The following is a 70745-nucleotide window of genomic DNA, read 5'->3' as shown; positions in this document are numbered from 1 at the left end:
ATTTTTTGGTTTTTGGCAGACACAACAGCTTTATTTGTATGTGGTGCTGAGGATCGAACCCAGGGCCGTACGCATGCCAGGCGAGCACGCTACCGCTTGAGCCACATCCCCAGCCCAAAACTATGAAAACATTTGATAAAAAAACATCCTTTCTACTTCGGTCCCCCAGGAATTAGCTGTCCTTCCCAGAAGCAGTGTTTCCAGTTATTTACATAACAGAATTGTGCTGTCAACACCACTATCCAGTTTTATCACCCTCAAAAGTTCCTTTATACCTGTTTGCAATTATTACTCATTTCTAGCCCCAGGCAACCACTAATCTGCCTCTTCTGGACATTTCATATAAACAGAATCATATAATTTGTGGTCTTTTGCATCTGGTTTACTTTCTATAACATAATGTTTTCAAGGTTCATTCGGGTTGTAGTATTTATCAGTAGTTCCTTTTATTACTGCATAGTATTCCATTATATAGATAATCAATATTTGGTCTTCTCCAGTAGGTGGACATTTAGATTGTTTCCTGTTTGATAACATGAATGCTGCTGCAAACATTCTTGTGAAAATTTTAGTCCCTTGTAAATTTTCCTTTCTTTGTGGTATTTATCTAGATGTGTAATTACTGAATCTTATTATAAATTTTTAATTTTTTAAGAAACTACTAAAGTGTTTTTCATAGTAGCCATACCATTTTAAATTCCCACCTGCAATGTGTTTAGGGTTCCAGTTTTTCCACATCATCCACAATTGCTATTGTCCATATTTTTAGTTTTAGCCATCCTAGTGGGCTTGAAGTGGTATCTGATGTTGAATATCTTCACATGTGCTTAATGGCCATTCTTATATGTTCTTTAATGAAGAACATATAAGACCCATTTTTAAATTAGGTCATTTGTCATTGAGTTGCAAGAGTTTTATGTTTTGGTTACAAATCTTAGATTATGATTAACGAATAATTTCTCCCAGTCTGTTACTTGTCTTTTTATTTTAGAAATGTCTTTTGACCATCAAAAGTCCAGTTTAAAAAAAATTATGGATTATGCTTTTGGTATATGGCTGAGATTTCTTTGCCTAACTAATCACAAAGTTTTTTTTCCCTGTGTTTTCTTTTAAAGGTTTTATAGCTTTAGTTCTTATTACTTAAGTCTGTGATCCATTTTGAGTCCATTTTTGTGTATGATGTGGTGTCTACATTCATTTGGTATGTGAGATCCAGTTGTCCCAGCCTCATTTGTTCAAAAGACTGTCCTTCCTTCCATTCAGTTGCTTTGGCTCCTTTGATGAAAACCCATTGATCATAAATGTAATAATTTGTTTCTGCACTCTCAGTTCTGTTTCATTTATTGATATGTCTGTCTGTTTTTGTACTAATACCACAATGTCTTGATTACTGTAGCTTTATACTAAGTTTTGAAATTTTAAAAAATAAGTCTTAGTCTTTGTTCTCTTTCAATAATTTTCAGCTCTTCTGGTCCTTTTTACTTCCATATAAGTTTGAAATCAGTTTGTAGTTTGCTTCCAAAAAAGCTTGCTAAAGCTGGACATGGTGGCACACACTTGTAATCTCAGCTACTTGAGAGACTGAAGTAGGATCACAAATTCTGGGCTGACCTTGGCAATTTAGCAAGACCCTTTCTGAAAATAAAAAATTGGGGGATAAAGCACAGTGGCAAAATTTTGAATTTTCCATTTCATGTAGATGGGATATCTCACCATTTCTTTAGATCTTTAATTTCTCCAAGCAGTATTTCATAGTTCTCAGTATGCAAACTTAGCATATCTGTTGTTAACTTTTTCCCCAAATATTTCATTCTTTTTGATACTTTTGTGAATGGAATTGCTTCCTTAATTTCCTTTTTCAGATTGCTCATTATTAATTATAGAAACATCATTGATTTTTTTTTAAAAATTGTACATTTGGATTGTTTCCTGATCTTATATTCTGCATCCTGGCTAAACTTAGTAGTTCTAGTATTTCTTTGTGAATTATTTAGTATTTTCTGTAGATAGATCATGTCATTGCTTCTTTCCAATCTAGATTCTTTTCTTTCACTTATGTCAAACACAGAAAGGCAAATACCTACATGGATTTTGTAACCTTTTTTTTTTTTTTTTTTACAAAAATGGCAGCATACTTTGCTTTTTATACATTAATATCTATCTTGAAGGTCAGTGCATTCCAGCACCTACATGCTTTCTGCATTTGTACACTGTCCTTTCTGCATTTGTACACTTTTTTTAACATCCTTGTAGACTCATAGTTTTATATTAGTTTCTTATAGCTTACCATCTAAATCATTTGTTCTTTCTAATGCTTCTGTAACTTCAAAAATGAAAATTTTATTCCTACTTCCTAATGGAGAAACTACAGCACAAAGCAATTGTGGTGTATGTGACAACTGGTAAAGGAAAGATCTGAGACTGGCTCAGGTTTTGGGACTCCAGATCACAAGTTGCTACCATTCTTCTTGCATAATGTGCAATCCTTTATAATTATTCTGCTAAATATCCTCTTGTTTGACTTGGCCCATCATTCCTGTTGTTATTTGGAATCCTGACAGCTATTAAAGACACACTTGTGCATTATATAGAATTTCTCCTCCTTTCCATACCTTCAAGACATTTACATTTTCCATCTGTAAAATGTTAAGAAGGAATACTAGAGCCAAATCCAGTGACTAGAACATTATAGATGCTAGGTTAATATTTGTTGTGAAATACAAGGTATACTGCTCCATAAAGAGTTCTCTCTGGGGATTCCACCTCTTGGGTCCCCTTCTTCCTCCGGGAGAAGTCTTTTCTGCTGTCCTTTAATAAACTTCTAATTTCTACTCTGACCTTGGGAAAAAAAAAAGAGTTCTCTCTGTGTTAACAATATTTGAGTAAGGTTGGTTTAACCAGTTATGGTTCTGCCAACTTATATTATCATTCAACCCATATAACTCTATCTTGCCCTTAACTGTGCCATGAGATGTTTTGTTCAAATCTAGCTGTATTCTACTATACATTCTTTTTGTCTGCCAATCAAGTGACCATATTTACTAGGGAAAACAAGGCTAATGTGGTGGTACTTGTTTTGCCTGCCTTACTGAACCCAGGCTGAAATTTGCTAATCTTTTCTTTGACTTTCAAATGCTTTCAGATTATCATATTGGTGATCAGGGTCTAAATTTTACAGGGCATCAGTGTCAAACTCATGTTTGCAATGCTCATCTTTCTGAAAATCAAACATAACTCTTTTTCTCCAGGATTTTGTTGGAAGTTTCCTGGGCATCTTGGATTATAGTTTATCTGCTCCAAGGGAGCAAATACTCTTGTTTCCTCTCCTGACTTGGTCCTCAATTAAAATCTATGAAATTTGCTTAAGTAAAAAAAAAATCACTTGGCATTTATTCAAAATATAGATGTCCAAATCCCTCCCCTAGACATTGCAAATTATTGTTCTGGGTTACCCACCTCCCAGGACATTTTTGTGATGGCAAGTTTAAGAAATACCCTTTTATACTCTATTCATTCAGCTGTATTTTATGGTCTTTTTGTCATTCACCAGCCTTCCAACATCAGCTTCTATCCCTTAACTTATCCTTCATTACTCTACTTGCTCTGAACATAACTAAAATGTTCTTTGGGTCTTTTTCATGCCTTTTACAATACTCCCTTCATGACTTCTCATGGGGCCTTGCAGCTCTTTGATGTTTGGAGAAGATCTTAATCTGCTTTATTGGAGAGCACTCTCTGCAGCACATCAATTTCTTTAGATCTCCTAGACCTTTTTATCTCACATCAAAATGATATATAGGTGTCAATTGAGAATTTCATTCTGCAGATTCATTAGGCTATGTTTGGTTAGCATCTTTAAGTTTCTTCAAGCCCTGGAAAAACACCCAGCCCCTTTTTCTCTTAACTATTTTTCAGCAGCATGGGCCCTCTCCAACTACAATAGCATTCTCCTCCCTATCATGTGGTAATGTGTCTCAAGCTTCCTCCAGCTGCATCTCAACAATTTGAATTGGATTAAAAGAGACTTTAGAGGACCTGTAGCCTTGTTTATCTTGTGGTTAACTGTGTCATGATCATAGGGAACTCTAATGTAGACCTTTATGTTTTTCTAGGTGGCAAATCATATGATTTCTTCTGACTCTGTTTCATGTGCCAGTAGTTTCTTGAGCTTGAACTCTACCCTTTGCAACGAAGAAAATGTGCACATGTTAAACAAAGGCATACAAGCAGGTAAATCACTTGAATTCAAACTTTTCCATTGAAAGACCTTTCTATGCATATAAGATAGTTAAGCTCACTCATAATAAGGGAAATGAAGATTAAAATTACCTGCATGGCCAAATACCATTTTCACCTATAAATTGGCAAAAATTCAAGTTTATGAACAAGAATATGTGGAAGGCAGCACTCTCAACCATTCTAGTGGGAGTATGAGTTGGTACAAACCCTGTGAAAGGCAAGTTGGTAGTTTCTATTAAAATTCCTTTGACCCAGCATTTTTACTTTTGGAATTTAGCCTATAGAAATACTTGGATATGTGCAAATTGACAAGAATGACAAGTGTCCAAAGTAACCATTAACTGCTTGTTATAGCCAAAATTTAAGATAAACTGAGATATCCATCAGTAACTGAATGGTTAAATAAATTACTGTACTTCCACTAAAGAAATCCTACGTAGTATGAGGAAGCTCTTTCTATACTCATAATGAAAGATCTTCAAGATACATGATTTAAAAGAAAAACAAAGGTATGGAATAGTATATATTATGCTACTACAAGTATTTTTTAAAAATAAAGGAGGGAAGAGAATTGCTTGAATATACAAAAATATTTTTTCTGGAATCCTGAGATTGTAAATAAAGTAAATGGAGAACTAGTGAGAAGGAAGATTTCAAGTTTATGCCTTTCTGTATCTTTTGATTTTTTTTAAACAAAGTTTAAAAAAGAAAAACTTCCTTCTTGGGTGTTTTTTTTTTCCCCCTACCTCCTCCCCCTTAAGTCTTCTCTTCACTGCTATCAACCTCTTAGCTGGGTTACTGCCAATAGGACTGTACAATTTTACTGTCTTGGGATTGGAACCAAAATTCCTTACCTACTAAATCCATTTCATTCTTCTTTTTCTCTGATTCTGAACGGGCTTAGAAGTTAAAACCCACTTTCTTTCTCCCTTTCTCTCCATCTCTTCCTCCCTCTACATCTCTCCATTTTTCTTCCTCTCACTCTTTTCCCACATACCCCACAAAAAAGGCAACATATCTTTGAACCAAAGCTCAAGAATGCTCCCACAGACATCTGTGATCTTTTCCCTCAGGTAACTTGGAGATTGTACATGGTGATGGAAAACACACTCGTGATGTTGGGGTGACTTTCCCAACTCCAAGCTCTAGTGAGGCTAGATTAGAAGAGGATAGCGATGTAACTTCTTGGTTAGAAGAAAAAGTTGAAGAGAAAATACCTGTTACCAATTATCTTGGGGACAAAAAGTTAAAGAAGAACAAGAAGAACTCCTGTGAAGGTCAGATTCTACTTCCAGGTTTTACAGCAGAAAAACTAGTGAATTAAACCTGTTGCATTGCTAAGATTCTTTGTTTCTAACTAACTCCATATTGACTCCACCTACCCTCAGCCACCATGATGGTAAATTTTCAAAATATCTAGAACTATATTTACAGAGTCATACCTGCAATTAAAACAGATTTAAGGGTACTCTGGGGGCCCCTGATAGCTGAGCCCCCTGGAAATCTTTATTATATATGTATATCTTTGATGAGAACTGGGTGGGGTGATATAAACAATTTTTTTTTTCCTTCTTAAAAGTATTTCCTGTAGGAGTTTCATGGTTTGTTCCTGTGGAAAATGTGAAGTCTGGATCTAAGAAGGAAAATCTGCTGAAGAGTTGTGGTCCTGGTATCTCCTGGTTTGAACCAATAACCAAAACTAAACCCTGGAGAGAACCACTGCGGGAACAGAACTGGCAAGGACAACGCATGGAGGGTTGGGGATCACTGGCAGACCCAGGCAGAGATTATGGTCGAGGTCTACTGAAGCCATTTGTGAAAGCAACCCTGCAGGTGCAGTGACAAATTAACTTCAGCCCTGTGTTTATGGGGGGGAGGGCAAGACATGAACAAGTAGTATCTGTGACTTGACATTCTGAGGCTTAGTCACATGACCCTCTTTCTTCAGCAGGTCTGCAGTTTTTTAATCATATATTTGTTTGAAGAGAAATTTTAAATAGCACAATGGACTGAGCTCTGCCCCATTAACATTTGGAAGAGTTGTAATTGCCGCAGTCCTAGTTCTTGGCTTATTCCAAAAGCACTTCTTAGATCCCTTTGATTTCTCTGCTGGAGCTCCCCTGCAGAGAGGTATCAGGTATTTTCTGAGCATTAGAAACAGGCCCCACGGGCTGAGATTGTGGCTCAGCGATAGAGCGCTAGCCTAGCATGGGTAGGACCCGGGTTCGAGCCTCAGCACCACATAAAAATAAAGGCATTGTGTTGTGTCCATCTACACCTAAAAATATAATAAATGTTTTTTTGTTTTTTTTTTTAAAGAAAGAAATAGGCCCCTCAATGCTGCTAAGCAGGTACTGTTTTTCTGGGCACTTGGAAAGCAGACTACATCATTAATGTGAGGCTGAGGCTTTTTCTCCTTTGTAGGAGGCACTTCATTTTCACAGACCTGATTTCATCTCCCGCTCTGGGGAGCGGATAAAGCGCCTGAAGTTAATAGTCCAGGAAAGGAAGCTGCAGAACATGTTCGAGAGTGAGCGAGATGTGCTGTTCAATACCATTCAACCCCAACCTAGGAGAGGTACGCCTTCTTGTCATTTTCCTGTCATAGGCTAGAGAAAGCAAAGCTGCTGCTCTGCTGGGGAACATAGCTGAATGCTGGGCCACTCAGAAGAACTGGACACAACATTTTGCTTGCTGAGATTCAAATCTTGTCAGCAGAATTGGCCCAACCAGGTTTTTAGCAATTTCATGATCCAAGTCAGCCCAGCTATGCTAACGCTGTTGCTGCATTTCAAAAAGAGAACATTCAGTGAAATTTTCTTTTTTTAAATAAACCAGCTCTGTGTCCGTGGGCAAGTTAATTCCAAAAATATAATTTTTTTTCCTCTAAAGATGGAGCCAGTTCTGACTTGCCACCCTAAAGTGGTAACAGTAACAATACCAATAATAAACATGTAGCCCTTACATCTTGCCCACTGTTCTGACAAGACTTTTCTAAGGTAGGTGTGATTCATATCCATTTTCACAGAAAACTGAGGCAGAGAGAGATTAAGTATTTTGCCCAAGTTTCACACCTAAGAGGTAAAAGAACTAGGATTTAAATGAAGGTAGACTGGCTCGAGAGTCTGTGCTCTTAATACTAAGTCTAAGATCTCAATAAAATCATATGTGAAAAATATAAAATACTAACAAGGCTGTCATCATAGCCTTACCTATAAACTGATTCGTTTATCAGTTCTAGCTGTCTGGTCTATAGAGTACTATATCTTCAGGGGCCTTAGGCTACTGTCACAATCATCCTATTCTAAACCAAGCTTTGGCCTTACCTTGTTCATTGCTCATTGCTCACCACCCTGTACTGCACCCTCCTTAGGGCACAAAGTCCAGCATCTCTCTCTCACAGCCCTAGAGTGCCACACCTTATTAAGTCACTATCCACTGAAAACTGCTTCTTCTCTTGCTTAGTATTCATGGCTGCCCAGAATAAGCCTATTGGAAAGAAGGAAATGATCCAGAGGTCTAAACGGTAAGACCAAAATGACAATGTTAATTATGAAAGAATAAAAGTATTATAGTCAAGTGAAAACATTATGAGAAAGATGTGAATGTAGCTTCTTACTTTTTGCACAAAATAGATAACAGATACGGTATGAATGATTCACATACAAAAGATGAAAGAATCCCGGCTGATTTGCATGCCTTAGGCTCATCTGTATTGGAAACCTAGATAATAGATTTCTGAAGTAGAATTAAACATTTATTTGAGGGTGTGCCTCTTATCCTAGCAATCTTATTTCTAGAAATTTATTTAATAGAGTGAGAAATAATGGAGTGTTCTCCAAGACATTAAGTTAAGCTTAAAAAATCAAGTTTTAAAAGCACACGTACACTGCTGCCTTGGCGGTTTTTAAAAAGAAATACTTGTGCTCATTAAGATGTGTATACTTTTATATGTATAAAATATCTCTGGAAGATACAACACACTGGTAATAGAGGTCGCCTTTGGGAAAAAGAACTGAATAGCTGGGGTGCAGAAGTAGGGGAGAGAACAGTTTTTCATTTCCTTATACTTGTTTAATCTTGTGCCATTTCAGGCATTAGCTACTCATTAATTAATTAAATAATTTGAGATAGGCATATATATGTATATATTCATATATATATATAAATTGTTAAATCTTTTTTTTTTTTTTTAGATAGGCATATATTGATTGTGAGAATGCCATGCAAAACTAGGTTAACTAGGTTAAAGTGTAACCACACTTCAGGGTTTTGTTGGAGGTTTGTTTTAATAAAAGTTTTATAGTTGGCACAATGCATCTGAAATAATGGTTTTTTTTTTAAAGTATGTGTTTCTTTAGTTGTAGATGGATACAATCTCTTTATCTTATTTTTATGTGGTGCTGAGGATAGAACCCAGTGCCTCACTTGTGCTAGGCAACCACTCTACCACTGAGCCACAACCCCAGCCCATGAAGTAATAGTTCTTTTTTTAAAAAATTTTTTATTTGTTTTAATTAGTTACACATGACATTACAATGATCTTGACATATCATACATTTGAATGAGATGGGGTATAATTTCTCATTTTTCTGAGTATACAGGTTGCAGAATCACATTGGTCATATAGTCACGTATATACATACAGCAATAATGATGTCTATTTTATTCTGCTGTCCTTCCTATCCCCCCTTCCCCTCTCCTCTCCTCCCATCACTTCTCTCTACCCAATCTAATGTGACACACTTCTTTTTTTTTTTTCCCTTGCATCTTCATACATGTATTCTGTATAACAATGAGGGTCTCCTTCCATTCCCCTTCTCCCTTCCTTTACCTCCCACTTCTCTTCCCTATTTAGTGGTAATCTTCTCGTGCTCTTCCTCCCTACTCCATTTTGAGTCATCCCCTTTATATCAGAGAAGACATTCGGCCTTTGTTTTTTAGGGATTGGCTAAATTCACTTAGCATAATCTGCTCTAATGCCATCCATTTCCCTGCAAATGCCATGATCTTGTTATTTTTTAGTGCTGAGTAATATTCCATTGTGTCTAAATGCCACATTTTTTTCATCCATTGAAGGGCATCTAGGTTGGTTCCACAGTCTAGCTATTGTGAATTGTGCTGCTATAAACATTGATGTAGCTGTGTCCCTGTAGTATGCTGTTTTTAGGTCTTTGGGGTATAGTCTGAGAAGGGGAATAGCTGGGTCAAATGGTGGTTCCATTCCCAGCTTTCCAAGGAATCTCCATACTGCTTTCTAAATTGGCTGCACCAATTTGCAGTCCCACCAGCAATGTCTGAGTGTACTTTTTTCTCCGCATCCTCGCCAGCACTTGTTTTTGTTTGACTTCATAATGGCTGCCATTCTTACTGGAGTGAGATGGCATCTTAGAGTAGTTTTAATTTGCATTTCTCTGACTGCTAGAGATGGTGAGCATTTTTTCATGTATTTGTTGATTGATTGTATATATCCTCTTCTGAGAAATGTCTGCTCAGGTCCTTGGCCCATTTGTTGATTGGGTTATTTGTTTTTTTGTTGTTTAACTTTTTGAGTTCTTTGTATATTCTAGAGATTAGAGCTCTATCTGATGTGTGAGGGGTAAAAATTTGTTCCCAGGATGTAGGCTCCCTATTCACCTCACATATTATTTCTCTTGCTGAGAAAAAAACTTTTTAGTTTGAATTCGTCCCATTTATTGATTCTTGGTTTTAACTCTTGTGCTATAGGTGTCTTATTAAGGAATTTGGGGCCTGACCCCACGTGATGGAGATTAGGGCCTACTTTTTCTTCTATTAGACACAGAGTCTCTGGTTTGATTCCTAGATCCTTGATCCATTTTGAGTTAACTTTTGTGCATGGTGAGAGAAAGGGATTCAATTTCATTTTGTTGCATATGGATTTCCAGTTCTCCCAGCACCATTTGTTGAAGATGCTCTCCTTTTATCATTGCATGCTTTTAGCACTTTGTCTAATATAAGGTAGTTGTAATTTTGTGGGTTGGTTTCTGTGTCCTCTATTTTGTACCATTGGTCTACCAGCCTGTTTTGGTGCCAGTACATGCTGTTTTTGTTATTATTGCTCTGTAGTATAGTTTAAGATTTGATATAGTGATACCACCTGTTTCACTCTTCCTGCTTAGAATTGCTTTAGCTATTCTGGGTCTCTTATTTATCCAGATGAATTTCATGATTGCTTTTTCTCTTTTGCAAGAAATGCTGTTGGGATTTTGATCGGAATCGCATTGAATCTGTAGAGTGCTTTTGGTAATATGGCCATTTTAATAATATTAATTCTGCCTATCCATGAGCAAGGTAAATCTTTCTATCTTCTAAGGTCTTCTTCTATTTCTCTCTTTAGGGTTCTGTAGTTTTTATTTTATAGATCTTTCACCTCTTTTGTTAAGTTGATTCCCAAGTATTTTATTTTATTTTTTTAGGTTATTGTGAATGGGGTAGTTTTCCTCATTTCCATTTCAGAGGATTTGTCACTGATATATAGGAATGCCTTTGATTTATGGGTGTTGATTTTATATCCTGCCACTTTGCTGAACTCATTTACTAGTTCTAGAAGTTTCTTGGTAGAACCTTTTGGGTCTGCTAGGTATAGGATCATATCATCAGCAAATAGTGCTAGTTTAAGTTCTTCTTTTCCTATAGTTATACCTTTAACTATAGGACCTTTCTTTCGTCTGTCTAATTGCTCTGGCTAGTACTTCCACAACTATGTTGAATAGAAGTGGTGAGAGAGGGCATCCCTGTCTTGTTCCAGATTTTAGAGGGAATGCCTTCAATATTTCTCCATTTAGAATGATGCTGGCCTGAGGCTTAGCGTACATAGCTTTTACAATGTTGAGGTAAGTTCCTGTTATCCCTAGTTTTTCTAGTGTTTTGAACATAAAGGGATGCTGTATTTTTATTGAATGCTTTTTCTGCGTCTATCGAGATGATCATATCGTTCTTATCTTTAAGTTTATTGATGTGGTGAATTACATTTATTGATTTCCATATATTGAACCAGCCTTGCATCCTGGGGATGAATCCCACTTGATCATGGTGCACGATCTTTTTGATATGTTTTTGTATTCAACTTGCCAGAATTTTATTGAGGATTTTTGCATCTATATTCATTAGAGATATTGGTCTGAAGTTTTCTTTCTTTGAAGTGTCTTTGTCTGGTTTTGGAATCAGGGTAATGTTGGCTTTGTAGAATGAATTTGGAAGTACTCCCTCTTTTTCTATTTCCTGAAATAGATTGAAGAGTATTGGTATTAGTTCTTCTTTAAAGGTCTTGTAAAACTCTGCTGTATATCTGTGCGGTCCTGGGCTTTTCTTGGTTGGTAATCTTTTGATGGCTTCTTCTATTTCCTCACTTGATATTGGTCTGTTTAAGGTTGTGTATATCCTCCTGACTCAATCTGGACAGATCATATGACTTAAGAAATTTATCAATGCCTTCACTATCTTCTATTTTATTGGAGTATAAGGTTTCAAAATAATTTCTAATTCTGTATTTCTGTAGTGTCTGTTGTGATATTGCCTTTTTCATCCCGTATGCTAGTAATTTGTGTTCTCTCTCTTCTTCTCTTTGTTGGCATGGCTAAGGGTCTGTTGATCTTATTTATTTTTTCAAAGAACCAATTTTTAGTTTGTCAATTTTTTCAATTGTTTCTTTTATTTCGATTTCATTGATTTCAGCTCTGATTTTAATTATTTCTTGCCTTCCCCTGAATTTGCTGCTGATTTGCTCTTCTTTTTCTAGGGCTTTGAAATGTAGTGTGAGATCATTTATTTGTTGGATTTTTCTTTTTTTGAGGAATGAACCCCATGCAATGAATTTTCCTCTTAGTACTGCTTTTATAGTGTCCCATAGATTTCGATATGTTGTGTCTGTGTTTTCATTTATCTCTAAGCTTTTTTAAATTTCCTCCTTGATGTCTTCTGTAACCCATTCAGTAGCATATTGTTCATTCTCCAAGTGATGTAGGAATTTTTCTTCCTTATTTTATCGTTGATTTCCAATTTCATTCCATTATGATTGGATAAAATGCATGGTAATATCTCTACTCCTTTATATTTGCTAAGAGTTGCCCTATGGCATAATATATGGTCTATTTTTGAGAAGGATCCATGTGCTGCTGAAAAAAAATTGAATCCACTTGATGATGGTTGATATAGTCTATATATGTCAATTAAGTCTAAGTTATTAATTGTGTTTTTGAGTTCTATAGTTTCTTTATTCAACTTTTGTTTGGAAGATCTGTCCAGTGGTGAGAGAGGTGTGTTAAAGTCACCCATGATTATTGTGTTGTGGTCTATCTATTTGTCCCTTGAACTTGAGAAGAGTTTGTTTGATGAACATAAACTGCACCATTGTTTGGGGCATATATATTAATGATTGTTATGTCTTGTTGGTGAATGGTTCCCTTTAGTAGTATGTTGTGTCCTTCTTTATCCCTTTTGATTAACTTTGGCTTGAAGTCTATTTTATTTGAAATGAGTATGGACACCGCTGCTTGCTTCTTAGGTCCATGTGAGTGGTATGATTTTTCCCAACCTTTCACCTTCAGTCTGTGTATGTCTTTTCCAATCAGATGAGTCTCCTGTAGGCAGCATATTGTTGGATCTTTTTTTTTTTAATCCAGTCTACTAGCCTATGTCTTTTGATTGGTGAGTTTAAGCCATTAACATTTAGGGTTACTATTGAGATATGGGTTGTACTTCCAGCCATGTTTGTTTATTTTTGTTATTTAACTTGATTTGTTTTTCCTCTTTGATTAGTTTTTCCCTTTACTGTGCTATCTCCCGCTGTTGATTTTCATTGTTGTTTTTCATTTCCTCTTTGTGTAGTGTTTTGCTCAAAATGCTTTGCAGTGCTGGTTTTCTAGCTGCGGATTCTTTTAACTTTTGTTTATCGTTGAAGGTTTTTATTTCATCATCAAACCTGAAGCTTAGTTTTGCTGGATACAAGATTCTTGGTTGGAACCCATTATCTTTCAGTGTTTGAAATACGTTGTTCCAGGATCTTCTAGCTTTCAGCTTCTGTGTTGAAAAATCAGCCACTTACCTAATTGGTTTACCCCTAAATGTAATCTTCCTCCTTTATCTTGTGGCGTTTAAAATTCTCTCCTTGTTCTGTATGTTAGACATTTTCATTATAATGTGTCTTGGTGTGGGTCTCTGGTGGTTTTGTACATTTGGCATCCTCTACGCTTCTAGGATTTGGATTTCCGTTTCAATCTTTATGTGTGGAAAGTTTTCTAAAATTATTTCATTGAACAAATTGCTCATTACTTTGGTTTGGACCTCTATACCTTCCTCTATCCCAATGACTCTTAAATTTGTTTTTTTTTTTTAATGTTATCCCAAATCTTTTGGATGTTCTGCTTGTGGTTTCTTATCAGCCTTTCTGAGTTGACTAGACTCTTTTCGAGATGATATATTTTGTCTTTATTTTTCTGACTTCTAATTGGTCTACTCTGCTGGTGATACTCCCATTTGAGTTTTTAATTTGGTTAATAATTTCCTTCATTTCCAGGATTTCTGTTTGATTTTTTTTGTATAACCTCTATCTCCCTGTAGAGTTGTTCTTTTGCTTCTTGGATGTGTTTATGTAATTCATTGTCAAAGTGATCTTTCATTGCCTGCATTTGCGGTATAAGGTCTTCCTTGAGACTCCAGATCATCTGAAGCATGTATATCTTGAAATCTTTATCTGACGTTTTCTCTGCTATGGCTACCAACTCCTCTATTGTTGAGTTGTCCTGCATTGTTTGAGTTCCTTTTTTTCCTTGTTTTTTCATGATGCTCACACATTTCTTTCCAGCTCTGTGTGACTGCTGTGTTATTATTTTCCCCTATAAATTTGTTTTGCTTTTGTATAGCTCCGAGATCTCTCCTTTGTGATGGGAGACAATGTGTAGAGATGTTGGGTTCAAATGTAATTTAAAGTAAATTCATAGTTTCATAAAAGGCATACAGATTCTGGTGGCGTATAGAGAACTAAGGGTTGGACATAGGACTTTATGTTTAGGGGGAAAGATGTGAGGATAATGGGGGTTTATATATCTTAGCTACTTTGGAGAAGAGCTCTAATGAAGGAGGATATTAACAGGAGAATAGATAGGAGTATTTTGGGGTAGCTAAGTACTTAGGAGGAGTATAAAAAGCATAGAAACATTCACCTATTTGCATTTAGTAAATTGCACTTAGTAGAAGTAGTAACACTTGGGTGGTTGGGAGGGGAAGAGAAGAAGGAAGAAAAGTACAAAGAAAAGAAAAAAAGAGAGAAAAGAAAAAAATGCACTCTTAGAATTCTCTTTTCTTCTCCTCCAGTAGGTGTCGTTGTGCATTCCAGGCTGAGTCTCTGCCCTCAGGATGTAGGAAGCAATCCGTGTGGGGTGGCTCTCCCTCCCCTGCCGGGTGCCTCTCCAATCCCGGTCTCTTTGGGTTGCTTCCGGTTTCTATCCCCCTCACTTCTCCAGCCCGCCAGGCCCCAATTACTTGGACACTTCTCCACAGCTCTGGTTTCACTCTGGGCTTGCAGCGCCCTGGCTGCCCTGAACTCTTGATCAACTGAGCGCTCTCTTTGTTTGGTAATCACCCAGTCATCACAGCTGTGGAGAGAGGGAGTTGGAAACCAGCAACCTGTTCTGACTTATTCCCTCTGATAGCCACGCTAGCGGTGAGAAAGGTTTTGGTTATTGCAGCTGGGGGAGGGGGAGTTGGAGAGCAGGAGCCTTTTCAGTTTCACTCGGCTCTGATTTTCAAGCCCACCGAGAGCTGGCGAGAAAGTTTTTGAGTTATCCCAGCTGGGTGGATGTGGGGGCTGGGGGTCACACAACTGTTCTGTTGCCAATCTCGCTGCCAGTGCTATCTGCCCAAAGCTGATGAGGTAGATTTTCCAAGATGGCAACCGCCGGTTTCTGCGCCTGGATGTCCAGTGAGAAGGAGGGAACTGGGCTGTTTCTCAGCTAAGTCCAAACTTCAGTCCTCGGTCCGGTGCCCTGTGGGGACGCAAGTGGCAGTCTGGCGCGCTGTATCTCCACAGGATCTGAAACTCTGCTTGTCTACGCTGCCAGAACTCCGCAGCACTCAATTCCACCCATCTGCGGCAAGCTGCTTTCCCTCTGCATTTCCCTCAGACCCTTTGCAGTCTGTGAGGGAATTCAGTTCTAAGCAAACTTGGCCTGAGCTCACTTCTGGTCACCACTCTCCTCCATTTCCTTTTCCAGTAATAGTTCTTGAAAGCAGCTTATCCTGTATAATTGAAGCATTCTTCTTGACATCTTGTTTATTAAGTAAATTAAGAAATAAGTATTTTTAAGTTTTTAGTTTTAATTTTTAATATGCTCTCAATGGATAAAATCCACATCAAGGTTCTCAATTTTTAGGGGTGTAAAGGATCCCTGCATCCAAAAAATTTTAGAACCATTGCTTTATTCTAACTCTGTCACAAAATTTAATTTGGATAAATTATACAAGGTTCCTTGTGTGGCAGTTAATTACACTCTTATCTCAGCAAGAGAAGACCTTGCTTAAGAATCTGTGAAGCTTTCCTAGAGGGACATAAGCAAGGCATCTTCTCTAAGATACTGACTTTTTTTTTTTTTGGCGGGGGGCGGGGTTGGGAGTGGGGGTACTAGGAATTGAATTCGAGTGCTTAACCACTGAGCAACATCCCCAGCCCTTTTTATATTTTATTTTGAGACAGGGTCTCACTAAGTTTCTAAGGCTGATTTTGAACTCCCAATCCTCCTGCCTCAACCTCCTGAGTCACTGAGATTACAAGTGTGCACCACCACACCTGGCCTTGATTCTTTCTATCATAAATATACTTACAGGAGGGGTTAAGTCTCCATCTTCTGGAGAAATATGACTCAAGTTTTAAACTGATAAATTTTCATTTTTCACTTTTATTTCTTGTGTGGCCCCTTTTCAAGGAAGTGAATCACTACCATCTGAGAATCATAGAGATCAATGGGTAGAGCGGGAGGTAACCTGCAAGTTGGGGTTTGAGCTGGGGTTAGAGTGAAGGCTTCTGGCTCCCCATCCAGTACCCCTGCTGCTGCATCCCCTCAAGGGGTTGCGTCTCTGGTGCTTATGTTATTCATCATCTTTCCTCATCACTCATCTGTGATAAAGATGTATAAAAGTCCTAGTGAGAAGAAAGATTCGGAGAAGAGAGAACTGAACTCTTATCTGGAAGTGTTTCTTCCATTGTGTTCTTCATTGTGTTTCTTTCATTGTGTCTTCACTGGTCTATTTCCCACAGAGCTTCTGCTTTGTTTATTATTATTATTATTTTCAGTTCATAGAAATATTTGAGAACTATTTTTTTTTTAAGTAGGGTAAAATAAAGAGTTCTTCCTTCTAAACATATTAACACTTCTCCTGTTTCTGGAGACAGGAATAGAGGTTTTGCAGAGACCTGTATAATGCATGCTTTTTTCCCAGGTTGACCATCCTACTGTATACACAGGTATGTGTCCTATTCTAGCTTATTCAACATTATGTTGTGAACATTTTCCCATGTCACTAAAAATTCTTTAAAACATCTGTTTTATGCTTTGTAATATTATTCTATTATCTTTCATTTTCTGTTTATCTGTTCTTTTGTTGGACATTTAGATTTTTTCCAGTGTATTTTGAAATATACATTTGACTGTATTCCTTCCAATTGCAGATCAGTGGCACCTAATCCCACACAGGATAGAACCTAATTTTTAATATGACTACAAGATCCTCCACAGCCCACCTCACCCTTGTGCCATTTGCTTCCCACCTATTCCTCTGCCCTGCTCTTTATGCAGCCCTGACTCCATTCTTATCAGTACTTACTTCTCCTGACATGGGCACCCTTCCTCCCTTCTCCTCCTCTCTTTCTGCTCCTAATTATTCTTCAAGATCCATCTAAAATCTCCTCTCTGAATTCTTCCCTGCCCATGTTCCATTAAATCAATTTCTTTTTCTCCTATAACTCTGTAGCATTTTGTAGATACAAATATTATAGTTTTTTCCTCTTCCATTATTTTCCTTGTATTTAAAAATACAATAGTAATACCTGTTTATTATCTTATCTTGAAACATTTTTGCATATAAAATGGAAATAAAAAATTCACTGTCTCCCCTTTTATCCTACACTTTTCTCAGATATAACCACTATTAGGAATTTTTTATCATATTTTTATCCATCTCTTCCAGATTGTGAGCACTCAAGGGTCTCTATATCAAGAGTCTAACAGGAAGCTGGGTGTGCAACAGGGGCTGGGCCTTTCTGAGGGACTGAATGTCTGGAGGGCAGTGGAACTTAGGGAGGTGCAGTAAGAGATCATGTACCTCTGTCCTGGTAACCTCAGTGCTTTCTGTGTTTCTACTGGTACCATTCCTAAGGATTTACCAGCAACTCCCAGAAGTACAGAAAAAGAAAGAAGAGGAGAAGAGGAAATTGGAATATAAGTCCTATCGGCTGCGAGCTCAGCTATATAAAACGGTCAGTTGAGTCAATACTCCAACTAGAGTGGAATCATCAGGCTTCTCTAGGGAGAGAGAAATGGAGAGAAATAGTCTGAGCTGTGTGGGCATTCAGTCAGAATTAACCACATTTGAGAAGTGGAGTGTACTGTTCCAATGCTGAAATTTCAGACATATGGCACCTGTGATTAGGTTTCATATCAGGTTTAGCTCTCCAGCCTAAGTTGTGTAGCACGTTTTCCGTGCTTTTGGAATGAAACCAAATTTCATATATAGGATGCAATTTAGATATTATGTTGGAAATGTCCAAAACATCAGAATTGTCCAAGTCCCAAGTGGTGATTTTATACCTCTAGAACTATCTTAATACACTGGAACATGTCTTAATGTAGCCTAAGAGATGTCAGTGTGGGGTGGTCAGAGGCCATAGCCCCAGTGCAGTCAGTGGTGCTGCAAGTCCAAGAACCTCCCAGGGAAGGGGTCTTGCCACCAGTTAGCTCCTGAAATGCCATGTACTTCACTGTCCTTGTTTCCCTCCCAGCTCCCTCACTACACCTCATAGGACTCTGAAAATCAGAAACCAAAAGACCAATTCATACCAAACTGATGTGGGGCTGAACAGTCTCTGGAGCATGCCCCAGAGCCTGACTGCCTGCCTCAGAGGGAAGGCCCCTGGTACTGCAGAGCTTGGCTAGTGTGTTAGTATTGCAGAACTGGGTCCCTCGCTGTCACTGTGTACTGTGAACTAACTGGGTGGTTAGTCTAGGATCATCTTTCCTAAATGCTTCAGGAAGTATTTTTGTCCAATTGCCATAGTTTATATGGTTGAGTAATGTAAACAAGATTTGGGTAGAACCCCGTGATCTCTTCAGCAACGTGGCTCAGGTGAGGAGTGGCCACTGCCTCTTATGATAAGAGTACCTGACTTCTTTTCTGCCTTTCTTTTCTTCCACAGAAAGTGACGAATCGACTCTTGGGGAGAAAAGTTCCCTGGGACTGACATAAGATTATTTTCCTCTGAGCCTTGGAATTATATCTTAGGAACCTGAAGAAGTATAATCCTTGCTTTTATGGGTCTGGTTTAATAAAGCTTATACTTTGTGCGTGTGTAACTTAGAAATAGTAACTTCTCAAGACTGGGGCAGAGTAGCAGTTAGAATGACAGATGGTTTGGGAGCAATCCTTTCTCCATAGATGCCTTGTCCACAGAGCTGTACATTATAATGATACTGTCTCTTAAATTTTAGCCAAGAGTGAATCCCTTTTTATATGTGTTTTTATACTTTTAGAAAATAAATAACTTTGATTGATTTATAGTAAAGCAAACAGCAGCGGGTCATTTCTTTCCCGTCTGGAGAGGAGCAGGGAACTGGGCAGTGTCAGCCTGACATGTCTAATCAATGGAGGGAAATGGGCTATTAGAATGAAATGTGTTGTGTCTTTTTAGAAACAAGACATGGGGTGGTAAGAGGCATGGTAAGAGCTCTTTGATGGGCTTTATGGAGGTGTCTGGTTAGGGGACACACTGGGCACACTGAGATTCCTCTCAGCCTCCTTCTACCTGCCCTAGTGGTTGGCTTTAGAGGCTGGGAAGAAAGGCCACCAACCACCTTTGGCAGGTTTTCCTCCACTCATCCTCTTGTTTGCAGGATTGAAGCCTTATTCTTCACTACACATGAAACCAATATTTGTAACTTAGACAGTAAGTATGAAAAAGATGAATTGATAAAAAGATAATATATATAAAGCACTTAACCCAGTGCCTGACAAAGTGTAGCAGAAATTTCCCCTTATGGTAACTTACAACTAAGTTCCAAGGTTGAAGGAAAAGGGTGCTGAGCAACCTCACTGTAAGTTCAACAAACCCCCAGCATTAGGGCACTCAGGGCCAGTGGCCTCCGCAGCAGGCTTCCTAGGGGCCATATCAAAGAGCAGATGCTACACCCCGGCACAATGCAGTGCTTTCAGATTATGCCACCTAGGCTCCTGCTTGAACTCCAGAGGAAGCCAAGAAGAAGAGGCAGAACAAAGAATGTGTTTCCTTTTTTGCTGGGCAAGGTAATTATCTACTTTGGGCAGCCTATAAAATAAGAAGGTTAGTGTCTTTAAACCCCTTTCAGCAGCCATCAGGCTACTTTTCGCCCTCCAGAAGCCACCACACCTAGCCTCTACACTAGGACCTTTCCATGAAAGTGTGCCCAGGTCTGGCAGGACCTTGAGCCTCTCCCTTGTTTTTTGTTCTTACAAGAGTATCAGAATCCCGGGCCAAGGCTGAACACTACCCGGGTCCTGAGTTATGGTGGGATTCACATTTGAGCAGCTTCTTCCTAGACCTGGTTCACACTGAACTTGAGAGTCAACCACCCTCTCTCCTCTTGGAGGTTGGACTCCAGCCTACTCAGCAACTCTCCTGAGGGCAGCTTCTTTCCACTCAGAGCAGAGACTTCCAGTAACCACCAGCACATACAGTTTGGGGTGAGGATCTTTATGACAGAGGCAGAGTGTTTTAACTATAACTCCCATGTGTTTTGTGTATTCCAAATGATTTCCTGGCCAGTTAGTTAAGCCAAGCTGAACTGTTAACATGGTTTACATCTGTACCTGTTTGGGAGTTGGGTAATTTTAACTTACAATTTTAGTTTTAGTTTTACTGGCTCTGAAGCCTTCCACTTTCCTGATTTTTCACTAAATCTCTTGGAATTGGGAGTTTGCACACAGGGAAGTAAAATACCACTTATAGCCTCTAGGGGGCACTCTGGGCTTATCACCACAGCTTTTGCAGCTCCTCAAGGTGGAGATACTCATCTAAGGAAATTCTACCACCCGCTCACAGGGAGATCATTTTCTAAATCTGACTTGACCATAGTTTATGGGGATTAGAGATACAAGATTCATAGATGTGGAATCCTAATTTTCTTAGTTTGAACATCCCTAGCCTGTCTGTTCCTTCCTACCTTTCAGAGAGCCAAGGCTGGCCCATAAATACTTAGAAGCCTAAGCCATCCCCTCTTGGGCATTAGGGTAAAACCTCTGTGCATGCAGATGTGTGTGTGTGTGTGTGTGTGTGTGTGCATTTCTCTCTGTTCTTGGGCATGTTTCCTCTGATGGTGGTAGCTTTACTTTGGTTGTGGTGATGAGATTAAGACTCCACTCTGGACTTAGAGAAACAGAGCTATCTTCACAGTTCAACCCAATTTTCTAGACTTCTGCATGGAGCTTGGGGTCCAAAGTTCCAACATGTTCCAAAGGAGGTATGGCTAAATTTACATATTCTTGCAGTTTCTGACCTAGTCTCATCATAGTATTATCCAGCCTCACCATTGTTCCCCACACAGAATCTCAACTATGAGGCAGATGGAGCTAGACTGAAAAATACTCAGCTTTGTTTCATGAGACAAGGGCCAACTGAGACAAGGTGGAAGGTACTTCAAAGTATTCCCACTATGGGAGGTTGTGAGGTTGGTCAGGCAAGAAATTGGGAAGCAGCCCTTTCACACTTCAGAGACACACACACCAGTGCCATCTCCTGACAGGCACCAACTCCAGAGCCCAGAAAATAGCTAGGAATAGGAAACTCATAGCTATGGAGTTTGTTGAGGGTTTTTGTTGTTTTTATTTTTGTTTTCTTCATGAATTTCCCATTAAATAGTAAGCTCCTGGGAGGCAGCAATTGTGACTGTTTTATTTTCTATGTTGAACCTGAGCACAATGTTTAGTCCACTATATATATATATATATATATATAATACCAGCAATTTGGGAGGCTAAGGCAGAAGGATTGCAAGTTTCAGGCCAGCCTCAGCAACTTAGCGAGGCCCTAAACTACTTAGTAAGACCAGTCTCAAAAATAAAATAAAATAAAATAAAGAGCTGGGGAGTAGTTCAGTGGTAAAACATCCCTAGGTTGGAGCCAAAAAAAAAAAAAAGAAGAAGAAGAAGGAAAAGAAAGAATGTGTGGAACCATGCAGAGAGGGTGATCAGTCCAATTAGAGGCCAGAGGTTCTGGAAAACACCAGGGAGGTTTAATTGATAAATTGTTTGAGGCATCTGAATGTTAATGAGAGACATTTAGATAGAGTTTGAGGTTGAATAAGTTACAAATGAATAAAAAACTGAGTACAATAAAAAGATCATTGTCAATTTTAAGGAATAGGATACAAGGCAAAAACTTGCAGGAAAGGATAAGTAATTATAGTTTTACTGTGTAACTTAGCTTAAAATAAACACAAATACTGGTGTTGCCCAAATGGCAATCTAATCCTATTGGGAAGCTGGAGAGTGGGAACTGTGCTGATTTGTTCTCTACTTCTGGAGCAATTAGGCAACACACAGACCACAACCAACTAAACAGTCAAGAAGCCACACAAGCCCAATAAAGAAGGGCAGATAAGTACTTATAGGAAGTGGGTACCGTGACACATGCCTTTAATCACAGTTACTGTGGAGGTTGAGGCAGGAGGATTGCAAGGCCAGCCTCAACAGCTTGCTTCCCGAAAATTCCTTGGGTGTCCAGCGTCATCTGTCCTACATCATTATAATTATCTTTTCCTATTTTGAGCCTTGTCTTTTTACTGTCTGTCTTTTGATAAAAATTTTGCATCTATCCAAATTTATCAGTCTTGGGGAGAAAAGATACCCCCAAATCCCTGGTTGCACCTGGAAGCAGCATCTAGTCAATCCAAGGGGAAGAATTGATGATGCCTGGAAAGGATTTTTAAATCTGTGGCTCTTGATTCTTCTAGAGAGAATCTCTCTGCTGTGTTCCCTCACAGCAGGGGTTGAAACAGAAGTTATCCTGTTTGATTCCTCTAATGGAAAGTAGACTGTTCACCTCACCATTTGTTCCAGTCAGCGAGGATAATTTTAAAACTCCAGTTGGCCACCTGGTCACATACCTGTATTTCCTTCACAGTTGTTCCTAAAATAGACTTCTTATAACAATCCCCATATGAGCACATTTTAAATTAGTTGTCCACAATATGCAAATCTGGACACTTTCACATTGATTTTATTCACAAGATAACCAACTGGTTTGTAATAAATGCAAAAAGTAACTCATAAACCCTCCTCCCAGTGACTCCCCAATTTAAAATTCAGTCTCTATCTTAAGTATTTTCTTTTTCCTGGATTTAACAATAATATTTTCCTTTTTAAAAAGTAAATGAATTCTTATCAAACAGTGGAAACAATCACAGCGTCCCATCAAAGAAGAATGGATAAATACAATGGAATACTATTTAGCCCTTAAAAAATGAAGGAAATTCTGATACTATGACATGAACTTCAAAAACATGCTAAATGAGAGAAGCCAGACTAAAAGGACACATTAAATGGTTCCACATACTTGTGATACCTAGGCCAAGCAAATTCATAGAGACAGAAAGCAGAACAGAGGTTACCAAGGACTGGAGGATGAGGAGATGGGGAATTACTGCCTAATGGGCATAGTTTCTGTTTGGGATAATGAAAAATAGACTATGATGATATTTATACAACATTATGAATGTAATACAACTGAATGTGCACTCTAAAATGGTTAGTTGTATGTTATGCATTTTTTTACCACTTTTATTTTAAAGGAAGAAGATTGGGCTAGGGTTGTGACTCAGCGGTAGAGCACTCACCTAGCACATGCAAGGCCCTGGGTTCTATCCTTAGCACCACATAAAAATAAATAAATAAAGGTATTGTGTCCACCTACAACTAAAAAATAAATATTAAAATAAGGAAGAAGGTCAAGAGTAGGAACATTAAAAGTGCTCAGGCTGGCAGACTCTTCCTGCATGTGCTATGTCCTCAAATGTGCACACCTATGTGTCCAGGCAAGTACATGTGTCAGGGGAACAAAAACTAAAATGAAAAAATAACTCTTGTTTAACTAGTAAAGTATTATATAAAAGGAAACCTTAATGTCTTTGCATTTTTACTATATTCAATATAAAATCCTTTCCTTCAAATTGAATAAATTACTTATTAGCTAAAGAAAAGAGAATGGAAGTTTGGAATCAGCATTCTAGATGCTGAAGGGCCAAGTCACTTGGACCATGCCCTTCCTCCTTACTACTTTCTAGAAACCCATGAATCTACCCTACACTCACACAAAGAGGTTCCTGTACAAATTGCAAATCTACATTTTGTCATTCTCTGGAATCCCTGAAGTTCATGTGTAGACTACGTATTGCCCACAACCCCAGTTTGCAAAAGCAGACTCTCCATTCTCTTACCACTTTCCTCACCCCCAGCACACACACACACACACACACACACACACACACAAGGGCAAAAACATCTGACCATGCCAAAGTTCCAATCCTATGGGTATAGATGGTGACTTCTGTGTTCCTAAGGCAAGTGTCAAATATCAGTGGTCTAGCTCCATGGTAGAAGAGGACATGGTGTCAAGTGGGCCAAGAAGTGCCTTCAAAGCCTCTGCTATCAAGGCTTGGGGTTCAAGATGACACCTCCTGCTCATGCTTGTGACTTGGCAAGAGCAGACTGTATAGCAGAAACTCTCCCAATAAGACTCCCTCAACTACTTTGCTCTCTCTAACCTGTATCCTATTTATGAGTTTTCTATATCTTTAAACTTTCAAATTATTTTAAGACATTAACCATTTTAAAACATGTGAGTATGTGACATTTGATAACATTCACAATGTCTTGTAAACTCCAGCTATGTCAAATACCAGAATATTTTCATCACCCAGAAAAGATGTAGGCTTATAGGAACACGTGGTCAGACTAAAGCACCTATGAAAATCTGAAGTCCCTGAGCATTTGGGGCCAGAGACCAGGACCAGGCTGTGTTCCGAGTGTGGAACACACTGGCAGATGAGGAATGTTCACCAATGCTATGTTTCTTCTTGGACAAACAGGAATACTCCCTGCCTGACCTCTCCTCAGATATGCTGGCCCATGTAATTGTGTTCAGCCAGTATCCTGAGGATCATACCATTCCAGATCTCCCCATGAAAACATTCCCCATTCCATCTCCTCCCACCTTCTTTCCTTCTGCAGGGACCAGGGACTAGAGCAGGTGGAGCAAGTTGCTGCCTCAGTTCTCAGAGGGCTTCATTCTTTGTTCTGTGACTCTGCAGCTCCTCTACTATAGACCCAGCTTCATTTCTCTCCTGAATCTTGCATGTTGCTACATGCAATAACTGCAGGAGTGGTGGAAAAGCCTTTGCTCTTTTCTGCTTTGCTTTGGCTGCTCTGCAATGATTTTGAACCCTGCCTGAGCTGGAACAGGATGAAATCCAGTGAAACTGGCACTTCAGCCAACCCAGGATATTTGAAAAGGCAACTTGAGACCCAGAATTCAACCCAGCCACTCCCTGCAGAACCTGCTGGCCCACAGGCTCATAAGCAAAGTTAAGGTTTGTCATTGTGTGTGTGTGTGTGTGTGTGTTATTTTTAATGAAACATTACCAGCTAGACTGTCGCCTGTTTGCTGGGCTGATAAGATGAGCTGGATTTAAAGGAGCTGGGTGCAGCAATAACTAAGAAAACGGCGGAGAAACCACATAACACATGAACACGAGTTTCAAGTGCAGGACTGTTCTGTGACCCCTGTCAGTCCAAGCTGGGGCAGCGCTGGAAAAAACAAGAAAGTGCACCCGAACCCCCCGACCCCTATTTATTGGGGAAAAGACATTTGCTAGAATGTTCCACCAAAATAAGGCAAGGGATAGAGTTTCAAAAGGTGGAGTCTTGCTTGGTGATATCTTGTGGTCAGCAGATTGATTGACATCTTGGCAAGTCACACCCATCTCAGGTACTGTGTGGGATCACAGGCAGAGCAAGAGGAAAGGCACACATGTGTCGCATAGCCCAATCAGCACACAATGCCAGACCAATCCCCTCATATACTCAAATGTGCATAGCTCACACACATGGCCTTTGGGTGGCTCACAACACTAGACAAATGAAGCACAGGCACCTCAGCCTGAATGGAGCAGAGCTCCTGGTATCTCCCCCAACTCTACCATTCAACACAATGGACTCAGATGTGTACTAGCAATGAGCTTTTGTTGTTTATAACTGAAATGTCAGGGTTTGTTTTTTTACTACAGTAGACTCAATCAGATCATGACTGATATACAAGTGACTTGGCCCTTCAGTATCTAGAATGCTGGTTCCAAACTTCCATTCTCTTTTCTTTAGCTAATAAGTAATTTATTCAATTTGAAGGAAAGGATTTTATATTGAATATAGTAAAAATGTAAAGACATTAAGGTTTCCTTTTATATAATACTTTACTAGTTAGTTAAACAAGAGTTATTTTTTCATTTTAGTTTTTGTTCCCCTGACACATGTACTTGCCTGGACACATAGGTGTGCACATTTGAGGACATAGCACATGCAGAAAGAGTCTGCCAGCCTGAGTACTTTTAATGTTCCTTCTCTTGACCGTCTTCCTTATTTTAATATTTATTTTTTAGTTGTAGGTGGACACAATACCTTTATTTATTTATTTTTATGTGGTGCTAAGGATAGAACCCAGGGCCTTGCATGTGCTAGGCGAGTGCTCTGCCGCTGAGTCACAACCCTAGCCCAATCTTCTTCCTTTAAAAAAAAAGTGGTAAAAAAATGCATAACATACAACTAACCATTTTAGAGTGCACGTTCAGTTGTATTACATTCATAGGTTGCACAAGAATGGATCTACAAATCCATTTTCCTCTTTCTGATGTCTTCTAAGACTTAGACCTCTGCTTTTATCTGCACCTAGTTCTTTCCTCAGACCTAGAAAAAGTAGACAGCCTGTCCCAAACAACTTGATTCCTCCTTTCTCTTGTACAGAAATTCTGACCATCCCTAAGATAGTTTCTTCTGAACCAAACTTTCCTCTTCTCCCAGTAGGTTCACCTTAACTCTAAGGTTTATGATTACCAAACTTCCAGAGCCAGCTAAATGAAGTGTAACCCAGGTCTGTTCCCCAAAAGTAGGGCAGGCCTTCAACGTTCCTTCCTGATGTCAATCAGTGGCTAACTGCTGAGGCCACCCTGGAAATTCTCAGTTCTCTGGTAGCAGGTAAGTGGACGCAGGTGCAAGGGCGGGAGTCTCCTTGTAGGCCTAAAGTCTTAGGACCTTCCTAGGGCTCTCAAGACTGGAACGTTTTTGGTCCTTGACCCTTTTGTTATTTCAGGAGTATAAACTTTTATAATCAGGGGAAGGAGCCTTTGCTAAAACTTCTGTTTGGGAATACAGGATTTCTGTAGTGTATGACCCTGGAAAGGGACCAAAGGATGTGACAAGGGGTCTAACTGCCCCAGGTGCCATGCCAATACAACAGATCTTCAGAGTGTTCATGATAGGGTATTGAGGGAGGGAAGGGATGTATATATTAATGCTTCATATAAATTATTCTATTAAACCTCAAAACAACCCCAGAAGGCAGGTTTTACTCTGTATAGTAGATGAAGACACATGGGCTCAGAAAAGTTAAGAAACATGCCTAAGGACTTACAACCAGAAAGGGGAAGAATCATGATTTAATTACATAATTCTGACCCTATTCCTCATATTGGTGGTAACCTGCTTCCCTCAAATGTGACAATAGAAAGACACACCCTTGAGCAGGGTCTTCATGGTTCCTGGGATTCTAGAAACTGTGGGTCCTTCACAATTCTTCTTTTTCCAGGGCTGCTCTGAAGGTATGCATGCAGGTGTAGCTGTCTCTCCTGGACCTTGAATTTTCAACATAAAAGTCTCCCCATGGCTCCTTATCACATCCGCAAATACCAAGAGAGTGATCACAAAAGGGTCCTGGCCCTGTTCTCCAGTGGGATGACTGAACATATCCCCACCACCTTCCACTACATGCTGATGCAGCCCCGAATCCTCTTGTTCTTATTTAGAGTGCCCTTCACCCTATTTCTGCTCACTGGCTCCTTATGGTCATGACCAGCTTTATCCTCCTGGCTTTCCTGTGGCTCCTGGCTATATACACCTGGAGGAAGTATATGATCATGTGTTTGTGCACAGACCTGGCTGACATCACCAACTCCTACATGAGTGCATGTGGATCCTGCTTCTGGGTAGCTGAGTCTGGGGGCCAGGTGGTGGGCATAGTGGGGGCTCTGCCAGTTAAGAATCCCCGCTTGCAGAAGAAGAAGTTGCAGCTATATCACCTCTCTATGGCCTTGGAGCACCGAGGTAAGGGGATAGGGAAAGCCCTGGTCAGGACAGTCCTCCGGTTTGCAGAGGTCCAGGGCTACAGTGAAGTTGTTCTTAGCACCGTATGCTGCAGTATGCTGCCCTGGCTCTGTACCAATGGATGGGCTTCCAAAAGACAGGCCAATCCTTCTTCACTAGGATTTCAAGGCTAAGGAATACTCCTATGATTCATTTAAGGTACCGCCTCCCTTGTGCTCAGGAAGGGGGCCTGTGCTATTCACCCTGCACTCTTGTCACAAGCCAAAGTCCAGGTTCCTAGTTCAACAACAAGGTATATCACAGTCAGGCTTCTCCCTGCCCAACTCTACTGGTCTAAGAAAAATCTATCCATGGCAGTCTCCACACTAACCTCCTCTCCTTCACTCAGCTAAGCTGTTGTTGCACCTCCTGGGCCACAGGTATCCTTTTCAGCAGCCAGCAGTGCTGACAGGCTCCTGGCATGGGTTGTTCAGGGCCAACACCAACACACTTCTTATGTATTTTAGCTGAGGATGTATCCAAGATAGACAAATGCAAAACAAAAGCACAAAATTACTTCTCATGGATGCTTCCAAAACTGAACTCAACCTGCCATGGGCCCTAACCTCACAGACAAGTAAAAAATATGGCTTTCTCCTCCCATGACTTTCTGAGCAAAATGACACAGAATCCAGCATTGGTTTGAAGTATTTCACTCAGGCTTATTATGAGCCAGGGGCCAATGGGCATTCAGGATGAGCAGAGACGTGGCTCAGATGAGGTCTTACATCAAAGGAGCTTCTTAGGAATATTGGGTATCTGGGAGACAGGTGGATACCATCACAGTTGTGACAAGGGCCAGGAGGTAGAGGCAGATTCATGGGCTGCTGGGAGAGAAGATAATGAGGCTTCCCAGGGAGGAATCTTGAACTACAACCAAAGAGTTATTGACTTCTGCAGGCAAAGGGAGAAGATTTTCAGAGGGTAGAGAGGCAGCTGTCAACCCTGAGGCAGGACAAAGGCAAAACTTTTAGGAAATGGCCTCAGAAGGAGAGAGGGAGTAGGTAAAGTTGACTGGGATCTGGCCAAACAGGGCCTGCAGCATGGACCCTATTCCCAGAGTACAGGAGACCATAGATACATGTTTTTAACTGAGAATGAACATGATCAGGGATTTGGGGGAGAGACAAGGGTGTGTGTGTGTGTGTGTGTGTGTGTGTATACATGCGTCACTGTGACTGCACATGGAGAATGGATCTGAGGAGACAGGAGTAGAAGCAGATACCCTAAGAGGTAATTGCAGAAATAGAGTGAGATACAGGCCCCAGGTATAGGTGGCAGGTTGTTTACTACAAGATCACCTGGACTAGGAGGGTTAGTATAAGTAAAATGGAGCCTGTGTCATTTGTCAAGGCAAGAAGCCTGGTTCTGCTATAGGAAAACAGAAGCTGGGGCCCTGTAGCTAGAACCCAGGCACCTTGTGGAGCCTGTGCCATTTGTCAAGGCAAGACCAAAAGAAAAGGCTTTGATTCTAATTTGCTCAAAGGCATTGTTTGCCCACTACCCTGCATCCCATAGTCTGCGTGACTTGAAAGATGGACCTTGGTCAGTGTTCACAAAGGAGTCAACTGGTCGACCAGGAGCCCAGGGGACATAATGGTGACTAGAACCAGAGAAAGGTGATCAAGATGGTGAGACCTGAACCACCTGGAGGTGCATTTTGGGATAGAAATGGCAAGAATTGGAATCATTCACATGGGGATGAATACAAGGAAGGAGTCAGAAATGAGGGTTAGAAATGTGGCAAGAGCATCTCCAAGGACACTAGAAGAGGGAAGATTTTGAAAGATTAGAACTTGCCTATAGGTTCTGCTATAGGAAAACAAGCTGGGGCCCCTGTAGCTGGAACCCAGGCCTTGGTGGAGGCTGCTGAAATTCAGGATCTTAGAGCAGAGCTCAAGGTTAACTTAACATCACTTCTGGATGGTGAGTCCATGGGTTTTGTTACATTGTTCTCAGTACATTTAAATATTATCTTGAATGTTAAGCAGAAGTTAACCCCAAGAGGGGAGCAAAGGTTTTCAGGGTGCAGATTAATGCTCCTAATGAAAGTCTGTATAATATTAACCAGTCAGAACAAGTCAAGGAGAAGGGCAAGAGGCTGTGGTCTGTCCCTGTCCTTTGTCTCCCCAAGTGCTCAGTGGTTTTTGTGACATCCCCAAAACTTGATTTATGTTCAGGCTTTTCATACTTCCCAGACTTCTGGGTAGCATCCGCATTTTTTTGCCATTTATGTAAAGTTTTATTCCACAATCTAAAGTTTTTCTACTTTAAGTAGAAAATACAACTTTGTCATATATGAAATGTCTACACACACACACACAGAGACTTAATCCTGACTCATTTAACAACTGATAGCTGAACATTTATTATATGCCAGATTATCAGAAACATTGTATGCTTTTAAAAATTTTACTGTTGCCTTATAGTTATATATAATAAAGGAGATAATTTTGACATATTCATACCTGCACAGAATATAGTTTGCTCTGTTTCAACTCCTAGTACTTCTACTTTTCTTCTCCTCCTCCCTCCCTCTGTTTCACCTTCTCTGCTCTATTATTATTTATTTTTAAAAATTTTTTAAATTGGTGCTTTATAGATATATATAAAGGTGGAATTTACTGTGGTATGTTCATATATGTACATAGCATAATTTGGTTAATTTCATTCTGCAGTTTTCTCGTCCCTCCTTCCTTGCCCTCAATCTCCTTCCCCTAGTCCACTAATTTCCTTCCTATTTTCATAGGCTCCCCTACCATTTTTATTTCCTTATTTTTTCTCTAGCTTCTGCATGTGCAAGAAAATATTCTATCTTTGATTTTTTTTATTGTGGCTTATTTCACTTAGCCTGATGTTCTCTAGATCCTTCCACTTACCAGCAAATGCCATAATCTCATTCTTCTTTTTGGTTGTGTAAAATTCCATTGTATATATATTCTTTATCCATGGAATTTGTCCAAAAGAACTAGAATCAGTATACTATAGGGATGTAGATATTTCAATGTGTATAGCAGCACAACTCACAATAGCCAAGTTATGGAACCACTATCTGCATTTTTTAGGCCCTCCCTGTCAGGAATGACTCATTTTTTTAAATTAAATGTTGGATGTATGGCTGACATACCTGGTGGGACTCAGGACACCCTCATGGTGGAGACATCTAAATACATAAGAACTTTGGTAGGATATTGAACTTGATAGGACTTTTATGTTGCAAGTGTGAAAAAGTTACCTACACTTGGCTTAAGAGAAATAGAGGTGATGGAATGGCTCCTGAAATTGGCAAGACCAGAATAAAGACAGGGTGACCTGAAGGTGGGTTTGACCTTGTGGCTTTTTTTCTACTCTGGTTGCAGGGTCAGCATCCTTCCAAGACTTGCTGCAGTTGGATGTAGAATGCTCTCCAGCTGTAATTGAATCTGTAGACATCCTCATTTGCCAACAACTGAAAGGTGAGGAATTATGCCCCAGTACTGCCAATGTCAGTAGATCTCACATAGTCAGTTTCAAGTTTACTCACATTTTCTGGGGACTAGTTATGTGCCTTGACCAGAAGGGGCTGGGGTTATCTTTAAAGGGTTCCTGTCCTAAGGACACCAGAACCCTAATGGAGACTGAGGACCAGGTGTGATCCCAGGAAACTGGAACTCCAATAGACATAGAGGACCCCTGGGTGCTAAAGGGTAGTGTTATGGGGTGACCACTCAAAAAACACACTAAGTCCAAATTTGAAACAAATCAAAGAATTTTATTTAACCTATCTTTTCCTGGCCAGGGATGTTTCTGACAGGGTCCAATTGGCTCTCTGAAAGAAGCATGCCGGGCTGTTTGTGCTCCAAATATTTAAAGAAGAAAACCACATCCTCTGGAATTTTGCAAATTACAAGCAATCAGACTACAGGGGCTGAGAATGCAGTTAGCAGAGCAAATACAGACAAACACATCCTGGGGACTTTACATTGTAGGTGCACATAGTGCAGAAGAACAATTTTTTTATCATTTTAAAAATAGCTCATACATATTCCACTGTCATTTATTTTTAAAAAATCAATAAAAAACATTCTGCTGTCATTTTTTAAATCAATAAAAAATAGCTCATACAATAGTTTCACGTGGGAACCCATAAAGATGGAGTCACTGTGACTATACTTACTATTTCATTAATCTATATTTTCTATTCTATAACCTATAACTCGTATTGATTAACTCAGACCACAACAGTACCAATGCCCATAGGAGGGAGGCCATCTGTGTTCTCAAGTGTGTGTGCACTCCAGTATGGATGGAACACCCCTGGGAGCCCAGGGATACCAGCACTTAATGGAGATGGAGGACCACTGGGAGCCCAAGGTAACTACAACTACATCAAGATACAGGATCACTGTGATCCAAGATTACTGGAATTCCGACAGAGAGAATGAACTATTATTAGCCCAAAGACATAAGCACTCCAATAGAGATGTATGACCACTAGGAACCTTTGAAGTGATAAAGATGAAAGAACATATGCTGCAAAGATACTGGCACCCCAATAGAAAGGGGGAAACACTGAGCCAAAAGGTATAAACATTGTGCTAGAGATGGAAGATCACAGGGCTGGGGTTGTGGCTCAGCGGTAGAATACTCACTAAGCACGTGCGAGGCCCTGGGTTTGATCCTTATCACCACATAAAAATAAATAATAAAATAAAGGTTAAAAAAATAAAGAATAATAATTTAAAAAGGAGATGGAAGATCACTCTGCACTAAGGAGTTGTGGAGATGAGTCATGTGTGAGCATTGGTTATAGAGAGGGGTGCCTTGAAATTCAGGGTTGGGCACTGAGTGATATAAAGTATACATTAGTGGATTTATAAAGATGATAAGACCCCAGAGAGCATGAGCCCCACTCTGCACTGTTTCTGAGTGTGCTTATTATAGGATAGGCAGGAGGAAGAGGTGGCTTGTGGTGATGATGAGTGATGGGAAAAAAAGAGGAAACTGGAGAACACGTTATAATTTTAGGATCCCTAACTTCTCAGTGAATACCTCATTGACTTCTGAAATAAGTGAGGTAATGTGTGTCACTTGGTTCTATTGGTTTCCAGAAGGAAATATAATTTTCCAATTTAATATGAACCAAATTAGACCTTAATCTCCATAAAGTTGCTCTGACTTCCTGGGAGGCCACAGCTATATTCACAGACCTGGAGCTTGTGACCACAGTCACTTCTGTCCCTCCTTTTACTCCTGACCACATATTCAGTCCATGAGTACTGAGATCCCTTTCTTAGGCCCCTTCCTTCTTCTTGCCATATCACCATCTGGTTTAGATCTTAAACTATGATGGCAGCATCCACAGTGAGATGCAGTGGGAGATACGAATCTGGGAGAATCATTTTCTCTCTTATTATTGTGGTAGAGGCACATTTTCTAACAATTAAGTTTCATGGGTACTAGCGCGTTGCAACAAGATGCCTGTGCCAGAGTAAACTATGTGTACACTCAAATGATTGCATTAAGAGAACATTTTTTTAAGGGGAAATAGGAGGATTATGTAAGACCTGCTGAAACAATAATTAAAATCCAGTAGGTCAAAGAATCTTTAACCAGACTGGTACCACTCCCTGTTTGAACTCAGTCATTGGACAGATGTTCTCACAGAAGGATTTGCTATAGAAGGTTGTGGTAGGCTGGGCACAGTGGCGCATACCTGTAATTCCAGTGGCTCAGGAGGCTGAGGCAAGACGATTTCAAGTTCAAAGCCAGCCTCAGCAACTTAGCAAGGACCTAAGCTACTCAGTAAGACCCTGTCTCTAAATAAAATACAAAAAAAGGGCCTAGGGATGTTGCTCAATAGTTAAGTGCCTCTGGATTCAATCCCTGGTATAAGAAAGGTTGTGATGGCCTCTGTGCAAGTTGTGGCTCTAGCAGGGCCACCAGTGAATATTTCTTGTGATTGAACACACATCCATGAGACTGATCCTTCATAACCAGTCATCATTCTTAATTAATTTATCATTTTTGGTTAGTAACTGTAATTTGATTCTGATGACTTCCACAATATACAGTATCAGAAATTTACTAATACAACCATTTTTTAAAAAATATTTTTAGTTGTAAATCATCTTTTATTTATTTATTTATTTATATGCGGTGCTGAGGATTGAACCCAGGACCTCACACATGCCAGGCAAGTGCTCTACCACTGAGCCACAACTCTAGCCCCGAATAAAACCAATTTTAAGTGCACAACTAAAGAGACATAAAGGAACTTCTCAATGCTCTGCTATTTTAATGTCTGTTCTTTCCCCTTTTCAGTCCAGCACTGAGCCTCAGTGCCCCAGAGTAGGAGGCTGAGTCATAATCCAAGGGCAACCCCAGGTCTCAGTCCTACAGTACAAACCTCCCAGGGCCCAAGACCTGCCACAAAGTCATGGCTGGGAAGATGCTGGCTAACCAGGCTGCCCTGCCTTTCTGGCCTGGGTTGCTGATGACATGGAGAAAAAGACAGGTGCTGGGGGGCAGGGGCAGGGCGATCATTGCAAGGGAAAGGATTCCTACACAGAGCAGAGGAGGGGCAGAAGGCCTTCACTTGAGCCTGAGGGCAGCCTCACTGTCTGCCCTTCTGCAGGCTGAAGTTCAGGATTGATGGTTTCGGGAAGCTGTGTCCCAGCCTCCTTCTGACAAGAAGGAGGCTGAGCCAAACTTGGGGGTTCATTTTCTACATCAAATTCTCAAGTGATACTAAAAGGTTGAGACCTTTGAAACTAGATCATATCTGAAATGTCTTCATTTGAAGAATCGGTGCTTCTAGTTCATTGTTGATTACTAAATGATGGGAGGGGTCTCAGAGTCCCATGGGAAGCTGTTCTGAAATTGGGCATTTGTTCCAGATAATGCCAAAGGAAATAAATAAGGGGCATGCATGTGGCCTGGATGCAAAAGCTTTTGTGATCCAGATATTGTTTATGATGGTGAGTGATGGGCAATGAGGCCTATGAAAGGATCCAGGGAAATTCATAACCCAGCACCTTGAGCTATCTTAGCTAAAGTTCATTTCATTTTCTCTGAAATGATTTTTCTCCAGAAGAATACACAGATTTATTCAAGACACTAAGCACACTCTTTTTTTTCAGCAATTAAGAATAAGAGAAATTTTTCCCATAGTCATTGTGTTGGGCTTGAGTTATAATTTGTATCTGAAATGGCCCCCAAAAGTTCATATATTGAAGGCTTGGTCCCTCTGGTGGTATATCAGAAGGCAGTGAAAACTTTAGTAGGTGGCCTAGTTGGAGGTAGTAGGTGGGGAATGTTCCCTTGAAGCAGATATTGGGACACCAACCACTTGTGTGCTCTCTTTTTTTCCTGTCTGCCATAAGGTAAGCAGCTTAACTCTACCATGTGCTCCACACCATGACATTCTGTCTTATTACAGGCCCGAAGTGATGGGATCAAGTAACAAAGTGATGAAACCTCTGAAACCGTGAGCTAAAATAAATCTTTTCTCCCTGTAAGTTGATAATTTCAGGAATTTGTCACAGTGGAGCTAACTAACAGAGTTTGAAAGTCCTGGTAGTTTGATAGAGGAGTCTCAGAGCATTGTTCCTAGAAGCAGGAAAGGGTGGGGGAAGGAATGAAAACTAAGAGAATGCATTTTCCCTGTTAGGAAAAAAAAGGTAAGAAAGCCAGGTGTGGTGGCACCTGCCTATAATGTCAGCTCCTTGGTTGATGGAGGCAGGAGAATCCCAAGTTTGAGGTGAATATGGGCAACTGAGTGAGAATTTATTTCAAAATAAAAACAAACAGGGCTGAGGAAATAGCTCAGTGGTAGAACACTTGCTTAGCCTGTGTGAGCACTGGACAATCTGTAGTACTGTGATAAAATAATTTTAAAAAGGGAAGAAATATCCCCTCTCTGGTTTCTTTAGAAAATGTAAAGCTTCCTCTTTCCCTATGAGACATGTTCAAACCTTAATAGCTAAAACCAGCTTTAAACCAGAACACCCTCTCAAGGGACCTGGGTGCCCTCTTCAAAGAGGAACCATCCAGGGAGACAGGGCTCTGCCTCTCAGTCTCTGGGGAACGGAGGAACCTAACTTGGTTCTAAGTGGCAAATCTACCCCCTCATGAAGATTAAAGTCTCTTCTTACTTTGCTTAAAGCCACTTGGCAAACGGAGAGGAGCAGGTGCCCTAGATGAACGCAGATGATCATTGAGTGATCAGTGGTGCTGGTGAATCCTCTACTGGAAGATTGGTTAGTGTTTATGGGCACAGCGTGGAGTGCGGGTATCTGCTGGTTGTGTTAAAGGACAACTGCTCTTTCTCTCCTATGACCTCCTAGGTCTTCCCGGTGATGAACATCACAGAGGTCTAACGCTTCTCCAGTGATAAAATTGTTTTCTTTTTCTCTTGCCCCTGCAGAGAGACTCTCTAAGCTAGGAGGAGATATCAAGGTTGTATTGTTGTCCTCATCTTTTGTTTTTTGTTGTTGTGGTACTGGGGTCCTCTGCCACTGAGTCACAACCCCAGCTCTTTTTTATTTTTTATTTTGAGACAGGATCTCACTATGTTGCTGAGGCTGGCTTCTAACTTGGGATCTTCCTGCCTTAGCCTCCCAAGACACTGGGGCCAAAGGTGTGCAAACACTACGCTCAGTGGAAAAATGCTTTTTATTTCTATTTCTCCATGGCCAGAGGACTTTATCTGGAGCCTCCCCAGCATAGAACAAGATTAGAACAAATATTCACTCATTGTGCTCCCGACTGGCATCTACTTCAACCATAGCAGAAGCTCTTAGAGGCTTCTTGGGACTCCACATGAGTTGAACAAGTGCCAGGTACCCTTTGTTCAGGGCCAGCCTGCACCCTCCTGCACTGCAGGAGACCAGAGCAAGCTTAGCCAGGCTACTCAGGGATGCTTTCCAGAAGGAAATCCTGGGTGTCTGGGGTCCCAAGAGAGCAAACCTGGGGATTGCACCACCAGAGGGCACTTTTGCTTTGCAGAAGAGTTGCGGGACTAGGTCTGGGTTTTTCCCCTGGTGAAGGGAAAGTGAGTATGAATGCAAAGGAAGAACATGGATCCTCGCATCAGTACCAGATGAGGTGGCAGGGGTGGGAGGGATGATGCTGAAGGCATCCCAGGCAGGATTGTAGCCACTGACCTGCCTCAAATACTCAGGGATGATGCTTTGCATTTGGATTTCTTACTCTTCTCACACACAGGCTCTTTATTCAGCCAAGCCCTGTTGAAAAACAAGACAAAAGTGGGGAGGGTCAGAAGAACAGGTGCATACATTATTGATTTCATCAAAGCACAAATGAGACAGCCTGAAGGAACAGGATGGGCCAGTCAAGGCTATTAGGTTTGGTTATCAAGGCCAAGGGCAGGAGAAAACCATGACAGGAGGTTGAGGCCTTTGGTCCTAGACAACTTGTCTCTTGAGTTTGGACAAAGCCCATGAGCATGGTTAAGGGTTTCTGTGTAGGTGAAGTGAGTGTAGGCCAAGGCTGAATCCCAAAACTGGACAGGCTGTGGCCCAGGTGTCCCCTCAATGCTGAGAAGTAGGAACTAAGATGAGAAAGATCCTCTAACACTGCCTAAGGGGTAGAAGTTTATGGATCAGTATCACATTGACTCTCTGGGTGAGAGTTCTCCCTCTTGGTTAGGGAGACCAGTATGTGGCTCCAGGCCCTCAGGAACATGCCAGAGATACAGCTTAAGCATCTGGGAAAGGGTGACAGTCCTGCAAATATTGGCACTAACCTATGTCCCAACTCTCCCTTCTACAAGAAGATCTATCCTGAGGACCTATGAAAAACTGAATATTTGGGGAAAGAGACTGAGACCAGGCTGGGTGCCAATAAAGGATAATTTTAGAACATTCACCTCTCTATGTCCTCCCCCAGAACCCACAGGAAGGCTCCATACACAACCTGCCTTCAGTGAGCCTGGCCCATGGTAATGGGCCCTGCCAGCACCATACCCAGGGTTTCCCTATGGAACATCCCCCTCCATCCACAGCCACCTCCCCACCCCTCTGCAGGGACAGGGAACTACAGTGAGTGCATTGCTGCCCAATTCTTCCCATAGAGCCACATCATGCCCTTCTGCTCTGGACTCTGCAGCTCCTCTACTTCTGAGCCAGCTCCATTTCTCCCTGGAGTCTGGAATGTGTCCACAAGTGACCCCTGTGAGGACATGGAGAAGTCTTTGTTCCTTTCTCATTTTGCGTTGGCTGCTCTCCAGTGACTTTGAGCCCTGCCTGAGCTGGCCTGCTGGGACAAGATGATGTACATGTTACCGGCGCTGCAGTCAATTCAGGACATCTCCATAGGTATTGTGAGACCCACAGAGCTGCCCAGCAGAGACCAGGAACAAAGACTGGCCCACAGACTTATAAACAATGTGTGTGCGCATTATTGTTTGGCTTTTTATAATACAGAATTACTATGGTGCTAGACACCTGAATCACTGTCACCTAGAAGCACTGAGTGGAATAGAAGCCCCCATATCCACACCTCGCCATCAAACATGTTGGACTCAGATGTTCACCGGCAATGAGTTTTCATCATTTGTGCCACCAAAATGCCAGGGTTTGCTTGTGCTACAGGATTGTCAATCAGATCCTGACTGATACACAAGACAATAGTTCATGGGCCTCCTTCCCGAGCAGATGGGAAGAAGCATGTTAAATGAATTGTAGAAATATCCAGTAGTCTAAATATCTTATCAAACAAGTACTTTCCTGTCTTCTGGAAGCCCATGCACAGGTAGAGGGTCAGAGTAGCCAGCTGTACTATGCTAGTATCAAGGTCAACCTCACTGTAGCCCTGAGCCCTCGCAAACTGGAGGACAATCATGACCAGGGCTTTCCCTAGTCCTTCACCTCAGTGCTCCAAGGCCACAGAGAGGTGAAACAGCTGCAGTTGCTTCCTCCCTGGGGGACGTCCTCCACTGGCAGAGCACCCACTATGCCTGCCACCTGCCCCCAGACTCAGCCACCCAGAAGCAGGAATCACGGGCCCTCAGGTAGGATTTGGTGATGTCAGCAAGGTCTATCTGCAAACACACGTCCACATACTTTCTCTAAGGCTGCCTGGCCAGCATAGGAAAAGCCATAGGAAAGCAAGGAGGGCAACATTGGACACAAGAGCCAGGAGCCAAGACCTTAGGCTAGGCGTAGGGTGGTGGGCACCCCAAATAAGACCAGGATTGTTTTTGGCAACTTCAGTATGTGGCAGGAGGTGGCAGGGATGTGCTCAACCATCCCTTGGGAGAATAAGTCCAGGACTCTTTTGTGGTCAGTCTCCTGGTATTTGTGTATATAATGAGGTGCTATGGGGAGACCTCTGTGTCTGTAGTTTCCACATGTGACAGCTAAACCTTCATGTACACCTTCTCTGCAGCCCTGACTGACTAAACAACAGACAGGCAGTGTGTGTATTCCAAATCGTACAGGGACTGGGAAGAGACAAATTTACCGAGAAACTACAAGGTTTAAGCTTCAAAGTCCATCCCTTCCATCCCACAGTTTCATTCCTAGAAGTCCTATTTGGATTTTATATTCTGCAGGTAGGCCCCAAATTGGCTATGCTCCAGATCTATACAATAAGATTTGCTCTGGGGGGTAAGGCTGCCTTTTGGAGGAAATATGAAATTGGGAGTCAAACAGACCAGGATTCAAGCCTAGTCCCCTCTTTCAGTGTATCTTAATCTCTCTGATCTCTGTCCCTAATTTGTGAAGCTGGGACCAAAGTGGTAGTACCCATTGCTACTGGGTACATTAGCTACTTTATCCCTAAGAAAACACTTTAACATCCTTGCTCTCTCCAAACTTTAGGTCCTCCTTGTGAGTTTTGAGTCATCTAAACTCTTCTCATATTTTAGATGAAACCTAATAAAATGGAATTATTTTAAAATTTATGGACTGATGATGTAGCTCAGGCTGTAAAGCCCTTGCCTACCATGTGCTAGGTCTGAGTTCATCCCCAGCACTGCAAAAATAAAATAAAATATTATAAAAGTTTTTGACATTTCTCAACATTTACAATCTTGCACCACCACCATCTTTATCAAGTCCCCAAACATTCAGCAGCCATCCCTCTCCCCAGTTCTAGTGACACCTCAAGCTGTCTGCATGACATGCTTTGGATTTGCATATTTATCTCAGATCTCATGGCAGAATATCTTGCTTATCTTTTAGAGTGCCATAGTCTGAAGTTCCACTTTGTCTCCCTGTTCCAACCTTGCCCACTCCTTGACCCAGTAATGTTCCCTGGCTGGGAGAGTGGTAACCAGGCCTGGGAGCCTAAGCAAGCACAGGACACTTCTGCCCTCTGCCTCCTGGGAACCTGGTCATCATGTTTAGGCAGAAGGAAACTGTCCAAGATGAATATTCACAAACTAATGTGAGTCTTCCAGACACAATAGGCTTTGTATTCACTGTTGTTTGTACAGCATCCAGGCAGCTTGGCAGCTGGTATAGGGACCCTATTGTGAGAAGGCATAGACCAGAATGAAAGCAGGATGAAAGGCTTCTTCCCTGCTCAGAATTATCTTTCCTACCCAATCAACACTGTCCATCTCTTGAAAACATGATTGCTGAACAAAGGTATGTGTTGGAGAGAGTGGAAGAGAATGTTCCAAGCCAAGGGAACAACATGTTCAAAGACCTCCAAAAGAACGAAGACTTACTTTTGGAACTAACTAGAGCAGCTGACTGTGTGTGAGGAGTGAGTTGAGGCTCTGGGACAGGGGAACGCCAAACTACTGTCTTGACTCTGAGTTTCCTGGCCCCTGAGGGAGCCCTTCAGTAGTGATGGGGTTGGAGCCTTTTGACAATCTTCTCTAGTGCCCAGGACTCCCATTACTTACTATCAGAGTGTTTCCATCCTGGACCCATCCTTCCCCTCTCTTCCCCTCAGAGCTCTGAGCTCCAAAGTGGCCTGATACCGTGCACATCTTGGTGAGTAAAGCCATTTCCCTGTGATTGATTGAAACTTTCAAAGCATTGGGACCATCCTGCCTCTTGCCCACTGGGAACTGCTCCAGGAAGCACTGGCCTTGCTGGGAGAGGGTAGCTGGTGGCAGCAGAGCAGGAGAACTGCATGTTCTCCTCCCCACCTCACAGGGGCTGTCCTGTGGGCCCCACCATTAAATGAAAAGCTGGAAACATAACCACAGATCAGGAGGCAATAAATGCCTGAGGCAAACAGTAGGGACTGTGAATAAGAAGGGAAACCCCTGTGTTCCTTATTGAGGTTTAAGATAATCACAACAGATATAGGCCTGAAGGTGGGGAAAGACAGAGGGCACTGTGGTGGCCATCGAGGTCAGCAATATATAGAATGGTATGGGGGGGTTAGGGTGCAGAGTTGGTGCCTGTGGTCCCAGGCAATTTGTCAGTCATATTTGGAAACATCCCATGATCATGCTAGTGCATTTCAAAGTTGAAATGGCTCTTTAACAAGTCCAGTTGGAAGGATTGAGCAGGGTATAGCCACCTGACCTCTCAGTGGATGCAAGCTATGAGTAGGAGACACTGCCAAGGTGAACCTGACTGAGGGATGCCTGGAATCCCTAGAACAGCAGGAGCTCAGCCTCTAGGTTGAGGGAAACCAGTGAGAGTTCCAGACCCACATGGAAATGAAGTACCTGGGAGAGACAGCCCTGCTAACATCAACCCTGATCCACCACCCAACTCACCCTTGTGTCAGAAGCTTCTAGGATGACATAATCAGGCCTGAGGCATCTATGGAATTCTAAACTCCCTGAGCATTTGAGAGAGAGGCTGGTCCTGACTGATTCCCAAGGATAGCAGATCTGGTGTACTTGCCAGTCCAATGGCACCTCCTGGACAAACAGGAAGGGTCATGCCTGACCTATCTCCTCTCGGTTGTGTAGACCCATGTGACTGGGTTCAGCTAGAGCCTTGAGGGTTGTATAATATCCATGTCTTCCCATGAACACATGCCTCCCTCCATCCTCACCCAACTTCTTACCATGATCCAGGGACCAAGAAGGAGAGAAGGTAGAGCAAGTCACTGTCCCAATTCTTCCCACAGGCTACATCCTGCCCCTATGCTCTGTAGCTCTGCAGTTCCTCTACTACAGAGCCAACTTCTCCCTCTCAGCCTGGATGTTTCCACAGGTGACACTTTCAGGCACTCAGAAAAGCTATTGCTCCTTTCTGTTATTGCCTTTTGTTCTACAATGACTTTGAAACCTGGCTAAGCTGGAAATGGATGAAGCCCAGTGTCCCTGGCATTTCATTCAACCAAGGACATTAGAAAAGGCAACCAGAGATCCAGAACACTGCCCAGCCAAGCTCAGCAGAACCTGCTTGGTTCACAGGAACTAAAGTGAAAGGTGTGCATCATTGTTTTTTCATTGGTTCTATGCAACATTACTATGTGACTGGATAAATGAAGAGGGGACAATCCAAAATGACTACAGCAGAGATGCCAGTGCCCACATCCTACCATCCTAACTGATGAACACAGACATGCAAGAACAATGAGCTTTTATTGTTTATACCACTTAAATATCAGGGGTTGGTTGTTACTAGAGAAGACAGGTCCAGATTCTTACTGATACACAGGGAAATAGATCACAGTCCCTCTTCCTGAGCAGAAGGAAGGTGGTACATTAAATCAACTTTAGGAATATCCAGTATCCTCCAAATCATGCTGTAGTAAATCTGGCTTTTCTTCTGGAAGCCCATAGCCTGGTAGAGTGCCAGGGCACTGTAATGCATTGTGGTAGTCTCAATGAAAACTTCATTGTAGCCCTGAACCCGGGCAAACTGGATGAGAGTCCTGACAAGGGCTTTTGCGATCCCCTTACCGCGGTGCTCCTTGGCCACTGAGAGGTGTAGCAGCTGCAATTGTTTCTTCCCTAAGGGAGGGTCTGCTACTGGGAGAGCACTCACTGTGCCCACCACCTGTCCCTCAAACTCAGCCACCCAGTAGCAGGAGCCACATGAACTCATGTAGTTCTTGGTGATGTCAGCCAGGTCTGTGCGCAAACATAGAGCTTCATGAACCTTCCAGGGAAAAGTAGCAAGCAGCCTCAGGAAAATAAGTAGGGTAAAGCTGGACATTATGGTCAGGAGCCAGGAGCTAGTGACTAGCAGTAAAGTGAGGGGCACTCCAAGTAAGAACAAGAGCGTTCGGGGCAGCATCAACATGTGGCGGAATGTAGCAGGGATGTGCTCAGTCATCCCACTGGAGAATAAGGCCAGAACACTGTCGTTGTCACTCTCCTGGTATTTGCGGATGTGATAAGAAGCCATGGGGGAGACTTCTGTGTCTGCAATCTCGAGGTCCAGGAGAGGCAGCTAGACCTGCCTGCACACCTTCCTGGAAACCCTGGAAAAGAGATAGGAAGCCATGTTTTAGTGTCCCCAGGCCACCAGGCCTCCCAGGGACTATGGAGAAACTGCCAAAGGGTGTGCCTCATAATACCTAATTGGAACTTGTGTTCATCCTCTCTAGCTGTGGGGCATTGGATATGTCGCTAAAGCCTGTGTGTCTTCATCAGCAGAATGGGGAAAATAATACCTGCTTTCTAGAGTTATTCTGAGGATTCAGTACAATATCTTAAATAAAGCTGCCATGTATCCAGTCCCTTCCCCTCCACCCTCATTGCCCCATTATGGGCTCTCTGAACTCTTGGTACATTAGGATGGTTCCCTGTGGCAGTCAAACCTCATTTTCCCAGTCCTTTGGACATTCTCCTGGATCCATATTAGAGGAATCCTGTGTTGCCAAGTACAAGTTTCAGCAAAGCAAAGCATCCTGCCTGATGGTAAAGGTTTAGGCTGCTGAGAAGGCAAAGGACCAAGCACCCAAAACAGCATGACCTTTAGATCCCCACCACAGTCCTTACTGTCAACCTGTTCGGAAAGCCCTGACCTTGCACCTGCATCCTCTCACCTGCTACCACAGAGACACAAGGTTCCAGAGTGGCCTCAGTCCAGACTGCGACTGGCACCCAGGAGAGACTGTCTAGTACCCTCCCTACTTCTGGGAAGAGATCTGGTTGTCCACATCATTGGTTGGCTTCTGGACACTTGTTAATCATAAACCTCAAGGACACAACTAGGTCATGTTGGAGAAGAGTCCAAGTCCACTCACTGTTTTAAACACCAGGTAAAAGATTTACAGGGAAGCAGGATCTGGAACGGAGGAGTGTTCTGCCTCTTGTGGGAGAACTGCCTTCTATTTCCTATTTGCTTAAAGCCATACTATCTCTCATCCAGCCCACTTGACCCTCTCTGAGGCCAGCTCTGATCCACTGCACATACAGACTAGCAACATGAACACTGTGCCTCTCACCCTGGGGTCTCTCACCCTGGGCAAGTGTTCAGGTTCCCTGACTCAGCAACAATGTACTTCACAGCTCTGCTTCTTCCTGCCCAAACTTTCCTGGTCTAGGTAAAATCCATCTTTGGCTGCCCTTTGAGCCCAAGGAATCAACACTTCAATGCAGATGCAGGAACACTGTGAGCCCAGGTCCTGAGGGTTCATGTCACTGAAAACTGCCTATAAACATAGACAGGAAACTGGGTGCCCTGCAGGATACAGTGGTTGAGGATAATCCTCAACACTGTGCATAAGTGAAGTGGCCTGTGAAGAAGAGAAATCCCAATATTCTGTATCTATGCATACTCTGGCCTCCACTCTGCACTATCTCTGGTTGTGCTTATTATGGGATAGGCAGGAGCAAGAGGTGGATGGTGGTGATGAAGGCCATTGGGGAAAGAATTAGGAGGAAACCAGAGAGCATGTTATAAGTTTATCATCTCTGAACACTGAATGGGTTTTCCGTTGATTTCTCTATGGTTCCCTGAAGCAAATATATTTTTCAAGTTAAAGAGTCAAATTGGACCTTGATCTCCATGAAGTTGCACTGACTCCAGGGAAGCCACAGATTACTAACAGACCTGGAGCTGGTTGCCACTGTCATCCGTGTGTAGCATAGTACCACACATTTGGTTGATGAGCATTGACTTCACTTTCTCAGGCTACTTTCTTGTTCTTGACACATACTATCCTCTGTAGAGCTATGACAGCAGCATCATCCGTAAGATGTGTCCTTTGTATCATTGGTATAGAATGTAGAGAGCATTCAATTTTCCATTGGTGGCATTTTTAATTGCCCAGACCAGAGACATTAAACACATTCACATGTTGTGCAACAAGAACAGATTGCAGTGTTTGTCCTTCTTTCCTCCTTTTAGTCCAATCCAGGGCCTCAGTGCTCCTGGGTGGGAGGTTATAGCCAATAACCAAGGGAACCCCCAGAATGAATTATACGGGTGGGAGTTTCCCCACCACCCCCACAACTGGCACAAACAGCATGTATAATCAACCTGGATGACCTAGCTTCCCTGTTTCTGTTTGGAGTTGAAGGAAACATGGAGATGAAGACAGGCACAATTTGGAGGTTGAGGTGGGGCAGCCATGAGCAGTGTGGGCATTCCCAAGTGCAGTAGGGTTTGCAAAGATTCTGCACTTGAGTGGAGGGCAGCCTCAGAGAACAATACAGGGACAGATTCTCCTGGGTCCTCACTTCATGGTTGTTGCTTTTAGGGAACTGTGGGCTATCTCATTTCAAGGCAGAATTTCTTCTCCTGGTTTGGCTGAGCCATATTTGTGGGTTCATTTTCGAGGCTATTTCTTCAAATGTGTCTGTGAGCCAAGAGGTCCAAACTGTCAAACCTGATCATTTGTGAAATATCTTCCAGTTCAAAGACTTCCCAGTTCAAGTTCATACTAAGTTATGGAAGGAGTCCCAGAGCCTCCTGGGAAGCTGGCTGGAATTGGGTATTTGTTGCAGATCATGTCAGCATGAATCAATAAGGGGCTTGTGTGTGGCCTGGATGCAAAAGCTCTTATGAACCACATCTTGCTTGTGGCAGTGAGTAGCTGCCAAAGAATCCTATGTAAGGGAACAGGGAAAATGAATAACCCAGCCCTGGGAGCTACCTAGTATAACCTTTTCACTTCCTGAGGATCTTCTAGAAAGGAACATGCAGACCATTCATACATGATACTCAGCAAGTTGATAGTGGGGGTGTTGTAGTTTGGGCTTGGTATTGAGAAAGAGAAATTTTACCTCTGTAGACTTTGTCTTTAGCTCCAGAGGCCAGGTGGCATGACCCAGGAGTCTCACTGCTCTCAGAGCCAGGGAAACGACCAAGGGAAAAAAATTAAAAGGCTGCATTCTGCATGGCTAGACATTAAAACAGGGGTTTGGGGAGGCTGGAGTGTAATTCAATACTAGAGGTCTAGCTTGGTGTGAATGAGTCTTTGAGTTCAACACCCAGCAGCTAATAATAAAATCACACACACACACACACACACACACACACACACAGATAGAGAGGAAGAGTGGTCCTCTAATCTTTTTGTGAGCATTTTCTTTAGAAATGCTCTCAACCCTGTCCCTAATTGGTAAAGCTTGGGTCAAAGTGGCAGGACCCACTGGTACCACTCACAGCAGCCCCTCTCCCGAAGAAAACCCCTTGACATCTATTCTCTGTAACCTTTTCAATGCTTTTAGAATCATCTAAACTATTTTCTTCTAAATTTTTAGATGAAATCTACATAAAATTAACCTAATTAACATATAAAAGCTGTGCCATTTGGTTCATTCTCAATGTTGTGCTGCCACCATCTTTATCAAGTCCTCGAACATTGCCACCTACCCAAGAGGACGCTTATACTCCAGCAGGCATTTTTTTGCCACTGCTCCTTCTCCCCAATCCTTATAACACCCCAAGCTGTCTGCACAACCTCCTTTTGATTTGCACATTTTATTTCAGATCTCATGGCCAAATTTCTGGCTTATCTTGTAGAGTACAACAGTCTGAGGTTCCTGTTTTCTCCCTGTTTCCTGTGACCCACTCCTTGACTCCATAATGCTCTGGCCTGAGAGAGTGGTGACCAGGCCTGGGAGCCTCAGGAGGCACAGAACACTCCTGCCCTCTCCTCCTGGGAACCCGGCCACCATATGCAGGCAGAAAGAGACTGTCCAGGACGAACACCCAGAAGCTAATGTTAGTATTGTGGACATAATAGAATTTGTATCCACCCTTGTTTGTGCAGGATTCCAGGCAACTTGGCAGCTAATGTGGGGACCTGATTGTGAATAGCCACAGATGAAATTTCATGAGGGCCAGAATGCAAGCAGGATGAAAGGCTTCCTCCCTACTCAAATGTTATTTTCCTGCCCAGTCAATTCTGGGTAGCATGGTTGCTGAATGAACAAAGGTATGTGTTGGGAAGAGGGGAGGAGAGTGTTCCAGGTCAAGGGTACATTCTGTTCACAATCTCCAACAGAATGAGAGCTTCCTTTTGGAGCTCAGTAGAGCAGCTGGCTATGTTTACGGTCTGAGTGGAAGTGCTGGGGCAGGGGAAGACCAAGCTGCAGTCCTGTCTCTGAGATTCCTGGCACCTGATGGAGCCCTCCACCAGTGATGGGGTTGTACTCAGTGCCCAGGACCCACCAGTCCAGTGTGACAGTGTTTCCATCCTGGGCCCGTCCTTCCCCCTCTACCCCTCAGGCTTCTTAGCCCTAACATGTCCTGATACCAAGTACATGTGGGTGAGAAAAACCATTTTCCTGAGAGTTTTCAAAACACTGGGAATACTGTAAACCTCCCTCAGAATCTTACCCTCTGGGCACTGCCCCTTAGACCCTGGTCTCATTGGGGAAGGGAACTGGTAGCAGCAGAGTCTGGAGAACCTGCAGAACTTCCTCCTCTTGACCTCCCAGTGGTGTCCTGAAGACTTATGTACAATTCAGGAGGCCAAAGACACCTGATGTGTGTCACAAGACTGTGGGAATGGGGAGGGTCAGGGGAACAGGTGTGATTTCTTTTTTCTATGATAGCACAGGGAGGCAGGCCTGAGGGAGAGGGATGAGCTGACAGAGGGTTCTATGTTTGATCTTCAAGACCAGGGGCAGGAGAAAAGGATGGGGCAGTGGGAAGTTGAGGCTGTGGTTCTGAACAACTAGTCACTCATGGACCCAGTCCACGAGCATGGTTAAAGTTTTCTGTGTAGGGGAAATGGGTGTATGACAAGGCTGGATGCCAGGATTGGACAAGCTATGGCCCAGGGAGACAGGAGAAATGCCAGAGAAGGGGAATATCTCCCATGCTGATCAAATATCAAAAGGTAACTAAGGTTTTCTGGGATTCACCAGATTTGGAATTGTGCCTCTGAGTTGGACAGATCAAGTAAGAGGCTCCAGGTGGCCATGAACATGCCAGAGTTCCCATCCTAAACAGATGGGAAAGGGCAACAGTCCTGAAAACATCAGCCCTGACCCATGTCCCAACTCTTCCTTGTACAGGAGGATCTATTCTGAGGTACCTTTTAAAATCTGGAGTTTGTGAGCATTTGGGGACAGTGTCTGGGACCAGGCTATGTGCCGATCCAGGTTAATTTTGGGACACTCACCTCACTATGACTCCTTCAGGATACATAGGAAGGCTCCATACATGACCTCCCCTCAGTCAAGGTGGCCCATGGGAATGGGCCCTGCCTGCACCACAGGATTGCACCATACCCATACCCAGGTCTCCTGATGGAAACATCCCCCTCCATCCACAGCTACCTTTCCACGCCTCTGCAGGGACATGGCACCAGAGTGAGTGCATTTCTGCTCAGTTCTTCTCATAGGGCCACATTGTGCCCCTCTGCTCTGTGATTCTGCAGCTCCTCCACTACTGAACCAGTCTAATCTCTCCTGAGTCTGGGATGTTTCCACAAGTGTCACCTGTGGGGACATGTAGAAGTCTTTGTTCTTTTCTCATTTTGGTTTGGTTGCTCTGAAATGACTTTAAACCCTGCCTGAGCTGGCCTGCTGGGACAAGATGACACACATTATAACCAGTACTGCAGTCAATCCTGACCATTTGCATAGATATCCTGAGACCCAGAGAGCTGCCCAGCACAGACCAGAAGAAAACTGGCTCACAGACTCAAGCAACGTGTGTGCACATTATCATCTCGGCTTGTTATTTATACATTACTGTGGTGATAGACAAAAGAATCACTGTACCTAGAAGCACTGAATGGAATAGAAGCCCCCACACCTCACCATCAAACATGTTGGACTCAGATGTGCACTAGCAAGGAGTTTTCATCATTTGTTCTACCAAAATGCCAGGGTTTGCTTGTGCTACAGGATTGTCAATCAGATCCTGACTGATACACAAGACAATAGCTCATGGGCCTCCTTCCTGAGCAGATGGGAGGAAGTATGTTAAACGAATGGTAGAAAGGTACACTAGTCTAAAGACCTTGTTATAAAAGTACTCTCCTGTCTTCTGGAAGCCCATGCGCAGGTAGAGGGTCAAAGCAGCCTGCTGTACTATGCTAGTATCAAGGACAACCTCATTGTAGCCCTGAGCCCTTGCAAACTGGAGGACAGTCATGACCAGGGCTTTCCCTAGTCCTTCACCTCGGTGCTCCAAGGCCACAGAGAGGTGAAACAGCTGCAGTTGCTTCCTCCCTGGGGGGGCATCCTTCACTGGCAAAGCACCCACTATGCCTGCCACCTGGCCCCCAGACTCAGCCACCCAGAAGCAGGAGCCATGGGCCCTCAGGTAGGATTTGGTGATGTCTGCAAGATCTGTCTGGAAACACACGACCACGTACTTCCTCCAAGGCTGTCTGGCCAACAGCCATAGGAAAACAAGGAAGGTGACATTGGATACAAGAGCCAGGAGCCAAGAGCCAGAGGCCAGGAGTAGGGTGATGGGCACCCCAAGTAAGAGCAAGAATGTTTGTGGCAACTTCAGCATGTGGCGAAAGGTGGCAGGGACATGCTCGATCATCCCTTGGGAGAACAACTCCAGGACCCTTTTGTGGTCAGTCTCCTGGTATTTGCGGATGTGATGAGGTGCCATGGGGAGACTTCCGTGTCTGCAGTTTCCACAAGTGACAGCTAAACCTTCACGCATGCCTTCCCTGCATCCCTGGAGGAGAGAGAAGAAGCCATGTGAGTGTCCCAGACCTCCCCAGAACTTAGGAGACATCTCAACTGTGTGTCTTTACTGTGGCCCAAAAAGAAGCAGGCCACCACCAGTGGAAGGAGGTGTAGGATCAGAAACACCTGCTGGATGTTGGAACCTTGGTTCCTTCCATTTCTAGCTATGTGTCCTTGGGCATGTCACTTAACCTCTGAGCCTCTGTTGTCTTCCTCTGCAGAACAGGGTAAAATAACAACAGCCTTCCACAGTTGTTTTGAAATTTAATAGAATGATTTATATAAAACACTGATATATACAGTCCCCACCCCTCTGTGTGAGTCAGCTTTTCATTTTGTGATCAAAATACCTGAGAACAACAACTAGATGAGGAAAGATTTATTTTGGCTCACGGTTTTAAGGTTCAGTCCTTTGTCAGCTGGCTCCAGGGCAGAAACATCACAGTAGAAGTTTGTGGCAGAGGAAAGCTGAATTCAAAGCAGTCGGGAAACTGATAGAGGGCCAGAAAGAGAGACAGTGAGATGGAGAGAGAAGAGGGGCCTGGGAGAATAATACCCCTTCCCACCACGCCCCCAGTGACCTACTTCCTCCATCCGGGATCCACCTCCCAGTAGTCTATTCAGCTATCAAAGGATTAGTCCATTAAAGGAAGATTTTTGAGCGTGTGTGTCGGGGTGTGGGAATAGTAAGGTTTGAATCTGGAATGTTCCCCAACAGCTCATGTGTTGATAGCATAGTCAATGTAGCAAAGTTCGGAGTGGGACTTTTAGGCTCATGAAGGCTCTGGCCTCATCAGTGGATTAAACCATTAATAGCTGAATGAACTACTGGGAGGTGGGAACTAGTAATAGGAAGTAGGTCACTGGGGGCGTGCCCTAGAGGGGTTTGTCTTTCCTCCACCCTTTCCTCTCTCTCCTTTGCTTCCTGGCTGCTGGAGTTTAGCAGCTTACCTCTGCCATGACTCATCTCCATCCGGTTTCTACTTTAGAACAAGATGACCATTGATTGGATCCTCTGAAAACATGAGCCAAAATTAATCTTTCCTTCCCTAAGTTGTTCTTGTCAGGTATTTTAACTGCAGCAACAAAAATCTGACTTCACAGCCTCCAACCTCATTAGTATATTATGGGCTCTCTAAATTTATTGGCACATGTAGATAACACCCTATGACAGTCAGTACTCATGTCCCCAGGCCTTTGAGCCCCCACCAAGGTGCATATATTGCAAAAATCTTGTTTCCAATTAGAAGTCTCACCAAAGCCTCCTTTCCCCAGTGCTAAGGATTGGTCTGCTGGGAAGGCAAAGGGCCAAGCACATAGGACAGTGCAGCCTTCAGATCCCTAAAATATTGTGGGACTCCATTCAACACTGAGTCCTACAGCTATGTACCCCTCCACTCACTGGCTTCCCCAAAGCTGAGAGTGACCAGGGCAGCCTCAGCCCTCAGCCTCCAGCTGGCATTCAGGAGAGAATGTCCAGGGTCTGTCCACCTGTGGGTAGCCAATATGGGTGGCCACCACATTGGCAGATTCATGAATGTTTCATAATCAGAAATCCCAAGGGCACGTTGCTGGGCTATGACCATGCAGGGAGCCCAAGTCCATGCACCTTCATGAAGACTTGGAAATGAAACTGTGAGATGGGGGTCAGCAGGATCTGGACCAGCCCCTGGCTCCAACCCTAGGAAGCTTGGCACTTCAGGTCACAACATCTCTCACAAAGCCCACCCAGGGCTCTCTGGGGTCCACCCCAGTGCTCTCCCACACCTAGGAGTCTGAGTACTGTGCCACTAACCTCAGGCTCTCCTCACAGGCAACAGATGAGGGTCCCTGGCTCAGCAACAAGGTGCTTTCCAGCTGGGCTTCTCTCTGCCCAGCTTTACCGGTCTGGGTAAGATTCTGGGTAAGACTCTAGGCAGTCCCCACACTCACCTCCTCTGCAGCCTCTCTTCTCCTTCATTCACACACTGAGCAATGCTCTTGACACTGCTGTGGGGCTGCAGGGGTCCTTTTCAGCCACCAGCAATGCTGCCAGCTGACGGGCACCCAACAGTAGACAGCTGCCGTGTGCAAAAGAGGAGGCCTGGGGACTGCAACACCACAGGGCACAATTTCTGTGTCGAAAGTGTGGGACTGACTGAGGTCTGGAGTTCTCTGAGGAGGCCTGGTGTAGGTATATTGAATGTGATGCTGCAGGCAGGACATGGATGCCTCACGGTACCATATGGGGATGGGATGGAGTAGGATGTAGGGGACCAGGAAGCTATGGCCTCAGGGAGGAGGCCACCAAACTGCCTCAAAGCCTTGGGGAAGCTTATGAAATCTAAGTTGTAGTGAAAGAAATTCATTTGCTGGGAAGCTACAAAACCTAAGCTTCCATATCCCTCCCTCCCTTACAGGGCCCCTTCCAAGATTTCATATTTGGATTTGCAACATTGTATTCTGCAGGTAGTCCCCAAATTGGTTATGCTCAGGCTCCCCACTACCAGGTTTGCCCTGAGGGCAGGCCTACCTTTTGGAGGAAATATGAATTTAGGAGTCAAACAGACTTGGGTTCAAATCCTAGTTCTACCTCCAATATATGTCTTCTCCTCTCTGTACCCTGTCCATGACTAGGGAAGCTGGGGTCAAAGTGGCAGTGCCCACTGGTTGTATGCATAATGGTTACCTCTTTGAAAACTTCAACATCATTTCTCTCTCCAATCTTTAGGTCCTCCTTATGGATTTAGAGACATTTAAACACTTCTCTTTGCTTCAAATTTTTTAGATGATAACAATATAACATGAAATTAGCTGACTTAAAGTGTAAAACCTGTGGCAATGGTATATTAACCATGTTATGCCACCACCACCCACATCAAATCCCAAAACATCCTCTTCAGCTGAATAGGGGCCTTGGATTATAGTGGCCAATCGTCGCCATTAATCCTACTCTCTGAGATTCTAGCAACACCCTATATTGTGTGCCTAAGCAACTTTGGATTTGCAGTTTCTACCAAAACTCATGGCAAAATTCCTTGTGATCTTGTAGAGTTCTGCAGTCTGAGAGTCTACTTTATCTCCCTTCTCCTCTTAGCTCATCCCTCGACCCAGGAATGCCCTCCCCATTGCACAAACACAGGTATTGGTTACATAATAGTCTGTGTCCACCCTTGTTTTCAACAGGCATTCAGTGAAAACATTGGCAGTTTTGGGAACCCCACCATGAGGAGCAACAGACTAAATACCAGGGAGAACACAAGGCAAGCAAGTCGAGGGCTTCCTCCCTGGTCAGAAGTGAATTTTCCAACAGAGTCATCCCTCACCTGAAAGCAGTGGTGCCCGGTGAACCAAGGTATGGTGAGAAAGACAGCGAATATTCCAGGCCAAGGGAATATGGTACCCAAAGGCCTCCAACAGAATGGGAGCTTCCTTACTGAGTGATCTAGAGCAGTTGACTAGGTTTGTGGAGTGAGGACAGAAGTTAGAGCACATGGCCAAGCTGAAGTCCTTTCTCTGTGTTTCCAGAGGCAGAGGATCTGGTTCCTGCAGGAAGCCCTCAACCATTGTTGGGGTTGGCATCTTTGGATGGCCTTCCTCAGAGCCCAGAACTCCCTCATCACTTTACCATGACAACATTTCCATCCTGGTCCTTCCTTGGCCTCCTTGCAGCTCTGGCCTTTGACTATGTCCATCTGGCAGCAGTAAAACTCATTCCCTTCTATTGAATGAACCTCTCAAGTCACTGTGGACTTTCTTCATGTGAGTGCCAGCTCTGTGCCCACTGGGAGTTGTCCAAGAGACACTAGTCTTACTGGGCCAGGAGAGTTGCTGTCAGCAGAGAAGGGGAGAACCTGTGCCGCAGTCTGGCTGGGCACAATCAGGAGCCACTTGTCAAAAGAAACTAACTTTATTTTTAGAACCACACACGCCAAACAAAACAGCCTCTCAGGAAAAACCCTCAGAGCCCCAACTGCCACCACCGGCTTTCCACAAGCCTCTCTCTCCACCTCTCACAATCCTCCTGCTCTTGAGGCTGATTGGCTGGGTCACGTGGGCGGAGCCAAAAAAGTCCCCCAATGAGCAGCTCCGTGGTCTGAAAGGGCAGGGAAACAGCCCAATGAGCATCACCGCAGAGGAGCCAATCAGCTAGATGTTGCTGGGGCCGCTGTGAGCCAATCATCAGCCGGCAGCTGGAAGTTTGCTGGGGCCCCTGCAGCTGTGGCTCTCAACAAACCTGCATGGCAGACTCCCCTCCAACTCAAAGGGAAAGTCCTGATGGACCCAACATTAAGTAAAAAACTAAATTAAAATTCAGACATATGATGTGAATAGCAGGGGAAGGTTGGAGGAAGGGAACAACCATGTGGATTGTTGAGGTTTTAGAGAAGCACAAATGAGATAGACCTGAAGGTGTGGTTAGGCTGTCACAGAGTGTTGCAGATGGCCATCAATGCCAGCAACACTTTGAATGGCATTGAGGGGTCAGAGTTCAGCTTCAGGGGTTTGCATAACAAGTTACTTATGTTTGGCATGATCCCATGGCTTGGTGAAGGGTCTTCACCTAAGTGAAATAAGCCTGTGACACAGGTCTCTTGGCAGGGATCAAGAAGGAGAGAAGGTAGAGCAAGTCACTGTCCCAATTCATCAGACACGATTTATCCTGCCTGATGTCTCAGTGGTGGTGAGTTATAAGTAGTAGACACTGCCAAGAGGGTAAATGACCTCCAAACTTCTCTCAAGTCACCAGAACCTGACCAAGGGGTACCTGAACTTCCTGGAACAGCAGGAGCTCTGCCTCTGGGTTCAGAGAAACCAGTGAGAGTTACAAAGGGACAGCCTTGTTTACCTAATGAGCACTGACCCACCACCCAACTCACCCTTGTGTCAGAAGCTTCTAGGATGACATAATCACTCCTGAGGCATCTATGGAATTCTAAACTCCCTGAGCATTTGAGAGAGAGGCTGGTCCTGACTGATTCCCAAGGATAGCAGATCTGGTGTACTTGCTAGTCCCATGGCATCTTCTGGACAAACAGGAAGAGTCATGCCTGACCTACTTCCCCTCAGTCGCATGGGTCCCCATGACTGGGTTCAGCCAGAGCCTCAATCGAGGGTTGTACCATATCCATGTCCTCCCATGAACACATGCCTCCCTCCATCCTCACCCACCTCTTGCCATGAGCCAGGGACCAAGAAGGAGAGAAGGTAAAGCAAGTCACTGTCCCAATTCTTTCCACAGGGCTGCATCCTGCCCTATGCTCTGTGGCTCTGCAGTCCCCTACTATGGGTCCAACTACATTTCTCCCTTTCAGCCTCGAGGCACTAGGAAAAGCTATTGTTCCTTACTGCTATTGCCTTTGCTGTTCTCCAATGACCTTGAGCCCTGCTTAAAGTCAAAATGGATGAAGCCCAGTGTCCCTGGTACTTCATTCAACCTAGGACATTAGAAAAGGCAACTTGATACCCTATGCACTGCCCAGCCAAGCCCAGCAGAAACTGCTGGTTCATAGGCTCTAAAGTGAAAATTATTTATATATATATATATATATGTTTTTTTCTGTTGGTTTTATGCAACATTATTGTGTGACTAGATAAGCAAAAAGGGGACAATACAAAATGACTGTAGCAGAGACTCTGGTGCCCACACCCACCATCCAACCTATTGGAATCACCTGTGCAAGAGCAATGCGCTTTTATTTTTTATACCACTGAAATGTTGGGGTTTTTTTTTAATAGTGAAGACTGGATCAAATCCTGATTTATAGACAAGGACATAGATAACAGTCCATTTTCCTAAGCAGAAGGGAAATGGTAAGTTATGAAAGCAAATGAAAGAGAGTATAGAAAGGAAAAGAAATGAAGGCAGACCTCAGCAAATCAGTGGTACTTTATTAAGCAGCAGGGGGCACATTTTCAAGAGAGAAAATGGTAACTTGCTAGTAAAAGGGTCTGAGTATTCTAGGGTGTAGACAGGCTGAGTCTAAGCAGGAAATGTGTTAATTATAGCTGGAGGAAGTCCTTGGGCATTCAGGGGAACAGTTGTAGATAAGGAAAATGGCAACAAGTTCTGAGCCAATTATACTCCTTTTATCATTGAGAGTTATTTTCCATATCCTTCATATAGACTCTGAATAGGGGAATCAATGTCACATATGGCTGCTTCCTGCTGAAAAGGGATGAAATAAGGGAACTTATCCATCTTCAGAAATCCAGGATAGGATATGGTGTTGTAGGGTGTCCTGAACCTTTGTAGGTTCCTTGTGGTTGAGGCTGCAGATGTGGAATAAAGTACATGTGGAATAAAGCTTGAAGTCATCATGGGTATCTTTTCCTTTTTTGTGTTTTCAGGATCTCATACTGTGAATGCAGGAGAGGAATGTCTTTGACATATTCCTGCGATGCAGTATGAGCTAAATGGGTCACCTTACTAAGATGCTATCTCTGTACAAAATTAAGAATACAGGGAAGAAATTTATTGTGTAAAAGATGAATATTAAGAGGGATGTGAGGGAGAGTACACAGAAAGTTCATCATTTTAGATCCTCCAATGAGGACAACTAGGAAGCAGATCGTTCTCATCTTCACTGTTCAAGGCAGTCCTGGAGCTATTTAAACTTGTCTCTTACCAATCCTGATGGTTTACATAGAAACAGCATTCTTCCCTGAGGCAGGGGCAGAGACTACCTTGTTTTATAGTAAGGATATCAGAAGCCAGACAATCAATTGATTTTGTAAGGTCAGTATTGCATTGGCGACCTGTTGGATGTCTTCAATAACTTGTTCTGTTAATTTTTTATAGTAGTGAATAGAGGTTCCTAATCCTGTTGCTCCTGTGTCAATCTTGGCAGATTTATCTATCCCTGTGAGTAAGGGAATACACTGAAAGGCTCTCTTGTGTCTGGTGTGTGCCATTATCAGAATAGGCAAATTTTAGTTGTTAAGTAAATCATCAATTTGAAGAATAAGTAAGACCAAGATACAGAGGTCAGTCCAATTTTTGGTAGGCAGGGGTAAATATGAGCCTCACAAAGGAAACATGCCTCAGAATTTAGGGAACACCAGGGCTGTAGGGCTAACAAAAGTGTACATCTTAAGTTCCATTAAAAGAAGGATAGTCCTTTAAATGCCCAGGTATGACTATACTTTGGTAGAGTAACTGTTTTGCTAGGTGTTTAGGACCATGCTGATTCCTATGTATTGCTAAAATTCAGCTGAGTTCCCTCAGGGGGTCACTCTTGGGCACTTGTGATTAGCTTCTTAGCTTCTTTAGTTCATCTAAGATGGATCAGCGTCTCCTTCACCATGTGTTTCCCTTGGAAGCATCAGGAATGTCTCCTTCTCCAGTGACCTTCCTCTTTGCAGCATGTGCACTGGTTAGCTTTCTGTTCTCCAGGGTCTCATTGAGCCCCCTGAGTGGGAGGTAATGTAGCCCAGAGTCACAAAGCCCTTCGAGAAGTCCCCTTGTTCCCCGAGTTCAAGCTGACTCAAAGGGCAAGAGCCAATTATTTGTGTTCTCTCTCTCTCTCTCTCTCCCCCCCCCCTTTTGTTTCCATAACGTTAGTCTCTAAGCTTTGGTCTGAAACATACTGCAAACCAGTTTCACCAGTCTTAAAGTAAGAGGACTGGGTTTTAACTTTAATGTCTATAACTTTATAATTATTTACTACTTCTATTTGATTGGAGTCAACATTAGTGCAAGAAGTTAGCCTTAGATCACTCCATCTATCCTATAGATGATGACCCATTATCTCAAATTAACTTAGATTATTATATTAGAATTATACTTCTGTAAGGCACTAACAAATAACAGTTAAGGTTTACAAGGAAAATAAAAAATGAAATGAACAGGAGTAAAAATATATTTAGTTTGTATAATAGCTATAAACTAAGAAACAAATTTTTATGATCCCAACCCTTTAAATGTTAGTTTGAAGAACACAAGCTTGGTAAATGTTCTTTTAGATTTTATATTTTATAGACTTGTATACTTAGAAGATATAAATACATTTAGAATACAAGTAAGTCAGTAACAGTAGCACAATGACACTGATATTTTATGTTAACCAAGTTTAGCTTTAAAAGAAAAATTTAGATCCTGTAATGCAGTGTGCTACTGTAAAATAACAGTTGTTGTTTAAACAAAAGTGTTCAAATCCTAATTTCTTCAAGACTAGTTTCTCTAAATAAGAAAATTTAACAGACATAAGAAATTATCTTGATAGATAAGAGCAAACTAATGTTTTAAGAAAACCTTGTTACTTCAACCCATAGATTATTAAACTTTGGTTTATATCAATACATTAAATAACTTCAACTGATTGTGCTAATTATAGCCAATTTAATTATACACAAATTTTTTGAGATTCATCCTCCACAAATCGTGTGTAACTTAAATGTTCTACAACTTGTTTACATCCTTGATTTTCTCCTTTTTTTATCTTGAATTTTAGCACAAGAATATTATTTTATCAGACAAAACAAAATGTTCTCTCATCAAGAACACTTCCTTTACCTTTTAAATTTCTGTACCAAAATTTTTTTCTATACCTATAACTTTTCTTATCCCTGTTTGTTTCAGATCCTTTCTTTAATATGTATTCTGAAACAATCCTTATGAATGTTATCTATGCATTTAATTTACAAAGCAAATTTCATTCCAGGAGAGGGATCAGACAATGTAGTATATACAAAAACTATGCTGTAATCCTTTTCTCCCAGATTGCAATCAAGGGGTTAGGGCACAAGATATTTTTTAGCCTGACCTGTCCCCCTTATCTTTATGACAATGTCATCAACTCTAAGTTGAGTTCCCCAACATTAATTTTGCCTAGATTCTCCTTTTGGGCTTTTTTCTTATACTAGGCATATTAATATTTCATGAAGGTGGCCCCAGTTAGGTTATCTTCAGTTGGGTGGAGCCAGGCTGAGACACAGTGTTAATACTGCCAGCACTGGGTTGAAATGACTTAACTCTTTTGTAACACTTTCCTTTGGTGAGCAGATTCTTAGCTTCTATCCTGGCATGTCAGAGGCAGTGCCCTTTGGTTCTTTCAACTTAGTTTCTGACTGTTCAGATTCCTTATCATATAACTGCATAAATATCTTCACATACAGAATCTTCTATATCCTTTACCCCTCACAGACAAATTCTAACTGTTAAGATTGTATAATTTCCAGAAAACCATTTAAAGGCCAGATAGTGTTAGAGTGATACATCATTCTCTTGGGCACTTGTGAGCAGCTTCTTAGCTTCTTTAGTGCCATCATCCAGGATGGATCAGCGTCTCCTTCACCATGTCTATAGGTGACATGTCTATAGGTGGCATGGCCCATTCAGCCAAGATTCTTTTAAGATCAATGTAACATGGCCCATGTCTTAAATGGCCAGTAAGAGGTACAAAAAACAGACAAGAGAATCACCAAAACCATGACTGTTAGGCCGGAACCATTAAAATAGACAAACTTGCACATACAAATTTTCCTTAGCTTGGATAGTGAAGGATATGGGCAGATGGTAGAGTGAGAGCCTCTGTGGGCCCAGATGGCTCCTTAGTTAACACCAACCAAACCTCCCCATTCAAGCCACACAAATGGAGGGTAGTGGGCAAAGCAAGGCCATAAAGCAAGTTAGAAACAAGCACCTCTCCTTGGCCAGACTCACTTCTAAATCAGGGCTCGGGACTTGGCAATATTGGCATGCTGGATTTAGTTAACACTATTCAAAATCAAAGGCTATGGGATTTTGTGAGCAACTTCCACACCTGTACCTGGGGGCCTGTTTCTATCTCAGAAGCTGCACTTGATTCTTATGGGAATATGCTACCATTTCTACCTCTCTGGATATATTCTCCTCATACAACCCAAGAGAAACACACTCCAGCACACACACAAGGCACATGTGGATGGATCATTTTGCTCCCAAGCTAAGAGCATACATATGGCTGGATCCTCCTGAAGTAGAGTCCATGCTGCATCACCTGTGTGTGGGCCTGCATGCCCAGGTCACTGTGGCCCTCAGCCACTCTCTACTGGGTGAGCAGGTCTCCATGTCTCCCTGAAAGCTGTGCCTATGTTTTGCCTCAGGATCACACCACTGTACCCTCAGTTTGTCTTGTCTGTGCAGGCCCACTTGCTAGGATTGACCCAACATTCTTCCTTGAGAAGCTGTATTATCCTCTCTCCCACAGACCTCCCATCTGCCTCCACCTCCCAGTCCTTGTCACAGCTGTGAGGCCACACCTGTCTCCCAGAACCCACACACTGAGGTGCGTCTTCAATATAACAGCCCGCAGTAGCCACATCCCTGCTCATCCCAGGTCCCCTTTAGCCGCTGGCCCACATTAAACATGGGTGAAATACCACTAACCCAGGCTGGCTTCTAATGTCATCCTGCTCAGGAAGCCATGGGAGGAGAATGCCTGGGATGTGAGTGGTCTGCAAGGTTAAGGCTCATGGCACTGTTTGTGCTTGATTTGGGTGTTTATCTTCCAAAGACGAGAGAAAGTTGCATGGAGAAAGGAGTTTATGCTTTGGATTTGCACTTGCATGTCTTAGCGAGGTACATCCTGAGCTAAAATATTCAGGAAGTCTGCTGACTCCAGCCCTGAGCAAACACCACAGTATGTGCTCATGGCCAGGAGCCTGTCAGCTGAATGTGGTCAGTACTGCTGTCTGCTTTGCAGGGACACCTGTAGAGCAGCAGCTGCAGCAGGAGCTTTGCTGAATGAATGAAGAAGAGGAGGGGCCAGGGAGGTGAGTGTGGGGACTGCCAAGGATAGATTTTACCTGGACGAGGAAAACATGAGCAGGGAGGAGCCCAGCTGTGAAGCGCATTATTGCTGAGCCAGGGGACGTGCACTGTTGCCTGTCTCAAGGGAGCCCAGGGGTGAGAGTCTCAGAATCCAGAGCAGGGATCATTGGAATAATATGTGCAAGAGTCCTATTGGAGTCTTGAGCACAGTCCTATTGGAATCATATGTGCAAGAGCAATAAGCTTTATTGTTTATACCAGGGGATAGCAGACACCTGATGGGAATAGCAGGGGAAGGTTGGAGGAGGGGAACAACTGTGTGGATAGTTGAGGTTTTAGAGAAGCACTAAGGAGACAGACCTGAAGGTGGGGTGGCCATCAATGCCAGAAGCACTTAGAATGGCATTGAGGGGTCAGAGTTTAGATGACTGAACTGATGTGGTCAGCAGGAATGTGGTCAGCCAAATGTCAGGGGTCGATTGTTACTACTGAAGCATGTATCAGATCCTGTCTGTTACAGAAGGAAACAGACCACAGGCAGAAGGGAGATCACACATTAAATGAAATTAGGAATACCTGATATCTTCCAAATCTTCCCAAAAATAGATGGGCCTGTCTTCTGGAAGCCCATATTCTGGCAAAGGATCTCTACACTATATTGTACCAGTAGTCTGAAAAACAACTTCATTGTAGTGCTGAATGAGACAAACCGGAGGAAAGTCCTAACAAGGGCTTTTGCGATCCCCTTTCTGTGGTGTTCCACGGCCACTGAGAGGTGAAGAACTGTAATTGCTTCTTACCTAAGTGGCGGTCTGCTACTGGAGGAGCCTCCACTATGTCCACCACCTGCCCCTCAGACTCAGCCACCTATCAGGAGCCATACTTACTCATGGAGGATTTGGTGATGTCAGCCAGGTCTGTGCACCAACACAGGGCCACATGAGACTTCCAGAGGTATATAGCAAGGAGCCTCAGGGACATGAGGAGGATAAAGGTAGACAAGATGGTCAGGAACAAGAAGCCAGCGACAAGGAGTAGGGGCACCCCAAGTAAAAGCAGGAGGATTTGGGGCAGCATCAGTATGTAGCGGGAGGTGACAGGGATGTGGTCAGCCAACCCACTGTAGAACAAAGGCAGGACGCTTTTGTTGTCACTCTCTTGGTATTTGCAAATATGATAAGGAGCCATGGGGAGACTTCTGTATCTGCAATATCAAGGTCCAGTAGAGGCAGTTAGACCTGCCCGCACACCTTCCTGGCAACCCTGGAAAAGAAACAGGAAGCCACGTGAGTGTCCCCAGGGCACCAGGCCTCCCAGGGATCATGGAGTCTGCCAGGCGACCAGAGCTGGCTTCATGAAAGAAGGTTCGATTCATGAGTAATTGCTAGGGAGTTTTAATTTAAAGAATCAAGACTCTTATTACCTTTACTACCAGCTCCGGGACAGCTTCTCCTAGCTCCTGCCTCCAGCCACCTAATGCGGTAGCGAGGTTTACAGAACAGACTAGAGAGAGAGAGAGAGAGAACACGCCAGGGAGTGGGCTTTTATTGGGGAACAAAAAATTCCAGGGAAAATCCCATCCAATGAAGGTTAAGGGGGGCAGCATCCCAAGGTCAGGGGCAACGATTGGGTCTTCAGGGCAGTGTCCAGGCACGCCTCTTCACGAAACCTGGAAAAGGGTGGGGAATAGCTCTGACACAGCTGTGTTTAAGTGCCTCTCACCCAGCCAGGGAGGTAACTCAAATTATGTGCGAGGATGGCCTCCCACAATGGAGATCCTGCCAAGGGTGTGCCTCATGATACCTGATTGGAACCTTGTGTTTTCCCTCTCTAGCTGTAGCATGAGTGAGACACTGGGTTCAATCTTCAGCACCACATAAAAATGGATCAATAAAATGAAGGCATGCATTTTTTAATTAAAAAATGTTAAAAAGACATAAAGACGGAAAATAAGAATTATATGTCCAAAAGTAGGGGCATAATGGGTTGGATAGACCTGATGGGTATAATCCTAACAAAGAAAAACAGCCAACAAATGCTTTATTTGTAGTAGAACACATCAAAGGATTTCAGTGGGCAGGCTTCTTCAGGAAAACAGGATAAGAGTGGGGAAAACAAGTTGTTTGGGGCTTGATAGGTTATGCCCATCTCTGGTGGCTGCATTTGAATCTAGGGCTCTGAGTTTTGGCTGTCTACCAGCATGATATGGGCTTTCTGAAAAAAAAAATGATGAATTTCACCTGGGAGTTCCCAGAAAAGCAGCCTCCTTGCCTTATGGTGGCTCAAACAAATCCAATAGTTCATACGCAGCTTCCAAGAGAAAAAAAAAAAAAAAAAAGCCAGTGACTAGGATTAGGGTGAAGGGCAACCTGAATAAGAGCAGGAGGATTTGGGGACACACATGTTGTAGCAGAAGGTGGCAGTGAGTGCTCAATCATCCCTCTGGAGAACAGGGTCAGGAAACTTTCATTATCATTCTCCTGGTGTTGTGGAAGTGACTAGGAGCCATGGGGAGACTCTGTATCTACAATCTCAAGGTCCAGGAGACACAGCTAGACCTATCTGCAAACCTTCCTGGCAACTCTGGAAACAGACAGGAAGCCACATGAGTGTCCCCCAGGCAACAGGCCTCCCAGGAACCGGGGAGACCCTGCTGAAGTGTGTGCCTTGTGATACCTGATGGAACCCTGGGTTCTCTCTCTCTAGAAGTGAGGCCTTGGGTATGTCCCTAAAGCTCTCTGAGCCTGTGTGTCTTCCTCAGTAAAACATTACAAAATAATCCCTGCCTTCTAGTGTTGTTCTCAGGATTCAGTAGAATAACTTAAATAAAGCCATGATGTATCCAGTCACTTCCCCGCCACCCTCATTGCCCCATTATGGGCTCTCTGAGCACTTGGTACATGAGGATGGCTCCCTGTAGCAGTGAAACTGTATTTTCCCAGTCTTTCGGATGCTCTTCAGCATCCATATTGAAGGAATCCGTGTTCCTAAGCACAAATTTCAGCAAAGCCTCTTGTCTGTTTGTAAAGGTTTAGGCTGCTAAGAAGGCAAAGGACTGGCCTTTACATCCTGTCCTAGGGTTGGGACTAGGCGCATGCTGAGAACTCTGATCTTATACCCATGTTCTCAGAACCACAGGGTCCAGGGTGGTCTCAGCCCTCAGACTGTGACTGGCTTCCAGGAGACACTGTTTAGCACCCTTCCTACCTCTGGGGATAGTGCTAGTTACCCACCTCATTGTATGGCTTCTGGACACTTGTTGATCATAAACTCCAGGATGTTGGATCTGGCTTGTGACGGAGAGGGTATTCCAATCTACTCACCTTTGTTAGCTCTGTGTAAGAGATCCACAGGGGAAGAAAGATCTGGAATGGCTGAGTGTTCTGCTTTTATGGGACACCTGCCACCCTCTTCCTATTTGCTTAAAGCTATAGTATTTCTCATCCATCACACTTGATCCCTGCTCACACTTACTAGTAGCCTGAATTCTATGCCTCTCACACTGAGCTCCGTTGGGATAGGCAACATTGCACAACCCCTGGCTCAGCTACAAGGTGCTTCACAGCTGGGCTTCTCCCTGCTCACATTTTCCTTGTCCAGGTAAAATAGGTCCTTGGCAGTCCCCACACTCACCTCCCTGGCCCCTCCTTTTCTTCCTTCCTTCATTCAGCAAAGCTCCTGCTGCAGCTGCTGCTCTACAGGTGTTCCTGCAAAGCAGACAGCAGTACTGACCACATTCAGCTGACAGGCTCCTGGCCATGGGCACATACTGTGGTGTTTGCTCAGGGCTGGTGTCAGCAGAATTCCTGTATATTTTAGCTCAGGATGTACCTCACTAAGACATGCAAGTGCAAATCCAAAGCATAAGTGCCTTTCTCCATGCAACTTTCTCTCCTCTTTGGAAGTGAAACATCAGAACTAAGCACAAACAGTGCCATGAGCCTCAACCTTGCAGACCACTCACATCCCAGGCATTCTCCTCCCATGGCTTCCTGAGCAGGATGACATTAGAAGCCAATCTTGTTTATGGTATTTCACTCATGTTGTTTGTGGGCCAGAGGCCAAAGAGGATCCAGGATAAGCAGGGATGTGGCTACTGTGGGCTCTTATATTGAAGACATAGCTCAAGAGCATGGATTCTGGGGGACAGCTGTGGCCAAATATCTGTGACAGGGACTGGGAGGTGGTGGCACATGGGTGGTCTGTGGGAAAGAGGATAATGCAGCTTCTCAAGGAAGAATCTTGGGTCATAGCCCAAAGCAAGTGTATCTACACAGACCAACACTGTAGGTTCTCAAACTGAAGGTAGAGAGGTGAGGTCCTGACGCAAAACAAAGGCAAAGCTCTCAGGGAGACATGGAGACCTGCCTGACAAGGAGAAAGTGGCTGAGGGCCACAGGGACCTGGGCATGCAGGCCCACACAAAGGTGATGCAGCATGGACTCTACTTCAGGAGGATCCAGCCATATGTATGCTCTTAGCTTGGGAGCAAAATGATCCATCCACATGTGCCTTGTGTGTGTGCTGGAGTATGTTTCTCTTGGGTTGTATGTGGAGAATATGTCCAGAGAGGTAGAAATAGTAGCATCTTCCTATCAAGAATCAAGTGCAGCCACTGAGATAGAAACAGGCCCCCAGGTACAGGTGTGGAAGTTGCTCACAAAATCCCATAGCCTTTGATTTTGACTAGTGTGAACTAAATCCAGCATGCCAATATTGCCAAGTCCCGAGCCCTGATTTAGAAGTGAGTCTGGCCAAGGAGAGGTGCTTGTTTCTAACTTGATTTATGGCCTTGCTTTGCCCACTACCCTCCATCTATGTGGCTTGAATGGGGAGGTTTGGTTGGTGTTAAATAAGGAGCCATCTGGGCCCACAGAGGCCCAGGATGCTGAGATCCATAGCTAAGTAGGTACGACACATGGCAATTTCCTTGTCAGCCTGCCCCATGTTGATTAGAGGAAGGACTCTCCATTGTGGACCCAGGTCATTTGCAGTGACTTTGCATGAAAGGTGACCTTGCTCAAGGACCAGGGCAGATGCGGGTTTAGGGTGGATCAGGGTTTAGGGCGGATCAGGGGTTTAGGGAGATCCGGGTTTAGGGCGGTTCCAGGTTTAAGGTGATTCCTGCTGGGAATAGGGCATATCCTGCTGCCTCAGGCGCCTTGAGTTCCCCTTGAGTTCTCCCGGGATTCAGAGAGTATTTGGGATTCAGAGCCCGGTGGAGAGTGTGGATTTTGCCCAGAACGTGCGTGTAGAGTGCCAGTGACAGTTCGGGAATAAAGAATTGCTGTTTGAATCTACAAGGCTGTGAGTGGCTCGTGATTTTGTGCCCAGCCAGTCTGCGGCACCAGGAGACACAGTGGAGGCTTAGACCACATTGATATGAACAAGACAGTGAGACCTGGGCCACTTGGGATGGTACATTTGGTGGGGGGGACACAGAAATGGCACGACACGGAATGATTCAAAATGGGATGTGCAGGAGGAAGGGGTGATAAATGACCACCAGGATTATAGCAAGAGGGTCTATGAGGACACTAGGAAGTAGGCAGACATAGAAAAAAGATCAGTAGTTGCCTGTGGGTGTTGCCTGCCACATCCACATGGAAAAGTAGGTGCTAGGGCTCTCAGCTGGGACCAAGGGCCCCCAGTGGAAGCTATTGATTTTCCAGGTGTTTGAATTGTGTTCAGAACTCGAGGTGAACAATTTCCATGGGGACAATGATTACATCGCTCCTGGTTACATTCTTTTCAGTACCTTTTAAACACTTAGACTTTAAGTACTTATATGCTAAGCCAAAGTTTAAGACTCAGAAGAGCAGAGCAGAAGTTAACAGGGTGCAGTGAGTGCTTCTAGTGAGAGTCTGTGATATTGTAAGGGTAAAAGAAATTGAAGTTAAAGCATAAAAGTTAAAGGGTAAAAGACCGGGTGTTGTAAAGTTTCTAAGCTGCAAGGTCTGAGTTAAAATGTAAAGGATTAGGTATTGTTAGGTTCCTATGCTACCTGCAAAACCTGAAATTTCTGTAGCTGTTAAGACAATGCTTGGAACTGCCCAATAAATATTTCCCCTGACTATTTGGTTGTTTAATAAAGGCTCTGTGTGGTCGCACGTAGGCATTGCAGGGCCTGGACCAATCAGTTTAAATGTAACCCCCTCCTTAGGAATGACCTATCACTCCAGCCTGACCTGTTCCCGCCAATGAATGAACTAATCATGTTTAGGAGTTGTTGTTCAATTTTCCCGCGCCTCATGATGATTTGTTCTGATGTATACAAAGCCCTCCGCCCTCCCCAAAAAGTGTACTTAAGCAGTGCTCAGCCCCTGCTCGGGGCTCTGGCTGCTTTCCCTTCTTGAGTGGGCACGGAGCCCCAGCATGCTGGTTCAATAAATCCCCCTTCTGCCAATTGCATGAGTGGTCACTTGGTGGTCTCTTTCTCCGACGTTTCGCGGGACCCTTACAATATCAACCAGTCAGAAACCTAAATCAAAGTGGAAGACAAGAGGTTTAGAGACTGTCCATGTTCCCAGTCTCCCTATATGCATGGTCATTTACAGTTGGCAGCTTAGATTATGACAACAGCATCCACAGTAAGATGTGGGGGTCATTAAGCTGTGAAAATCAGTTCTTCTTCTGATCAGTGTAGAATGTAGGGGGCATTAAATTTGCCATTGTTAGCATTTTTAGTTTCCCAGTTCAGAGACATTAAGCACATTCACATTCTGTACAATGAGAACAGATTACAGTGTATGTCCTTCTTTCCTCCTTTCAGTCCAACCCTGAGCCTCAGTGCTCTGGGTTACAGCCAAAATCCAAGGGAACCCCCGCCACCAAATTATAGGATTGGGAGATTCCCAAGGCCCCCAAAGTGGCACAAACAGCATGTCTGCTCAGACCTTGGCTGACCTTGATTCCCTGTTGCCATGTGGAGACATTCCTTTCTCAGCTAGTTGATGGAGACAGGGGGATGAAGACAGGCGCAGTTTTGGGGTGAAGGCGGGGCAGCTATTAGCAGTGTGGGCATTCCCAAGTGGGCATTTGCTGAAGGTCATGTCAGCATGAATCAATAAGGAACATGTGTGTGGCCTAGATGCAAACTGTTATAATCAAGATCTTGCTTGTGGCAGTGAGTGGCTGTCAATGAAGCCTATGTAAGGGAACAGAGCAAGGGAACAACCCAGCACTGGGAGTTATCTAGTATAACACTCATTTCCTCAGAATCTTTTTTTAAAGTGTTTTTAGTGGATTATAGTTACACATAATAGTGGGGTTCATTTTATAAAAAAAATTCTTATTTTTGGATGGATACAATACCTTTATCTTATTTATTTTCTTTTTATGGTACTGAGGATCCAACCCAGATACAAATTTAGAGTGAAACTACTAAGTTTCATGTTCAAAATCCCTTCTTCCCTTGCAATGGCCTTTCCCAGAATTCCTATTTGGAGTTGCAATATTTTGTCCCACAGGTAGGCTGTAAATGTGTATTCTTTGGGTTCCCCACAACCAGATTGGCTGTAAAGCTAGGGCTTCCTATGGGTGGAAGTACGGATTTTGGAATCAAACAGACCAGGGTTCAAATCCTAGTGCCACACTAGTCTGTCTTCACCTCTCTGACTCCTTTGCCTAACATGTGAATCTGGGGTCAAAGTGGCAGCACCCACTGACACTAGGCACAACAGCCACCCTCTCCCTAAGAAAACCCCTTAACATCATTGCTCCCTCTAATTGTTATCTGCTCCTTGAGAGTCTTGACTCATCTAAACTCTTTCACTATTTTGGATGAAGTCTAATAAAATCAAGCCATGTAAGAGTGTAAAAGTTTCCAAGATTTGTTAACATTCATGATTTCTACCACCAGCATCTTTATCAAATACCAAAACTTTCCCATCAGTCCAAGAGGGTCCTTATGCTCCAGCAGCCATTGCTTCCCATTGTCCCTTCTCCATAATGCTAGCCACAACCTAAGCTGACTGCACAACCTCTTTTGGATTTGCAGATTTCTCTCAGGCCTTGTGGCAGTGTTTCCTGATTATCTTGTAGAGTGCTACAGTCTGAGGCTCTGCTCTATCTCCCTATTCCCCTCAGCCCAATCCTGACCAAGAAAAGTCTCTCCAATGCACATACACCAATTCTGAGGACGTGAGAGACTTTTGTCCACTCTTGTTTTCAACAGGCATCCAGGAAACAGGGAAGTTGGTTAGGAGATGCCACCTTTAGGAGCAAGGAGGGCCAGAACGCAAAAGGTAAAGGGCTTCCTCCCTGGTCAGAATTACCTTTCCAAGCCAGTCAACACTGTCCATTGCCTGAAATCAGTGGTTCTTAACAAACAGAGGTATGGGTGTGTGAAGGGTTAAGAATGTTCCAGGCCAAGGGAGTATTGTGCTCAAAGACCTCTAGCAGAATGAGAGCTCCTTTTGGAGCTAACTAGAGCAGCTGGCTCTTTGGGAACTGAGGTCAGGGGCAGGGAAGGAGGAAGGCAAGCTGACTCTAGGCTCTGAGTCTCTCAGCCCCTAGGGAAGCCTCCACATTGTTGGGACGGCCTTCCCCAGTACCCTGGACTCCTCCATCACCTTATCATCACAGTACTTTAATCCTGGCATCTTCCTTGGCTTCCTGTCTCTCTGGCCTTAAGCCCCGGCAGGGTGTGACCATCTCTGCCTGATACGAGTCCAGAGTTTCCCTGCTATTGAAAGAACTTTGAAAGCACAGGGACCACTGAGGACCTTTCCTTTTGTTTCCCAGTCCTCTGCCACTGGGAACTGCTCCTTTAGGAACTGACCTCATTGGGCAAGGAGAGCTGATGGCACCAGAGCAGGGAGAGCCTGTAGGGCCTCCTCCCTGTCACACAGGGCCTGCCTTGAGGGACCTCTTTAAGTGAGAAGTTGAGAACACAGCTCAGGAGACAAGAGACTCCTGATGTGAATGGCAGGTTGACAAATATGGGGAGGGTCAGAAGAACAGGTGCATACATTGTTGATTTTATCAAAGGACAAATGTGACAGCCTGAAGGAATGGGATGGGTCGGTCAAGGCTACTAGGTTTGGTTATCAAGGCCAAGGGCAAGAGAATGCTGTGACAGGAGGTTGAAGCCTTTGGTCCTGGACAACTTGTCTCTCAAGTTTGGACAAAGCCCATGAGCGTGGTTAAGGGTATTTGCGTAGGTGAAGTGAGTGTAGGCCAAGGCTGAATCCCAAAACTGGACAGGCTATAGCCCAGGTGTCCCCTCAATGCTGAAGCAGAAAGCTGAGAAAGAGAGGTGAGAAAGACCCCCTAACACTGCCTACGGGGCTGAGGTTTATGGATCAGTATCACGTGGACTCTCTGGTCAGGAGCTCTGCCTCTTGGTGAGGGAGACCAAGTATGTGATTCCAGCCCTTGGGAACATGCCAGAGTCACAGCTCAAGCAGCTGGAAAGGGTGACAGTCCTGCGAACATCAGCATTGACTCATGTCCCAACTCTCCCTTCTACAGGAGGGAATCTTTCCTGAGGCTCAAATCTGGAGTTTGTGAACACCTGGGACAGAGTCTGGGGCCAGGCTGAGTGCTAATCCAGGATAATTTTGGGACACTCACTTGTCCATGTCCTTCTCCAGTACCCACAGGAGGACTCCACCTGTGACCTCCCTTCAGTGAGCCTGGCCCATGGGAATGAACCCTGGCAGTACCAGGAGGTTCCAGGGACTAGAAGGGAGTTCTCCTTCAAAGAAGACAGTGCCAGGGACTAGAAGGGAGTTCTCCTTCAAAGAATAGCCTGACAGTTACAAGAAACAGCCCCCTGGGAGACATCTTGCCTGGGAGACACCCTGTAGCCATCCATCTCCCTGAGACATCCTGCGGCCATCTGTCTTCCTGAAACATCCTGCGTTATCTCACCTTGTGAAGACATCCAGCAACTGCCGATAAGAGAGCTCCCCCATTCCCAGCCCATAAATACCCCTGTGTGAACAATAAAAGTTTGCAGCTTGATCAGAACTCCTGTCTTGCTGTCACCTTTCGTGTCTCTTGTCCCTTCATTCCTCCCCATCTAGGTTCGCTGCCCACGTTGATGTGTCCTGCAGGTCGGGACAAGGAGGGCTGCACCATACCCAGATCTCCCCATGGAACATCCCCCTC

General features: G+C 43.4%; 4 protein-coding genes, 1 long non-coding RNA gene and 1 pseudogene across 16 annotated transcripts in view; 3 read left to right on the top strand and 3 right to left on the bottom strand.

The window, feature by feature from the left end:
• Alms1 (ALMS1 centrosome and basal body associated protein) overlaps positions 1-19030 on the top strand; it is a 180538-nt gene extending 161508 nt beyond the window's left edge. For 6 of the 10 annotated variants that reach the window (XM_048804102.1, XM_048804101.1, XM_048804106.1 and 3 more), the window contains 7 exons: positions 4113-4230; positions 5313-5516; positions 5819-6072; positions 6664-6817; positions 7705-7765; positions 17629-17728; positions 18665-19030. In XM_048804102.1, the coding sequence (XP_048660059.1) occupies positions 4113-4230; positions 5313-5516; positions 5819-6072; positions 6664-6817; positions 7705-7765; positions 17629-17728; positions 18665-18709 (936 nt within the window). In that variant the 3' untranslated portion in view covers positions 18710-19030. Of the gene's footprint in view, positions 1-4112; positions 4231-5312; positions 5517-5818; positions 6073-6663; positions 6818-7704; positions 7766-16692; positions 16718-17439; positions 17729-18664 lie in introns of those variants that run through there. The other 4 variants (XM_048804100.1, XM_048804104.1, XM_048804103.1 and 1 more) reach the window with 4 other exon arrangements.
• A 7184-nt stretch (positions 19031-26214) lies between these two features.
• LOC125617138 lies at positions 26215-36732 on the top strand. Of its 2 annotated transcripts, XR_007348007.1 has the most exons (4): positions 26215-26742; positions 31266-31361; positions 32121-32259; positions 35327-36732. It is a non-coding gene; the product is annotated as an uncharacterized LOC125617138 (long non-coding RNA). The 2 variants fall into 2 exon arrangements; XR_007348006.1 differs by lacking the exon at positions 26215-26742 and having other exon boundaries at positions 30762-31361.
• On the top strand, positions 26749-30688 carry LOC107136962 (N-acetyltransferase family 8 member 7-like). Its single transcript, XM_048804098.1, is given in 3 exon segments — positions 26749-27589; positions 27592-27948; positions 27951-30688. Coding segments are annotated over 3 exon segments (717 nt in total). The 5' UTR covers positions 26749-27426; the 3' UTR covers positions 28148-30688.
• Positions 36733-38541: 1809 nt separating the features above from the next.
• Positions 38542-39958, bottom strand: LOC107136961 (annotated as a pseudogene).
• Positions 39959-42396: 2438 nt separating this feature from the next.
• Positions 42397-43943, bottom strand: LOC107137168 (probable N-acetyltransferase CML1). Of its 2 annotated transcripts, none has more exons than XM_015479508.2 (2): positions 43828-43943; positions 42397-43260 (listed from the first exon to the last, which is right to left on the bottom strand). In XM_015479508.2, the coding sequence occupies exon 2, from the start codon at positions 43182-43184 to the stop codon at positions 42501-42503; it is 684 nt and encodes a 227-aa protein (XP_015334994.1). In that variant the 5' UTR covers positions 43185-43260; positions 43828-43943; the 3' UTR covers positions 42397-42500. The 2 variants fall into 2 exon arrangements, with proteins under 2 accessions (XP_015334994.1, XP_015334995.1); XM_015479509.2 differs by lacking the exon at positions 43828-43943 and adding an exon at positions 43600-43738.
• A 2582-nt stretch (positions 43944-46525) lies between these two features.
• LOC107137081 (probable N-acetyltransferase CML1) lies at positions 46526-51139 on the bottom strand. Its single transcript, XM_015479454.2, has 2 exons — positions 50291-51139; positions 46526-49886 (listed from the first exon to the last, which is right to left on the bottom strand). Exon 2 carries the CDS (start codon positions 49869-49871, stop codon positions 49134-49136), a length of 738 nt encoding a protein of 245 aa, XP_015334940.1. The 5' UTR covers positions 49872-49886; positions 50291-51139; the 3' UTR covers positions 46526-49133.
• Between the last annotated feature and the right edge of the window lie 19606 nt (positions 51140-70745).

The sequence above is a fragment of the Marmota marmota genome, unplaced genomic scaffold, assembly GCF_001458135.2.
Source record: "Marmota marmota marmota unplaced genomic scaffold, marMar, whole genome shotgun sequence".
NCBI lineage: Eukaryota > Metazoa > Chordata > Mammalia > Rodentia > Sciuridae > Marmota > Marmota marmota.
The sequence above is the reverse complement of the archived record's forward strand: the minus strand, read 5'-3'. Positions and strand labels throughout refer to the sequence as shown.

Bases quoted from the DNA above. Each gene is read 5' to 3' on its own strand.
- LOC107137168 (XM_015479508.2), bottom strand. From the start codon at position 43,184: ATGGCTTCTTATCACATCCGCAAATACCAGGAGAGTGACAACGACAGT.
- LOC107137081 (XM_015479454.2), bottom strand. From the start codon at position 49,871: ATGCGTGAAGGTTTAGCTGTCACTTGTGGAAACTGCAGACACGGAAGT.